This window comes from Triticum dicoccoides, chromosome 3B (assembly GCF_002162155.2).
Source record: "Triticum dicoccoides isolate Atlit2015 ecotype Zavitan chromosome 3B, WEW_v2.0, whole genome shotgun sequence".
NCBI lineage: Eukaryota > Viridiplantae > Streptophyta > Magnoliopsida > Poales > Poaceae > Triticum > Triticum dicoccoides.
Genome location: NC_041385.1, coordinates 723,279,876 through 723,351,964, shown reverse-complemented (window position 1 = coordinate 723,351,964; position 72,089 = coordinate 723,279,876). Strand labels below are relative to the sequence as shown.

Below are 72,089 nucleotides of genomic sequence, written 5' to 3'. Positions count from 1 at the left end.
TCCAAGCAACCCCTAGATCTTGCTCCAAAAATCCTGAATAAATTCACAAATATTCTTTGAACCCTAGGGCACCTTCTTAAGCAAAAATATTGCATAAGTTTTTTGTAATATTTTTTCTGCAGAAAATAATTTCTATTCTAGACAGAATGATCACTTTTCATAGCAAGTATATTTTTGCTTGATCTTTTGGGGCTGATCTTCTCCGAGCTTGATTACCTTCCTAAGAGATCACTAAACCCCAAAGCACAACCCTTAACTCCCTAGATTTTTCTCAGTTAAGCTCACAAGTTTCTGTCCAGAAACTTGCCAAGAAGATAGCCACTCCCACAGTGCACCTGTGATCCAACCAAACGTGCAAAACAACTAAAACCACTAAGGACTAGTTGCCAGACATGTTGTTTGGGCTTAGCTCAGCCTGATGCCACAGTTCACGCGGTGACCATGTTCGTCCAAGGTGGTTGGCATGCGCCCGACGTGCTCTGCGTTGCGCCAACGCCTCTGTTTCGCTCGTGCTCGCTGCCCATGCTGCAACACCTTGCCAAACCGTGTCACCATCTTCATTTGAGCCCCCTTAACTGCACCCTAGTGCTCGCCAATGCTGGAGCTCACCGCAGCGAGCACGGGCACGGCTTGGCCAATGCAACAGTGCACCCGTGCCCCTATGCTCATCGTGTACTATGCTCTTGTGCTCGTCACAGCTCGCCTACAGCTCCCCATAACCTCCGGCGTCTTCCCCCTCTCTCACTTATGCCATTCGTCGTCGGGCAAGGCTCCAGAGAACTCCGGCGAGCTCTCGATCCCCGCCTCAGCCTTGGCTATAAGTAGATCTCCCCCGAGCTCATTCCTCTCCTCACACACACTCATCACACCTCCACACACCCGTAGAACGCCGCAGCCCGTCCTGGCAGGCCTCTGGCTGTCATTCCTGCCCTGAGCTCGCCGGTGATCCCCCTCCTCTGCCCCCACCCGCTCCAGAGCCGCTCGAGCTCAGCTAACCCGTCCGGCGTGTTCGTGGTGATCCACTAGTGTGTGATGGTGCTGTTGGAGCTGCTGGACTGGCCCTGCGTTGCCGGATCCACCATCTCCGACGAGCTCCGCCCGCTGTCGCTGTTGGAGAGCTCCATTCCGACCCTGTCCGGCCACCCCTAGCCACGCTACGGGTATGGGCAGGTGCGCCTCGACCTCCTCTTCAATCCTATCCCTCTAGATCTCATCACCGGGCACTCCTCGCCGAAGAAAGCATTGTCGCCGCTGTCGGTGTCAAAATCGGTGGATCTCGGGTAGGAGGTCCCGAACTATGTGTCTAAGGCTAATGGTAACAGGAGGCTGGGGACACGATGTTTACCCAGGTTCAGGCCCTCTGGATGGAGGTAATACCCTACTTCCTGCTTGATTGATCTTGATGATATGAGTATTACAAGAGTTGATCTACCACGAGATCATTGAGGCTAAACCCTAGAAGCTAGCCTATGATTATGATTGTTGTTGTCCTACGGACCAAACCCTCCAGTTTATATAGACACCAGAGGGGGCTAGGGTTACACAGAGTCGGTTACAGAGAAGGAGGTCTACATATCTGAATCGCCAAGCTTGCCTTCCATGCCAAGGAGAGTCCCATCCGGACACGGGACGAAGTCTTCAATCTTGTACCTTCATAGTCCAATAGTCCAGCCAAAGTATATAGTCCGCCTGTCCGGATACCCCCTAATCCAGGACTCCCTCAGTAGCCCCTGAACCAGGCTTCAATGACGATGAGTCCGGCCTGCAGATTGTCTTCGACATTGCAAGGCGGGTTCTTCTCCAAATCCAGAGTACCTGTTGTAGCAAACAGTGTCCGGCTTCCCATTAACGTTGTACTCCTCGGCTTCTGTGCTTCAATAATGGCTATCTCCATGTGCCGAGTGAATACGAGGAGCCGGGGCATTTTTACATTTGCCACCCTGACCCTGTAAGTGAACCTTCTATTTGAAGAGACGGGGATCCTAGATCCAAATCACACCATCTTCCCCCCAGCAAGCATTCAACAGAGCGCGCCCGGAAAAAACCATCCCATCATGGCTGTCCGCTGCATCTCCTCCTCTCGCACCCTGAGCTCTAAGCCATGCTATTGGGAAAAGTGTTCTATCCCCCATAGCTGATTAGTAGAGTTGTAGACCCAGGGGTTTCTTCCACCTGCATACATGGTCCCCGTCCGAGCCGGACTAGCCACCTATAATGGCGGGGAGCAAGCAGAGAGCTTTCCTAACCCATCTCAGGGGGAGCGGGTATGCCTTGTCCCATATTTACTGAGGGGACTCGGGTTTCCAATCCACCCGTTCCTCCGCGGGCTCCTGGAGTTCTGTGGCCTCCACTGCATAATTTCACCCCTGCCTCCGTACTGCACATCGCAGGTTATGTTGCCTTTTGCGAGCTGTTTCTGGGTTGCGAGGCTCATTTCTAGCTATGGAAGAGGCTATTCTGCCTCATCCCTCGTAATCAAGAGGGATCTATATATCAAGTGGGCGGAGCCGAAATATGGTGCGTCGCCCAGACCGGATACTTGTCCGACACTCAAAAGAAGGTGTACGAAGACTGGCCTTCAGAGTGGTTTTATGTAGAGGACGTTCCCCTTTCAGACCCAATCCGTACGGGCCTTCCTAAGTTCACTAACGCTCCACTAAAGAAACGCCAAAGCTGGCACCCTCGAAGCCCCTAGGAGGAAGATAACAGAGAAGTCCGCTACCTGATGGGCAGGATAAAAATACTGGCCCAATCAGGACTGACAATAATCAAAGTTATGTCAATATGCATAATGCGGGGGGTGCAGCCACTTCAATACCGGGGGAAACCCACGTGGTACTTTAATGGAGAAGACGATGCCACCGCTGCGGTCGTAAAGGTCTGGACTCCGCCACCGCTCTGGCGAGAATATTGTCCGATTTGTACAAAGGAGAATAAGAGGACTTCCTCCGCATTGAGCCACGGGATAGATTTTCCATGTACAACCCCCCAAGCTGGGTAAGCTGTCATTCTTTGCTCAACTCTATTCATTCTTGCATCCCTTGTCACAATTATTTACCTTGCTATTTCAAAGCAGGAACTGAAAAAGGCCGTGAAAGAGTTCAACAGCCCATCTCCATAGCCAGAGGATCCTAGCTGGGCTCTCGATCCCGGACTTGAAGAAGATCCGGATATATCTGTGGAGCTTATCAATGGGACATTTTACCATGCAAGCTGTGACGGCACCTTGGTGGCCATCATCGCAGATTATCCCGGATTGCTCCCTGTATCGCACGTAAGTAAAACCGAAGTTCTAACTTCCGAGAAGGATTCCTTCTTTATACCATACCTTATGCACATATATTGCACTTTTATAGAAACGGCTGTCAGGACACCGCGCTGAGCCCATAGGGGCTTAGCAGCAAAGGGCACCCAGGCCAGGCAGGCTTAAGAGGAAGGCGGTTAGGATTGAGACGTCATCGCAGAGGTACAATTTAAACTTGCTCTGTGATTATCATCGTTGAAATGTAACTGCACCCATTATGTCCTGGCAGAAAGAGTAGTCGCCGGACTATATCCAAAGACCCTGCCTGCCACGCCTCCGCCAGCTGGATTCCAGAACCGGCCTCACGAGTGGAGGCTGATGTGGGGACAACACCAAATTGTCCTCCTACAGAGGATGCGAACAGGTTCTCCGCTACGAATTCCGAAGTGGAGAGTGCCATGAATCACCGACGCAGACGGGCCGTACTCCGCGATGGTATTTTTTCCGAAGAGGCGTTCAATGCCTTCAACTTAGGAGACGCATACATCTGCGCTGCTCAAGATGGACTTGCCAGAGCGATGGACCAGTATGAAAAGGATATATGAGTAAGAAAATTTGATAAGCATGTATATCAGTAGCCCCTCAGACTTGAAACAGTTGGCACAACTGATTTAAGGATCATTGTATGCATAGGTTCTTGTAGAGAAGAATACCCATTTATCTCAAGAGCTAGAGGAATGCAAGACCCAGCTGAGGGCCACAGTTGCCAAACTAGAGGAATCCCAGAAGGCCTCATCTGGTAATACTTGTCTCGATAAAGAATCTTAAGGACGTATACTAGTTAGTATTCGGCATGCTTTACAAATCTAACAAAAGATTCTGCAGATAATCCCGGAGAGAATCCAGAGATCGTAAAAGATAATGAGCCACATGTTCGAAGGCAGCTAAAGGCTGGCGAGCATGTGCTTACGCTGGTTCGGCAAGAGAAGAACAATTTCCAAGATGCCAATATCCGGCTGAGGGTCGAATTAGCAGATGTTCGAGCTCAGCTTGCTGACTCCGTGAAGGAGAGCATGAGGCTTCGACGCGGAATTTATGGTAAGTGCTTAAACGAACTACAGTACAGTTCAGCGAGGAAACGTATTAACAGAGTTATGTCTGTAGGTATGCTGATAGTCCGTCCTGAAGAGGAGATGCTCGGATCCGCAGGCGATCTGCTGCAAGATCTCTCACAACTGCACGAACGAGCTTGGCAGGTGATGCAGGGTATTGCCCAGGCCTTGTGGCCATCCGCTTCCCTGCCAGGAGGCATGGGGGAGCTTGTGGATATGCTCAAGGGAGCACGGCGGTGCTTCCGGTTATGGAAGGTATCGGCCTGCCGACAAGGTGCAAGGGAAGCTTGGGCCATGGTGAAGACGCGATACGCCAAGGCTGACCCAAACCATATGGCCGAGGTCGGACAGGTGGGGCCAGATGGGAAAGAGATCCCCGTAAGTCTGGTGTATGACCAAGTAGAATTAGCCGCAAAGTATTCCCAACAGGATTGTAGGCTAGACAGCCTGTTGGATGGTATAGAAGAAGAATTTAGCCAGTCCAAGTGACTATGTACTTCAATGGACGTATGTAGTCCCTAGCCGGATTGTAAATCATTTTTCTTGGCGGACCTTTTTGCTTCAGCCTCCGGACCCGACATTCTGAAGTGTATCCGAATACCCGCTCAGTTATGTAAAACCAGGGTACCCTTGGAAACCATGCTTAGGGGTCATAAGTGCTTGAACAGACAAGTACCCAACTAGTTATGTTATATTACATGGATAGTAAGAAACATCTTCCAGAGAGAATAGTTCCATTAAGGGTTCCTTTCCCTGGGTGCGCATGCATAAATGTGCATGTCCAAACTGCGAATAGAGACGCAAGATACAAAACATCTGGGGATTTATGTTGTAATAAACAAAAAACATATTTTGTTCACCGATGAATATTCCCTTAAGAACGCTAGCTTTCGGCTTCACCCAGTCAGAGGTACACATCCGGCTGACCCGGCAGTAACAATCACAGAGGTGCTCCCCTTATGCCCTAGCCGAATTAATGGGAACGTAGGGCATAAACACAAGAGCCAGGCAACCCAGCATGGCCAAAACTTAAGTCATATCGATGCATATAATGGTGAAGAAAAGGCACATATGGAAAGGTAACACATATGTGGTGGGCATGAAGCCATGAAAATAGTTGTCTTAAGCTTCCGTGTAGGAAGCCCCCAGGTATAGAGCACGCATAGTGCGGCCGGAGCGATCGAAGCATCCGTAAAGCATTTAAGGCTTTATGTGTAAAAATAAAAGATGAAAAGAAAGAAAAAAGGAGGACATAATTGAAAAGGGCGGAGGTAGGAGGACAAACATTGAGTTCGGCACTAGGCGTAGAATCTTCGGAGTCTGGCCGCGTTCCATGGGTTCGGCTCGAGTCTGTTATCTGATGCATTACGCAGATGGTACGCTCCTCCGATGAGAACTTTATCAATGATGAAGGGGCCCTCCCACTTGGGCTTGAGCTTGTCCTTCTTCTTCTCCGGTAGGCGTAGAACGAGTTCGCCAACATTATAAGTTTTGGCCCGTACTTCTCTACTTTGATACCTTCGAGCCTGCTGCTAATAGAATGCAGAACGGAATTTTCCGATGTCACGCTCCTCCTCCAGGGCATCTAAGTTGTCCTGCTGATCTAGCTCGGCTTCTTTCTCTCTGTACATACGCACGCGAGGTGAGTCATGAATTATATCGCAGGGTAGTACTGCCTCTGCACCGTACACCATGAAAAATGGTGTGTATCCGGTGGTGCAATTTGGCGTGGTCCGCAGCCCTAGAGTACGGAGTCGAGCTCCTCGACCCAGTGCATATCTGATTCCTTCAAGGATCACACTAGTCTGGATTTGATGCCACTCATGATAAGATCATTTGCGCGTTCGACTTGACCATTTGTTTGGGGGTGATAGACAGAGGCGTAATCGAGCTTAATGCCCATATTGCCGCACCAAGTTTTCACCTCATCGGCTTTGAAATTTGAGCCATTGTCAGTGATGATGTTGTGGGGGACACCGTAACGGTGCACAACCCCTGATATGAAGTCTATCACTGGTCCGAATTCGGCCGTTTTAACTGGTTTGGCTTCTATCCATTTGGTGAACTTGTCCACCATGACCAATAAGTATTTTTTCTTATGGCTTCCCCCTTTAAGAGGTCCGACCTTATCAAGCCCCCAGACCGCGAAGGGCCAACTTATGGGGATTGTTTGGAGAGCAGTAGGGGGCATATGGCTCTAATTGGCGAAGAGTTGGCAGCCGACGCAATGTTGGACAAGGTCCTGTGCATCTGCCCGGGCTGTCGACAAGTAAAAACCTGTATGGAAGGCCTTGCTTACAAGTGCCCCAGCTGCAGCGTGGTTCCCGCCGAGTCCGGCATGGATTTCAGTCAAGTGCTGCCACCCTTCCTCTTCGGAGATGCATCTTTGGAGCATTCCGGTGGCGCTTTTCTTATAAAGCTCTCCCTCATGGACTTTGTAGGCCTTGGAGCAACGCATGATACAACGTGCCTCATTTTGGTCCTCGGGGAGCTCTTGCCTATTTAGGTATGCTAAGAAGGCCTCGGTCCACAGGGCGATGACAACCATGATTTCATGGGCCGAAGGTGTTATTTCGGTGGCAGAGCCTCCGATTATGTCAGATGGTTCGGAATCTGGGATTATATTCGGATCCAGACTAGTATTTCCGGTCTCCCCTTCCCATACCATGGATGGCTTGAACAACCTTTCCAAGAAGATATTAGGTGGGCCAGGGTCGCATTTAGCGCCGATGCGGGTGAGGATGTCCGCCGCTTGATTGTTTTCTCGGACCACATGGTGGAATTCGCGCCCCTCGAACTGAGCTGACATTTTGAGGACGACATTACGGTAGGCCGCCATTTTCGGATGCTTGGCATTAAAGTCTCCATTTATCTGTGATATTGCGAGGTTCGAGTCCCCGCACACTTTTAGACGTTGGATGCCCATGGAGACTGCCATCTGAAGACCATGCAACAGAGCCTCATATTCGGCTGCATTGTTTCCGGTGTATTTGGAGTACGTATTGGACCGTGTCTCCGGTGGGGGATGTCAGGACAACACCCGCTCCCAATCCGGCCAACATCTTAGAGCCGTCAAAGTGCATGATCCAATTGGATTATGCGCCGTACTCTTTAAGGAGTTCGGCTTCTGTCCATTCGGCAACAAAGTCATCCAGTACTTGCGACTTAATGGCTCACCGTGGTTTGTATGTTATGTCAAACGGAAGGAGCTCGATGGCCCACTTAGCAATCTAGCCCGTGGCATCGCGGTTATTTATTATGTCATTGAGTGGTACTTCGGAGGCCACCGTAATCGAACACTCTTGAAAGTAGTGTCGTAGTTTCCGGGATGCCATGAAGACCGCGTATGCTATCTTTTGATAGTGTGGGTACCGGGATTTGCATGGAGTGAGGACAGTGGACACGTAATATACCAGCTTTTGAAGTGGGAACTTGTGTCCGTCCGTTTCTCGTTCGACAATGAGCGCTGCGCTTACAACCTGGTGTGTTGCAGCTATGTATAACAACATGGGTTCGTCAGTATTAGGCGCGGCCAGGATTGGATTGCTAGCCAAAAGGGCCTTTATTTCTTCTAGTCCGGCCGTGGCCGCATCCGTCCACTCGAAGTGTTCGGTGCATCAAAGAAGTCGATAAAGAGGTAATGCCATTTCTCCTAATCGGGAGATAAAGCGGCTTAGGGCAGCCATGCATCCAGTTAATTTCTGGATTTGCTTGAGGTCTGTTGGGATGGCCAACTGTGATAGAGCTCAAATTTTTGCCGGATTTGCTCCAATTCCTCTGTTGGAAACGATGAAGCCTAGCAGTTTTCCGACAGGTACGCCGAAAACACATTTTTCCGGGTTGAGCTTGATGTCGTATGTCTGGAGATTATCGAATGTAAGCCTCAAGTCATCTATTAAAGATTTGACGTGTCTAGTTTTGATGACCACGTCATCTACGTATGCCTCCACTGTTTTGCCGATCTGCTTCTCTAGGCATGTATGAATCATGCGTTGATAGGTTGCGCCGGCATTTTTGAGCCCAGAAGGCATGGTATTGAAACAGAAGGGGCCGTATGGTGTGATGAAGGCCGTTGCGGCTTGGTCGGACTCCGCCATCTTGATTTGATGGTATCCGGAGTATGCGTCGAGGAAACACAATGAGTCGTGTCCTGCGGTGGAGTCGATGATTTGATCAATGCGGGGGAGGGGGAAGGGATCCTTAGGGCAAGCCTTATTGAGGTCTTTGAAATCGACACATAGGCGCCAGGAATTGTCCTTCTTAAGTACCATTACCAGGTTTGCTAGCCAATCCGGATGTTTTATTTCTCTGGTGAATCCGGCCTCAAGTAGCTTGGCTAGCTCTTCTCCCATGGCTTGCTGCTTAGGCTCTGAGAAGCGTCTAAGAGTCTGCTTGACCGGCTTATATCCCTTCAGTATATTTAAGTTGTGTTTGGCCAGCCTGCATGGGATGCCTGGCATGTCTGAAGGATGCCAGGCAAAGATATCCCAATTCTCACGCAAGAAATCTCGCAGTGTGGCATCTATTGTGGGGTTCAGCTGTGTCCCAATGGAAGCTTTTTTTGTGGGGTCCGTTCGGTGGACCTGGAATTTGATTATCTCGTCCGCTGGTTTGGAAGAGGTGGACTTGGGTCGTTTGTCGAGTATCACATCGTCCCTATCCACTATGGAGCGCAGCGTGGTTAGTTCTCTAGCCGCGAGGGCTTCGGATAATGCCTCGAGGGCCCGCGCGGCGGTCTTATTTTAGGCACGGAGTGCGATGTCTGGATCACTAGCTAGAGTGATGATTCCATTGGGCCCGGGCATTTTGAGCTTCATGTACCCGTAATGGGGTATAGCTTGAAAGCTCGTGAATGCGTCCCGCCATAAAAGGGCGTGGTATCCGCTGCTGAACGGGGCCACTTGGAATGTGATTTCTTCAGACCTGTAATTCTCCGGCGTGTCGAATACCACATCCAGTGTGATTTTTCTCGCACATCGTGCCTCCCGACTAGGGATGATTCCTCTGAAGGTCGTGCTGCTTCGCTCAATGCGGCTCTTGTCTATTTCCATCTTATTGAGGGTTTCCTTGTAGATGAGGTTTAATCCGCTTCCGCCGTCCATGAGCACTTTAGTGAGCCGGAAGCCGTCCATGATTGGACTAAGGACCAAAGCGGCTGGTTCCCGGACTATTCGGAATTGAGGTTCGTCATTAGCATTGAAAATTATAGCCGTGTCGTTCCATGGATTTATTGCTGCCATGTGGCTGTCACATCCCTAGTTCTGGCCTGAACTATGCCAGCTTCCATGTGAGCATCATGTTTAAATTCAAATGAAACTTGAATTGAGGAATTTTCAAAAGCCTCAGAAGTCCTCTAGAAATAACCAACATTTAAATCTCATCAAATGAGTCCAAGAAAATGTTCATGTTATTCTGCAAAAATATTGGCATGAGGTAAAATTCAAACCAATATTTTTGGAATCACAGAAATATTTATTTTGGGCCTTTGACTTAAACCAATGACATATTTGAGTTGAATTTATTTCTGTTATATAAGAAATAAAGTTCAAATATTTTTGTAAGTTTCCTGTGACCTTGGACTAGTTCCTGAGCTCACATACAATTTACAGAAAGTTAAAAAAATGATTTGATGTTTTAAATCAAATCAAAACCAATTGCAGAAAATAGAAAACATTAATAAATAGAAAAACCAGAGAGAGAGAGAGAGCCTACCTGGGGCACTTACCTGACGCCACCAACCGGCCCAGCCCACCACCGCCTCCTCCCTGTCGCCTTCCTCCTCGTGCCAGTAGGCAGAGGAGGGACACCGCGACGCCGCCGAGCTCGCCACGCCACCACCCTGCCTGGCTGCCTCCTCCTCTCCCTGGGCGTCTCCCGCAGCTCCACGCCACCCCCTGGAACCCCCTCGCACTCTTCCTTGTCCCCAACTCCTCCTCTGTCCCTCTCTCCCGCGATCGCCGTGACCGCCCGAGAACGCCGACCATCACCACCGCGGCCACCAGCATCCCCACGCCCAGCCAGCTAGTGCCCGAGCTCCGCCTCCTCGCGCTGAACCTCTCCATGCCGAAGGAAACAAGCCGGAGGGCCCCACTTCGTCGCCATCGTCGCCGCCTTCGCCATCGGTCGCCAGAGATCTGCCTCGCCGCCCCGCTCGCTCCGATGCTTCCCCGGCCTCTCCATCTGCACCGGCCAACTCGCCATGAGCTCCTCTTCTTTCTCCCCCTAGCCATGTCGCTTGAGCCGCCCCCTAACCCCGTTGGCCATCACGGCCAAGAGCTCGGCTCCTCCGGCCATGTCATCGTCGTGGCCACAGACGCGTAAGCTCGAAACCGAGCGCGTCACCGTGCTCAGCACATCGCCAGGAGGCCATAGCACCCAGCCGTTCGCCCCGTCGTGCCCCACAGCACCATTCCCAACCTTGACCGAACTCCGGCCGCCGCGGAAGCGGACACCGCCGTCGATTTAGGTCATCTCCGGCGACCCCTCTAGCACCAGCCGACGCGGACGAGGCCCAGGGTTCCAACGGTGCCATCCGCGCCCCGAACATGGCCCGTGCTGCGTTTCCGGACCGCGCCGCCGTCTCGGGCCTCGCCGGCGTCATTTGACCATGTGGGCCCGCCCCTGGTCAAACCTAGATTAGGAGTTAATCTAATATTAATTTATTTAGTTAAGCTAATTACACTGACATGCGGGACCCACTGTCAGGTTTGACCGGACCGTGCCCCGTTGACCGCTGACGTCACACTGACGTTAGGCTGACGCAGTAAGTCATTTTCTGGATTTAAAATAATTCAGGAAATTCCAGAAAATAGCAAAAACTTCTAAAATTCATATAAAATCAACCATAGCTCAGAATGAAATAAATTATATATGAAAAATGATCAGAAAAATCCAATCTATCCATCTGTACCATTTTCATGCATGTTAGAACAACTTAAAGCTGCTGTATACAACAATTTGAATTAATGGGATTTGAAATGTCATATATGGAGTTTGAATTTGAATCTTGGATTCAAACCAACTTCATTTAACTTGCTGCTAGTTGCATTAGCCCAAACCACAACATATTACCATGTCATGATCATGCATCATATTGTGCATTGCATTGATTGTGTTCTTCTTTGTTTGTCGGTGCTTGTCCCCTCTCGGTAGATGTGGTTCCGACGATGAGTTCGATGACACCAATGAAGAACTGTACTATCTTCAGAAGTGCCAGGCAAGCAAAACCCCCTTGTTCATTCCGATACAATCCCACCCTCTCGCTCCTGCTCTCTTTTATTGCATTAGGACAACAACGATTCATCTGTTACTTGCTGCGGTAGCTGAACCCTTTATCCTCTGCATGACCTGTCATTGCCACAGTAAATAGATGAAACCCACTAGCATGAGTAGGAGTTGTTTGAGCCATGTTGTGCCTACTCATTCATGCTTGTTTGTCATGCCTGCTACTGCTTAGAGTTGAGTCAGGTCTGATTCATCGGGGATGAATCAGAGGTGTGTGAACATGTCCTACTGTGTGTGAGCTAAGTGTGTGAACACGATTTGGTAAAGGTAGCGGTGAGAGGCCATGTAGGAGTACATGGTGGGTTGTCTCATTGAAGCCGTCCTTAGGAACTGAGTTCTGTGTTTGTGATCCATGATTCAGCTACTACCATGCATTGGGCCCTGAAATATGACCCCACTCGACTTCTTAATCACCCTTGTCCTCTGTCCAGGAGTTGCAAGTAGTTTCTGGTGTTTGTAGTATGCTGGAGGCCGTGGGCAGCGCTGACCGGAGGGGTGGGTTGTGATGCGGTAGGCATGTGGCCGGGTATACCGGGCGCCCGTTTGGTGTCATGGAACCCTGTTCACATCGTTTGGGGCTGTGAGCGAAACTCCGGCCGAATCTCCTCATGGATGGAACCCGAATAGGCGATAAACCTGGACTAGAGACTTGAGTGTTTAGGTAGGTCGTGGTCTACACCCACGTCGGCTTTCGCTTGAAGATTGCCGAGCACATGTCGTGTGCAGACGCTAAGTGGTGGAAACATGTATGAAGAAGTACACCCCTGCAGGGTTAACATCATCTATTCGAATAGCCGTGTCCGCGGTAAAGGACTTCTGGGTTGCTTATATCAGTTCATAGACAAGTGAAAGTGGATACTTTAAAATACGCAAGATAAGCGTGAGTGCTATGGATGGCGTTCTCGTAGGGAGACGGGAGTGGATCCATACTGGTGTATTGGTTGGTGAATATGTGGACTCGTGTGCGCCACCTCAGAAGAGTTACTTGCAGTCGTAGTTCAGATAGCCACCGAGTCAAAGCTGGCTTGCTGCAGTTGAACTCCACCATCCCCTTTGTTGATAATGATGCATATGTAGTTAGTTCTGATGTAAGTCTTGCTGGGTACATTTGTACTCACGTTTGCCTATTTTATGTTTTTGCAGAGAGACTTCAGTCTCACTAGTAGTTCCGCGTGGACTTCGACATTTAGCTTGTTACCTCAGCTATGATCTTGTGCCCTCGGCAGGATCTAGTAGATAGTCAGGCTTCTCAGCCTTTTTCATTTGTAGATGTCTGTACTCAGACATGTTAAGCTTCCGCTTGTGCTTTGATTTGTATGCTTTGAATGTTGGGTCATGAGACCCCTGTTTGTAATATCTCGCTCCTCAGAGCCTATTGAATAAAATACTTGAGTTGTAGAGTCATGTTGTGATGCCATGTTGTACTTGCACATATTGAGCATATTGTGTGTATGTTATTGAAATGCCTGGTATGTGTGGGATCTGACTATCTAGTTGTTTATCCTTAGTAGCCTCGCTTACCAGGAAATGTCTCCTAGTGTTTCCACTGAGCCATGGTAGCTTGCTACTGCTCCGGAACACTTAGGCTGGCCGGCATGTGTCCTTCGTTCCTGTGTCTGTCCCTTCGGGGAAATGTCACGCGATGAATACCGAAGTCTTGTTAGCCTGCTACAGCCCGGTTCACCGGAGTCCTGCTAGCCCAGTGCTACAGCCTGGATTCACTCGCTGATGACCGACACGTTCGATGCTGGGTCATGGATGCCTGTCCCTGTAAGTCTGTGCCACTTTGGGTTTACGACTAGCCATGTCAGCACGGGCTCCTTATCATATGGATGCTAGCGACACTATCATATACGTGTGCCAAAAGGCGCAAACGGTTCCGGGCAAAGGTAAGGCGACACCCGTGGGAATACCGTGCGTGAGGCCGCAAAGTGATATGAGGTGTTGCATGCTAGATCGATGTGGCATTGAGTCGGGGTCCTGACAGTGGCAAACTTCGGCGAGGCTGCGGAGTGCTCGCTTGCGCCTATTATTTGAGGCGAAAGTCTCGAAGACTGTCAGTACCGCATTGTTATTCTCGGCGGGATGTTGCTCTGCAGTATGGTTGATGAGGAGGTCCTCGCCGCTCTTTGCTACCTGCCGGAGTATCCAACATGCTCTAAGGCTATGTGTTGGCATGGTATCCGGTGTGCTGTGAATTTTGCATGGCCCATTGAGCTATTCCTCCAGTACGGTTCCATGCCCTGCAGCGGGCCTTGGTTTTTTGGTAATTGAATCGGGTGACTTGCGAGAGTTTACCCTTTTAGTTCGGACGAAGGGTTTAGTGAGAGCCAGAGTATCCCAAAATTTTGTTTGGGTTTTCCAGGCGCTTTCCATCACGCAGTACTTCTGTACTATGGGCGCTAAGTCAGCTAAGTGTACTATGTCACGGCGACTTATAGCATTGAGGATCCCCATATCCGTGCAATTTTTGCAAAAGAATGAGATTGCGTCTTCCTCGCGACACTCCTTGACCTTGTTTATCACAAGGAGGAATCTGGCCCAGTAGTGATGTACTGTCTCTTGGGGCTCTTGTTTGATATGGGAAAGATTGCGTAAATCTGGGTGGGTGGGTAGATTTAAGTCCAAACCCTAACCCGATCTAAGACCCAGGGGCAGAGAAGCTTCCGAGCTTGGCAGCTCGGGCTCCGGGATGTTGCCCAATTTTTCCGGCCCGCCACCCGATTCTGAGTTCGGGGTTTGGGTCATGTCCTCCCGTGAACGGGTATCCGGCTCGGAGAGCTCGGAAATTGATATAGTTCATCCTCAAAATAGAGGGAGAATCCATACGTTGCTCTTCCACTACTGCTATCTCATGGGTGACCGGCGGAGAGTTAATCTCCCTTTGGTCGGGTTTAAGCCCAATCTGATCATAGTCCATAGCGACACCCAGAGCAGCGATGCGATACAAGAGCTCATTAATGGAGGAGAGCTCCATTGGATCCATCTGTTCGGCGAGTTCAGAATCGACGTGGAGGCTGTTTTTGATGACCTGAGAAGTCATCGTCGGCGTGACAGCCGATCGGGCGGTCATGACGAAGCCGCGTAGTCGGAGAGTTTGGCCTAGATCCAGGGCTCCCCCTGAGGTGATGTTGTCCTTGACAACGAGCCGAGCCATCAAGCCTTATCACGACGACACAGTGGAACTCTCAATGAAAGCACCAATGTCGGTGTCAAAACCGGCGGATCTCGGGTAGGGGGTCCCGAACTGTGTGTCTAAGGCTAATGGTAACAGGAGGCTGGGGACACAATGTTTACCCAGGTTCAGGCCATCTTGATGGAGGTAATATCCTACTTCCTGCTTGATTGATCTTAGTGATATGAGTATTACAAGAGTTGATCTACCACAAGATCGTTGAGGCTAAACCCTAGAAGCTAGCCTGTGATTATGATTGTTGTTGTCCTACGGACTAAACCCTCCGGTTTATATAGACACCGAAGGGGGCTAGGGTTACACAGAGTTGGTCACAGAGAAAGGAGATCTACATATCCGAATCGCCAAGCTTGCCTACCACGCCAAGGAGAGTCCCATCCGGATACGGGACGAAGTATTCAATCTTGTACCTTCATAGTACAATAGTCCGGCCAAAGTATATAGTCCGGCTGTCCGGATACCCCCTAATCCAGGACTCCCTCAGTCGTGCCGCCCGCTTCTATTTCTCTCTCTCCCCTCCGACCTGACAGCTAGGGCCCGCTGTCAGCCTCTCAGGCCGCGCCCGAAGCGGTATGAGTGGTGGCACCCTGGCGTTTTACGCCTTCGACGTCACCCCCCTGGTTTTTCTTTTTAATTCAAATTTAGTTCACATTTGACCGGAACTTTGATTTGCTGTAACTTTTATTCTACAAGTCCAAATGAGTTGATTCTTTTTGTATTATGTTCTTACTGGAAAATCCTAGCAGCACACCCAAGATGGGATTTTTCGTTGCTGCCTAGAATTTCTGGTAATTTTCAGAAGTGTTCTTGATATTTTCTTTTTGTCAGTTGATTTATTTTCAGAAGGTGAAGCTTGTCGTGAAGGCATCCAGGAGGAGTGTGAAGCTCCTCTGCACTAAGGCAAGCCACGAGATCATAATCATGTTGTCTTTGCAATATCCATGATTTTCTACTTGAATTTATATGATATTCATTGCATATAGTATTAAAAATAAATGATGCTTGTGTTATTTAGTTTGTCATGATCAAAATGCTTAGTTACATAAATGAATGTTTGAACTAGTGATATATAGCTTGAGTAGTTGATCTAAGTAAATTTTGTCATGACTATGGTATTATGAGCATGGGTATTATTTTTGCTATATGAAAAATGAGTTTTATTTCATAAATACCAACTAAAGTAATGAGTAGGAATAACCAGTAAGAAAGGACCAGAAATGTTGCAAGTTGAGTTTGTGCAAGTAGAACTTTGAATAAGGTTGATCTGTTATTGTTAAGTGATATATGATGCATGATACATGATTGCATAAGCATGGCATGTTGTGACTCGAGCATTTCTTTTAGTTTCAAGTTAAACCTGATGGTAATTGAACTTGAAGTTAAAGTTGGTCGGGTCATGGTGCCACTGAATCGGGCTGCCAAGTGCAACCACATTTGCCTTAGTATGGGGAGGCCGTAGTCAGTCCGTTGTCATGCCTCTTATCGGTGCCTCCAACTAGGGAAGGTTATGGGCGTGCGTTACCCTAGCCCGGTAAGCAGAGATAACCTTGTGGAACTGTTGTTGTTACGGTACATGTCCCCGTTTGGGACTGTTTATTTGCCACGGCGGTGGTAGTTTTTCCTTTGGTAGGCTCGATCACCCAGGACTGATCCCAGAGGGGAGTTGGTCGGAGTGGCCGTAAGAGTGTCATGACAATGGGAGAGTTCTGTCGGAATGTCGTTGGTCCACCCGAATGGGAGTGCCAGTCCATGGGTTCCGTGGTGTGGGTAAAGTGTGCTACCTCTGCAGAGTGTATTAATCTATCAATAGCCGCACCCGCAGATAAGGGCCCAGTTCGTAAGTAAGTCACACCATGGATCAACTTTCATAAATAATCTTGCACACTAAGTTATTTGCATTGCACTGGTTGAGTTATGATGATGTCAGTGAGACTGACTATTGTGGTATTACTTGTGATCTGGGAGTGATCACTGTTTGGTTACGAGGTAACCTGTTGAATCAAGTGTGGTTCCATTCGTGGTCCGTCGTGATCACTATTCGGTTGCGAGGCAACCTGTTGGTAAGAGAGTCTGAGTGACTCGATGCACAAGTTTGGTCACTGTATGAGTAGCATGTTGATACTTGCATTGAACTTGTTTAAATGTCATGATGTTGTTTGTCATTATGGTTTTTCTTGTTGTGAGCTTGCAAGTACATTCAATCTACTGACCCGACGTGTTATGCCAGATTTCAGGAAAGTCTAACTGGATCGGAGTGCTGCCATGTCTAGGCCGTGTCCACATTGGTGTCCTTGTGCTATGGAGTCCCGCTACATCGTTATTCCGCTGTCGTGTAGATGTCGTGCTCGAGTCCCCTTTATGTTCACTAAATAATTTACATATTGTTCAACCGTACCAAGTGTGCTGCTTGGCCTCACTACTTGATGTAATGTAACACTATGCTTCCCTAGTTTCAATAAAGCGGTGATTTCTGTACCTATATGTTGTGTGTTGCCAGAAGACATGATCTCTGGGTTGGCAATGCAAGGTAAACTGGTCGCTTTGAGTCGGGGTGCCACAACATGAAGCAGTGTTAATTGTTTTCTTAATACAAGAATGTATCCATCTGGATTCAATACCTTGTGATTTTGAGGATATGCTTGATCTTTTACTAGAAGATCCTCTTGAGAATTTTTAAGCGGCCAAGTATGATTTCTCAATACAATCAACAAAAGATAGAAAATAGCTAATAATGAGTATATGACTAACGGGAAGCCTATTCTCTAATAGAATTTTCCAAGATTTTCCCCAAAAGTTTTGATAAGTTATGCATCAGACAAAACCAATATGGGTACTTCTCAGAAATTAAAAAAATGTCTAAATGAAGCTTACCAGAGTTCATGTAGTGTCAAGGTTTTACTCAAAAGTTTATTAACTGGTTTATAAATAAATAAGAGAAAAAAAATCTATTTTTCGTCCCTCACCTCTTCAGGGAGCCTAGATTTTGTCCATTAATTCCCACACCAGGCTTTGCACCCTTAACTCTTCAAAACAGACAATTTTTTCCCGTGACCTGAGAAAAGCAATTTCATGCTTACTTGGCATGGTTTTGACTGGTCGTCGCCCACATGGCAATATTCTTCTCCCTTCTTGTTTTAACTCACTTGGGTTGTTATTTGCACCTTTTTTAAAATAAAACAAAACTTTATTCATTAGAAATAACCAATACATCGTTTGTGAGGATGAGTACAATTTCATTGATAGGCTCCTCGAACCAATCTGAAGTTGAAGAAAATCTAGCTAATCTAGCAAGTTCATGTGCTACTCTATTTGTCTCTCTATTACAATGTTTGAATCTAGTCATGATAAAATCACACGCGTAGTGGAAGCAGTCATCAAAAATTGCCGCCGCTGCACTCGTTGACTGTCCTCCGTCCTGCATGGTCTCAATCATCTCTAGATTATCTCAGTTGATGATTAGGCGATTGCACCCTGCCCTTTGCGCTAGTGTTAGTCCAAAACTGAGAGCTAAAGCTTCTGCCATCAGAACATCCGCGCAATGGTCAATCTTTCCATTTCCTCCTGCAATAAACCTACCTTTGTCGTCTCGCAAAACCGCCCCCATCGTACCCTTCAACATGTCCTGGTCAAAGGAGGCGTCAACATTGAGTTTTGTCGTGGAATTATCACGTCAGATGTCCTTGTGAAAGGACTTACTCGTGGAGCCATCGCAACGGGTTAGCTTGAAGGGGTTAAACTGGACAAGCGACACATGAGTTATACTAGTTTGGCCCCTTCGATGAAGGTAAAAGCCTACGTCTAGTTGTGATGGGATTGATTGGGTTTTGATGATCAGGGAGCGGAATACGCTTGCCCGAGTCTCGAGTTGTTGTCTGTCGTCCCTGACCCGCCGCTGGGTCGCCCCTTTATATACACAGGTTGACGCCCGGCCGGTTTACAGAGCCCCGAGGCCGACTCATACAAAGTGTCCAGCTTGGTCGCTCCTTTCCTAACCTATACTACAAGTTTACATAGTCATGGCGGTTTACCACTATGGGCCCTAATCCGCCTTTGGGCTTCGGGCTTCTATGCTTCCTTTAGTAAAGCGCCATCTTCCGGATCTTCATGGGCTTCAACATAGTCAAGGGTGAACCGGACCCTCTTAGCCGGTTTATACTCAGTAGCTATATCCTCCACATTAGGCCCCAGATTGATTTGAATTTGTTCATGTCAATCTTCAATACTTCAAATATCCCTTGCGGGCATCTTCGTGTATTTTCGTAAACCATCATATTGTCTTCTCCTGAAACTTTGTAAACCGCCGTGACGTCATCCTCTGAACGCAGCAATGGTCCATCATGACATCATCTCTGTAAACAATAATTAAAAAAGATTCCCTTCACTTAATGGTTATCCCGAAAATCAAGGCGACAGGCGCACTTATTCTGCCGTTTCAGGCTCCTTTATTCCCGCGCCTGCCATTTTACTCTCTCCTCTATAAATAAGGCCCGAGGGCCCTTCACTCTTTTCCCCTTCTGCCTTCTTCCTCATGATGCCCAAGCTCTGGAGCTCTGCCGCTGTCCGCGACCTTCGAGATCTGCATCAACAAAGGCCGCTGCATCAACCTGAAACGGACTAGACTTTGGTCACCCTTCTTCCGCAGTAGATCTGTAGTGGTAAACTTCCTTTCTCCTCCGTCTTTAGATCTGTTTCTAGGGTTCCCGAGTTCTTCCGCACAGTTCTTCATCCTTCTTTGTTCTTCCACCTGCCGCGATAATTTTTGACCCAGTAATAGTGTAGATCTCATGCGGTAGGTACTCTGCGTCCATTTTTAATGCTAGCAGATCGTTCTTTTACCTCTGTAGAGTACATGGCCTTCCCTGCTCTATTTAGCACCTTTAGAGCTCACAGATAAAAACTGCTTTACGGATGTGTGGTAGATCCAAATAAATTTGACCATTGTGTGAAACCTGTTTCTGTCAATACTTAGCAGAAATTTTGAATTCTGGCCCTTTTGCCTACAGGCAGTTTAACCCTTTAATAGTCAATCCGCCATATAGCATTATCCCTCTCTTAAACCGCCAACTAAACTTGCACAATATTCTTCTCCGGTTTAACACTGAATTAGACACCTTAAACCGGCACTTTTACTTTCAGTTCCTCTTTCCGGAATGTCGAAGCAATTTTCTGCTTGCAATTGGGTTCCGTCCCGGATCACAGAGACACAGATCAATGGTTATGTCACCACTGGTGCCTTAGCCTCAAAGAGGGTTCTCCACTGGCGAGTTCCGGAATCGGAATGTTCACCTGAACCTCAAGAAGGAGAGGTGATTGTTTTTATGCAACACTTAGACCGGGGATTTAGTCCGCCCGGATCAAAAAAATTTCGGGATGTCCTCGCAAGCTTCCAACTCCATCCGCAAGATATTGGTCCAAACTCTGTGTCAAATATATGCAACTTTCAAGTATTCTGCGAAGTCTATCTTCAAGAAGAGCCAACTGCAGAGTTGTTTCGGGATTTCTTTCATCTGAACCGCCGCACAGAATTCTTAGATGGTCCCAACACAGAGCTTGGTGGCGTGTCAATTCAAAAAAGGAAAGAAGTTGATTTCCCTCATGCCAAACATCATAGCCATCCTAAAGATTGGAACCAGACCTGGTTTTACTGCCGGAACACTGCTCCTGATGGAGAAAATCCCTTGCCGGGCTACCGCCCTCATCGGCTTAGCAATGGCCACCCATTGCCTCCACGTTTAACCGCCGCAGAACGGAAGAATTTTGCTCCTCCACTTGCCAAGCTCCGGGCTCTGATGGCCAACGGTTTAACTGGCATTGATCTTGTCCGCTGCTAGGTTTCTTGGGGCATTCTGCCTTTGAGCCGCCGCCCCGGATTGATGCATGAGTATACCGGCAATGTAAAAGACCCTCAACGATATCATGAAGTAGTAATGACCGACCTTGAAATCGCCGAATGTGTAAAGAGGATGCTTGATGAACCGGTCTCTGCATGCAGCCAAACCGGTGTGGCTCCATTTTACGTCTCTAATAAACCGCCGGCGGTAAGTTCATGTACATACTTTACTGATTTGCTTCCGCATTGACTATCTACTAACCTTTCTTTGCCTTAATTTCAGGCCAACAGCTCTTTCTAGAAACGGACTAAACCGGGCCGTGCTCCTCGTGTAAAAACCAAGGCCACCAAGAAGCCTGGAAAGAAGAAAACCGCCGAGTCTTATGATCCGCCGGAGGAGGAAGAATCAGATGCTGAGGTAGAACTTGACTCACTTGGCTCCTTTTTCGTATATCTTATTGACAATGACCATCTTCAGGATGACGCTGAGGCCAGCCATGCAGATCATGTTGAGGTAATTCTTCTTTCTTCTGACTTAGATCCTGTACCGGGTCAAAGAATTCGCCGTACAGTCCGGAAAGTAAAACAATCTCACCCCCTTGCTCATTTGGATCCAAAATTTTCTTTGAAGACACGGCAAGCCGAAGAACGTTGCACAAACCGGCATAGTGGTCAACAAATCACTTCATCCGGTTTAGCTGATACGCCCTCCCGGAAACACCGTCCAGAGGTGATTTGTTCTCTTAAAAAACATTATCCTTTAAAAGGTTTCTTCCGATGCCCTCTCAATCCGTCTGACCCAAATTACCAGGCTTCTTCCAACTCGTCTGGCGGTTCGTCAACCACCCAATTGCCTCCTCTCAAAGTTGTCGCTGGGTGAGTATTACATAGTTTATAACTTTATTTGTCTGTTTACCATACTCTAACCTTTGATGTTGTAGCGCCAAGGCTCGATTAAGCAAGAAGGCCAAGACCAGCGACCCTACTGTTGAAGTTGATCTCGAAAAGACGCCCGAGCATCATGACGAAAACCCGGAAGTTGCCATGGACAGCTCTGCTGGGCAGAACCAAGATGGTAATGCTAACCTGCCAGAAGTTGAACCGACTGCAGAAGCTGACACTTCACATCCTCCTGCTCATCCAAGTCCAGCAGTAGAACAACGGGGCTCAACTGCTGATCCACCAAGTCCAACTAACAAACCGCCAAGCCCTGCCACGAGAGCACCAAGTCCTGTTCAGAATATTGATTCTTCCAGCCCGGCCAAGGATGATGACGTTGTTGTTACGGACACTGCGTATAATGCCCCTGGTAATCCGGTTGCTCTATCAAATCACACTGCCACGGATGAATTTGCTGCCATGAGCAAGGGGAAGGGGAAGACTGATTTGTCTGCTTATACCGATCTCTCTGCTCAAGATCTTCACTCCGGCTTCCTGAACCGGCTGTATACAAGCCGTGATTATGAAGCCGGTTTAGTAAATCTGATGAAGGAGCGCTATGAGGTAAACATTATTGCTTCTTGTTTTGTACCTTCATTGCATTGTAGCCCCCAAGGGCCAGTTTGTCTTGAGAAAGTAAAACTGGGACTTTATATACTCCATGCGGTAACTTGTGAAATTTTCTTTATGTTTGATCAAACATACATTAACCCCCAAGTGCCATGATTAAAACTTGTATTAATCCTTGGGACTTCAAGTACCCGCATAAAAAATGATCCACATTAGCCCCCAAGTGCCGAGTGTATAACTGGTTATATGCTTGGGACTTTGAACAAAGATGTTGACATGCTCTCTTACTGTTGCAGAGTGAAATAAATCAACAAATCTCGCAAATTGCTGATCTTCGAGCAAATCTGAAAACCCAACAAGCAGAAACCACCAAGGCCAAGGATGAGCTGAAAACCGCCTTGACCACCATGGAGCAGCTTAAAAATGGTGTAAGTCTAAACATGCCAACTGGGACACCGAAAAGGCCGGACTGGTGAAGCGGGTGGAGACTGCTGAAGCAGCTCTTGAAACGGTGACAGAAGAACTGTCTAGATTGAAGCGCCAAATCAATGCCATGACCTCTGCCATATTTGGTAAGTAGTGGTTGCCAAAGTTGTATCTCTTTGAAATTTCATCGTTTTAACATGCATTTCCTGAACCGATATAGGTAGTCGCATTGCTCATCTAGGTTCTGACATGTGGAAGAAGCTCAAAGCTACATATACACTGATTGAATAGCTGTATACCGGTGCTCAACGGGTTATATGCGCAACTTCATATGACAATGCGGCAACAACACTTATCAAGGACACGCTGGATCGCCTCTCAATGACGCCAGCGCAAATAGAAGAGCTGAAGCGATCCGCTGCTCGGGCAGGCACTTTGCTGGCGCTGACTCGAGCCAAGGCATGCATAGCTGATCTTGATCCGGCTGATATAGCCAAAGGCTTCCCCAGTGCACAAGAAAATGGTGAAGAATTTGACAATGACGCCCTCAAACGGGTAACAAGGGAGATGCGTCCTTTGGCGAGTCAACTAGCAGAAGAGGCGAACCTGATGGTTCACCGATCTTTCTATGATGCAAACAACAGACGGGTTGAAGCTGTGATTCCTGAAGTGCAGAACCTTATTCCACCAATCCGTAAGCATACTTACGCACCTGACATTGACCCGGCTGAGCTTATACGTGAAGAGGCTGTCTTTCAGGCCTTGACCCGGATTGATAGGACCACCAATGACTTCCAGCCATTGGATGAGGAGGAGGCTGAACCGATGCCAGATGACCCATCTACCTCACATCAACCCGGTGATGAAGCTTAATCCGTCAAGGCGGTTGATATGTCAGAAACTATCCATGCGAACAATTCCATATTTTGGGCCTCGGAGTGCCGTGTAATAGGATAGCAAAAACTTATGATGATCTGCTGCCATCGTGCAGGAGATATTTTGCGTGGATCCGCCCTATCAATGTCAATTTTGTTCCAAGTATCATAATATGCAACTCCTGTGTGCATAAAAAGAAAAAGGGTCCTGGCGGTTTACCGCCGGACGGGTCATAATGCCCAAAATAGGCCGGATTGATAATCAAATCATAAAAATATGAAATTATACATACCGGTAATATAAGATCCCTGGTTAGTTGGCTGGCCAACTTGAATTGTAATAAGGGTGAAAAACCCAAATCTGAATTATTTGTATCTCCATCATTTTCTAATGTCGTAGATTAAGTCATACCGGGTGATGATTCATGCCAGATGATCCAGGCTGTTGACAGGGAGTCAACGCCAAGCCGGGTTCAGAAACTCTGGTTTAAAATTAAGGTCTGTCAACGTGTAGTTGCAAACCAAGCCGGTTTAAAGAATACCGGGCTAAGAAGATGACTGATCAAGCCAAGAAAATCGGTTTAACATAAAATTCAGCCAAAACTCAAATGAAACCGTGTAGTCGAGGCTTTTTGCGGGCTGCTAGGCCCAAATTCGAGGCTTTTGTGGGCTGCCAGGCCACTGAGTTGAACCATTTAACAAAGCCTTTTAAGATGGACCTCCAACTAACCAATCACCGTTTTAACTTTGACAAGTGCAGGGTCTCAAGGAGAGTAACTGTCAAATGTTCGGAGGGCCGTGCCAGGATGACCTGGATAGGAGTGTCTTACTTGATGAAGGCAGGTTAACCCGGGGTGTTAGGTAAATATACCAGGCTTCCAAGCGGTGGGTCGATACCCAGCTACAAGGGTCCATTCAAACTTCTTGGTATTGGACCAAGGAGCCCCCAAGTAACGTGATGAGCTGTGCTCATTAGGTGCCTATGTTTGAGTTGTGCATAGCATTGAAACTCTCTTTGGCCCTTTGGGTGTGAAGCTCCCAAGCTTTTGTGGCGTGATAGCCGATTTAACAGGTAGTACTCCACTTTGTCAGCTGAAGCCCCCATGTAGCTCAAAGAATATTTGAGAAAAAACAGCAGAGGCCCCTCTTTAAAGCAAGGATGCTGATTTATTTATTGATGATAATATATACATTGTCAAAATATGTACATAAAAAAGAGCCTATGGCTCAAGTGTAGTAAGGCTGGAGGAGAGCTATGTTCCAGGGCCGCCGGGTCTCCTCCTCAGATTTGCGTGAGTCATCTCGAACGTCAATGAGGTAGTATGATCCGTTGTGCAGATTCTTGCTGACCACAAAGGGTCCTTCCCAAGGCGGGGATAACTTGTGTATGTCAGTCTGATCCTGGATAAGCCGGAGCACCAAGTCACCTTCTTGAAAGGCTCTTGTCTTAACCCGGCGACTGTGATAACGCCGCAGGTCTTGTTGATAAACCGCCGATCGTGCCAAAGCCATATCCCGCTTCTCATCTAGCAAGTCCAGTGCCTCTTGGCGGGCTTGCTCGTTGTCTGCTTCAACGTAATTAGCAACCCGAGGCGAATCATGACGTATATCACTTGGGAGAACCGCCTCTGCCCCGTAGACCATAAAGAAAGGCGTGTATCCTGTTGATCGATTGGGGGTGGTGTTGATGCTCCACAACATAGAAGGTAATTCTTCCACCCAACAACCCAGTGTCCGCTTCAAGGGAATCATGAGCCGGGGTTTAAGACCCTTTAAGATTTCTTGATTAGCTCGCTCTGCTTGACCGTTGGATTTAGGGTGCGCCACAGATGCTAGGTCAAGCCGGATGTGCTCTCTCTGACAGAAAATCTCCATCTCACCTTTGGAAAGGTTAGTACCATTATCCGTGATGATGCTGTGTGGAAGGCAAAAATGGAAAATAATCTTTTTGAGAAATTGAACCGCCGTAACTACATCACACTTGCTAACAGGCTCCGCTTCAACCCACTTGGTGAATTTATCAACTGCCACCAACAGGTGGGTCTTCTTGTCCTGGGAACGTTTAAAGGGTCCCACCATATCAAGCCCCCAAGTAGCAAAATGCCAAGTGATGGGAATCATCCGTAGCTCTTGAGCCGAAACATGAGCTCTGCGTGAAATTTTTTGACAAGCATCACATCGCTTTACCAGATCCTCCGCATCAGCATGAGCTGTCAACCAGTAAAACCCATGATGAAAAGCTTTTGCAACCAGGGACTTTGAACCGACATGATGACCACAATCCCCTTCATGAATTTCCCGGAGGATCGCTTGGCCTTCTTCCGGAGAAACGCAGCGCTGAAATACGCCTGAAACGCTACAGCGGTGTAACTCGCCATTGTGAATAACCATGGACTTGGATCGCCGGACTATATGTCGGGCCAGGACTTGATCATTTGGTAGTTCACCCCGGCTCATATACGCCAGATATGGAACCGTCCAATCCGGCACAACGTGTAAAGCGGCCACCAACTGCGCCTCCGGATCAGGAACAGCCAGATCCTCTTCTGTTGGCAATTTAACAGACGGGTTATGCAAGATATCTAAAAAGGTGTTAGGAGGTACCTGTTTACGCTGAGATCCAAGTCGGCTCAAAGCGTCTGCCGCTTTGTTTTTGCGCCAAACAATATGCTCAACCTGATATCCTTTGAAGTGACCCGCCACAATATCTACCTCACGCCTGTAAGCCGCCATGAGTGGATCCTTAGAATCCCAAGTACCAGAAACTTGCTGAGCTACCAGATCAGAATCTCCGAAACAACGAACTCGAGTTAAGTTCATCTCTTTAGCCACACGGAGACCATGAAGTAGAGCTTCATACTCAGCTGCATTGTTAGTACAAGGAAACATCAAGCGGAGGACATAGCAAATTTTATCACCTCGAGGGGAAGTAAGGACAACTCCAGCCCCCGAGCCTTCCAACTTCCTTGATCCATCGAAATGAATAGTCTAGTAGGTATTATCCGGCTTCTCTTCCGGTGCTTGCAACTCGGTCCAGTCATTGATAAAGTCCACAAGAGCCTGATACTTGATGGCTGTTCGAGGTACATATTTCCAACCATGTGGACCAAGCTCAATTGCCCACTTTGCAACCCGGCTAGTTGCTTCTCTGTTTTGGATGATATCGCCCAAGGGAGCAGAACTAACCACTGTGATGGGGTGACCTTGAAAATATTGCTTGAGCTTTCGACTGGCCATAAAAACCCCATACACCAACTTCTGCCAATGCGGATAGCGTTGCTTTGATTCGATCAGAACTTCACTGATGTAGTATACCGATCATTGAACCGGATATTCCTTCCCAGCCACTTTACGCTCTACCACAATTTCCACACTGACCGCTCGGGCATTAGCAGCCACATATAATAGTAAAGGCTCATGATCAACTGGGGCTGCAAGAACTGGCGGTTCAACCAACTGCCGTTTTAAATCCTCAAAGGCAGCATTGGCCGCATCACTCCAGACGAAATCATCCGTCTTCTTCAGCATCTGATACAAGGGAATGGCCTTCTCACCCAAACGACTGATAAACCGGCTGAGGGCTGCAATCCGGCCTGCGAGACGCTGAACATCATTGATACATGTCGGTTTAGCCAAGGATGTGATTGCCTTGATCTTTTCCGGATTAGCCTCAATGCCCCTGTTAGACACAAGAAAACCGAGCAGCTTGCCTGCCGGAACACCAAAGACACACTTATCCGGGTTAAGCATCATCTTGTAAACCCAGAGGTTGTCAAACGTCTCCTTGAGATCAGCTATCAATGTCTCCTTTTCCCTGGATTTCACCACAATGTCATCCACATAGGCATGAACATTACGCCCAATCTGCGTGTGAAGACAATTTTGCACACAACACTGATAAGTTGCCTGAGCACTCTTGAGCCCAAAGGGCATAGAAACATAGCAGAAGGCTCCAAAGGGAGTGATGAAAGTTGTCTTCTCCTGGTCCTTAACTGCCATTTTAATCTGATGGTACCCTGAATAAGCATCCAAAAAACTCAGGCGCTCAAAACCCGCCGTCGCATCAATGATCTGATCAATACATGGGAGAGCAAAAGGATCAGCCGGGCAAGCCTTATTTAAGTCCGTGTAGTCCACACACATACGCCAAGTCCTGCTTTTCTTAAGAACCAGCACTGGATTAGCCAACCATTCAGGATGAAACACTTCAACGATAAACCCAGCAGCCAACAGCCGGGCTACCTCCTCCCCAATTGCCTTGCGTCTCTCTTCATTAAAGCGACGAAGAAATTGCTTGACCATTTTAAACTTCGGATCAATATTAAGAGTGTGGTCAGCGAGTTCCCTCGGTACACCTGGCATGTCAGAAGGCTTCCATGCAAAAATGTCCCGGTTCTCACGGATGAACTCGATGAGCGCGCTTTCCTATTTCGGATCCAGATTGGTGCTGATGCTGAACTGCTTGGACGAATCGCCAGGTATAAAGTCAACAAGCTTTGTCTCGTCAGCCGGTTTGAAATGTAGGGTTGGGTCATGCTCAGTGGTGGGCTTCTTCAGAGGGGTCATATCTGTCGGATCAACATTCTCCTTGTAAAACTTTAACTCCTCTGTAGCACAAACCGACTCAGTGTAAGCCGCATCACTCTCTTTGCAATCCAAAGCAATTTTCCGACTTCCATGAACCGTGATGGTTCCTTTGTGACCCAGCATCTTGAGCTGCAAGTAAATATAACAAGGCCTCGCCATGAATTTTGCATAAGCCGGTCGCCCAAACAGTGCGTGATACGGGCTCTGGATTCTCACCACCTCAAAAGTCAATGTCTCAGACCAGGAATCATGTTCATCCCCAAACACAACTTCCAAGGCAATCTTGCCCACTGGATATGCCCACTTTCCTGGTACCACACCATGGAAAACAGTATTGGACGGTTTAAGATTCTTATCTGTCAGCCCCATGCGGCGGAATGTCTCATAATACAGAATATTAATACTGCTTTCTCCATCCATGAGTACTTTGGTGAACTTGTAACCTCCCACCTGAGGTGCCACCACCAGAGCTAGCTGACCCAGATTGTCAACCCGGGGTGGATGATCATCCCTACTCCACACAATAGGCTGTTCCGACCACCGCAGATAGCGTGGAACTGCCGGTTCAACCGCATTGACTGACCTCTTATGCAGCTTCAGATCACGCTTGCACAGACTAGTGGTGAATACATGATATTGTCCACCATTCAGCTGCTTCGGGTGACTCTGGTAACCCGACTGCTGCTGATTCCCTTGATTACTCTGTTGGTTATTACCACCTTGGTTGTTCTGGTTACTATGATTATTGTGAAACCCAGAGCCTGAACCGCCGCCACCATGAAAACCTGGACCTGAACCGCCCGACGGGCCCTGATCATACCGGAAGAGATCAGAATTTTTGAACACCTTCATATGTTGCAATCCTTCCAGAGATGTGTTGCAGGGACCTCTTTGGTTCCATCCTTTGGACAGGGCTGATTCAACAAGCGCTCCAGATTCATCGTCCCACCGCGCTGGGGCGGTTTACCCTTACGACGCTGCACATTAGCATTAGCCACAAAATCTGAATCCGCTTTATGCTTACCATTATTCCCATGGCCTCCCTGGTTGTGCTGCTGTCCCTTCGCACCGCCATTCCTCTTTCCCTTCTCCTTCAGTGACTTAAACCGGCAATTACGTTCCAGTGTGATAATCGCTTGGCCAGCGTTAATTCGGTCGGACGAGTGCAAAACTTCTGAGACCCAGCGCACCCAATGAGTTGTGGACTCATTCTCACCCTGAACACAAGCATCCAGATCTACAATGGACATGGGCTGTTTGCACGTGTCCTTAAAATTGGCTATAAACCGGGCCTTCAACTGATCCCATGACTCGATGGAATTAGCTGGCAGATTTTTCAACCAAGTGCAGGTTGTTCCTTCCAACATCATCGTGAAGTACTTTGCACAAGCTGCATCATCCACATCCAGCATCTCCATTTCCATCTCATAAGTCTCGACCCACGCCTCAGGCAGTTGATCCGCCATGTAGTTAGGCACCTTGCGTGGACCCTTGAAATCCTTAGGCAGACGCATGTTACGGAGAGCCGGAATAAGGCACGGTACTCCCCAGGAACTGAAAGCAAGCCCGGTGCTTCTGTCAACCGGCACTGTTGGCTAAACCGGGGCGGGTTGATAACGACCCAAAGCACCATCCCTTCGTGCCCTGCCATGATCCACTACCTCCTGAGCATTGCGACGCCGCGCGCTGCTAGACACCTCCGGTTCGTCCATCCGCCTGCTATAACTTGGGCTCGGACGAGGGGTTGAATGAATTCTATCCCGGCTATATGAATAAGCCTGTTGCTGCACTACGGCGGTTTGAAGAAGATCTCTCGTCCGCCGTGTCTCAACTGCCTCCATTGAATCTCCTTCCATTGGAATGGCTGCCAAGCGTGAGGCCGCAGCAATCATGTTATCTAGGGGGCTCGAAAAGTGACCCGGTGGTGTAGACACATACTGTGGCGGGTTAACTGTCCGTCGGGGTAGCTCTGTTGCTCGTGGCTGATCCGGGGCAATCCTAGGCGCTCCGGCTCGGTTTGTGGCTGCCGGATTGCTCGGCCCAGTGCCTAGTGTCTGAAAGAGATTTAACCCTTCGTAAACCGGCGGCAGGCGCGATCGATACTTCCTTCGTAACACATCCTCTGACGCGGTCCGATCTAGCATGAGTCGGTAATTCTGTGCTTGTATCTGCTGTGATTGAGCATTCAAAGCGGCATGTTCCTCAGCCATCCTATTATCCTCAGCCACCAGGTCCTCCTTAGCCTGCGTAATTTGCTCCTTCAGTCTTGCAACTTCCGCATTGTGTTGATCCTGCGTATCCGGGGTGACTATCGCGGTTAACAAGGTCGCCCAAGCGTCCATTAAACCGGAGAGAACCTGCGCCGGCCGGTGCGCCGAGGTACCTGCCGCGGCCGCTGATCTGGTATTCATTGTTGCGGTAGATGAAGACTGCAGCACGGGCTGCGTGCCGGCCGTGTAAATAGCAACCCGGCTCAGTGCTTCAAGGAGGTCCGGAATACTGTTACCATTGGAATATCCCTCGAGCATACCGCCATGAATCTGGTACAAGGATTCAGTTTCCCCAGTGGATGACTCGCCGTCGGAATATACCGCCGTCTCGCCCTCAGAAATCGATTCAAATCCGATCCCATGGACACATCCTATGAACGCACGCTTCAGAGCGGGCTTAACCCGGGCTGGACTCGCACATTGAGCCGTCTCGATGAGGTCGGTGCAGATGTCCGACTCAGGGCCTGGTTCGCCGATCTTGCCAATGAAGACATGAATTCTGCCGAAGGGGACCCGGTACCCGTACTCGATTGAGCCGGCTTCAGGGCCCCATCCTTTGTCGTCGATGTAAAGCTTGCCGCGATGACTTTTGGTCATCCGGCCGATCACGTACACCTTAAGTCCTTCAGAGCATCCCTTCAAGAACTTGACACCATCGTGCGATAGCCCATGGTGGGCGCCAACTGTCGTGGAATTATCACGTCAGATGTCCTTGTGAAAGGACTTGGTCGTGGAGCCATCGCAACGGGTTAGCTTGAAGGGGTTAAACCGGACAAGGGACACGGGAGTTATACTAGTTCGGCCCCTTCGATGAAGGTAAAAGCCTACGTCTAGCTGTGATGGGATTGATTGGGTTTCGATGATCAGGGAGCGGAATACGCTTGCCTGAGTCTCGAGTTGTTGTTTGTCGTCCCTGAACCGCCGTCGGGTCGCCCCTTTATATACACAGGTTGACGCCCGGCCGGTTTACAGAGCCCCGAGGCCGACTCATACAAAGTGTCCGGCTCGATCTCTCCTTTCCTAACTTATACTACAAGTTTACATAGTCATGGCGGTTTACCACTATGGGCCCTAATCCGCCTTTGGGCTTCGGGCTTCTATGCTTCCTTTAGTAAAGCGCCATCTTCCGGATCTTCATGGGCTTCAACATAGTCAAGGGTGAAACGGACCCTCCTGGCTGGTTTATACTCAGTAGCTATATCCTCCACAAGTTTCAAGAAACCCCTAGGGGGACAATGCCAACCCCCCTTTTTCATGGACGCCTTTGAAGATGATGAATTTACAAAATTGTATGTGAGGGCTATGATCCCCATTGATAGTTGAGTTGCATTCTGAGTTGTTTCCTTGTGCACTAATTTCCGTCTCTCCCACCATAGATACCAAGCTGAAATAGCTATCATTTCTCGTACATTTTGGTACCCCATAATACGCAAATCTTGATCTGGAAGAACTAAAAGGTATTCCAGTATCGCCTCTCCAGCACGATCAACCTCACAAGCTCTATCAATAATCTCATCTATTCCTAGCCTCTTCAAACCTCCTTTGCCTTAGTACATAGGAAAAGCATGTGCTTCGTGTCTTCTAACCTTGAGAGCAAGTAGGACAAAGGGGCGAGACCTTCATGTGTCTATTAGAAAGTGTTGCCCGGCATGGGAGAGTTCCATGTAACGTATGCCATATAAATTTTTCGACTTTTGACGGACAGGATAATTTCCATATCTGACACCAAATAGGGTTAGGTGTGATTTGCCCATCCCGTTAGAGTGTTTTTAGTTTACTCCCATACTGATCATTCCACTCCACGGAATAACCAGACCGTACTGAAAGCATACCATTTTTCGTATATCTCCAAGCAATGAAATCGGACATGTTATGTTGCGAAAGAGGGGGATAGTAAGAATCCGTTGAGCGTCAATGGGCCACATAGTTTGTCTAATCAGGCCCTCATCCCAAATATTGGAAACAGGGTAAATCAGATCAACCACTCTTGATAACATTTGTCCCCCTAGGAGTCACAATCTTCCTAGTGGCACAATTTGGGATCCATGCATCTTCCCAAATATTGATGTTATGTCCATTTCCCACTTGCCAAATATAGCCCCGTTTCAAAGTAGTAATGCCTGCTATAATGCTTTGCCAGGTGAAGGAAGCACCATGCTTGGGCTTGGAATTCGGCAAATCGCCATCAGGGTAGTACTTGGCCCATAGAATAGTGGCACACAAGGAATCAGGATTATCAAGGAGACGCCATGCCTGTTTGGCCAGCGGAGCCAGGTTGAAACATTGGGTATCACGAAATCCCATTCCTCCTTGGGCTTTTGGTACACACATTTTCCACCAGACCATTCAGTGCATCCTCCTCTAGTTCTCCTCGTCTCCCCACCAGAAATGCGCTATTGCATCAATGATTCCTTTACATTTTTTAGGAATTTTAAAGACCAAAATTGCATAGGTAGGTATGGCTTGGATCACAGCCTTGAGCAGGATCTCCCCCCCGGCAGATAGTAGTTTTTCCTTCCAACCACTAATTTTCTTAACGATACGCTCACTTAGAAATTTAAAGCAGTCTGTTTTATCAACACCCACATTTGCTGGCAAGCCCAAGTATTTGTCATTCAGGGCCTCCGTCATTATATTGAGCATTGTACACAAGTGTTCTCTGACCTCTACCTTTGTATTGGGGCTAAAGAAAATACTAGACTTTTCCACGCTTACCAGCTGTCCCGACACTGCATAATATAAATCTAGTGCTGATTTTAGGGCCGTGCTACGTCTTGATCTTGCGTTGGTTTTCCTTGAAGAGGAAAGGGTGATGCAGCACAATAGCGTAAGTATTTCCCTTAGTTTTTGAGAACCAAGGTATCAATCCAGTAGGAGGCTCCTCACAAGTCCCACGAACCTACACAAACAAACAAAGAACTCGCAACCAACGCGATAAAGGGGTTGTCAATCCCTTCACGACCACTTGCGAAAGTGAGATCTGATATAAATAATATGATAAGATAAATATATTTTTGGTATTTTATAATATAGATGCAAAAAATAAAGATGCAAATAAAAGTAGATTGAAAACTTATATGATAAAAGATAGACCAGGGGGCCATAGGTTTCACTAGAGGCTTCTCTCAAGATAGGATAAGTATTACGGTGGGTCAACAAATTACTGTCGAGCAATTGATAGAAAAGCGAATAATTATGATGTTATCTAGGCATGATCATGTATATAGGCATCACGTCCATGACAAGTAGACCGACTCCGACCTGCATCTACTACTATTACTCCACACATCGACCGCTATCCAGCATGCATCTAGAGTATTAAGTTCATAAGAACAGAGTAACACATTAAGAAAGATGACATGATGTAGAGGGATAAATTCAAGCAATATGATATAAAACCCATCTTTTTATCCTCGATGGCAACAATACAATACGTGTCTTGCAACCCTTTCTATTATTGGGTAAGAACACCGCAAGATTGAACCCAAAGCTAAGCACTTCTCCCATGGCAAGAAAGATCAATCTAGTAGGCAAAATCAAAACGATAATTCAAAGAGACTTGCAAAGATAACTCAATCATACATAAAAAAATTCAGAGAAGATTCAAATATTATTCATAGATAAACTTGATCATAAACCCACAATTCATCGGATCTCGACAAACACACCACAAAAAGAGATTACATCGAGTAGGTCTTCACAAGAGAGGGGGAGATCATTGTATTGAGATCCAAAAAGAGAGAAGAAGCCAACTAGCTAATAACTATGGACCCGAAGGTCTGTGGTAAACTACTCACAACTCATTGGAGGGGCTATGGTGTTGATGTAGAATCCCTCCATATCCCCTCCGACAGAACGCCGGCGACGGCTCCAAGATGGGATCTCACAGATACAGAAGGTTACGATGGTGGAAATATTTCTTTGGTGTCTCCCTAGATGTTTTTGGGGTATGTAGGCTTATATAGGAGGAAGAAGTACGCCGGTGGCCGCATGAGGGGCCCACGAGATAGGGGGCGTGCCCTGTAGGGGTGGGCGCGCCCTCCTATCTCGTGGAGGCCTCGGCTGCTTCTTGACTTGCACTCCAAGTCCTCTTGATCACGTACGTTCCAAAAATCACGCTCCCGAAGGTTTCATTCCGTTTGGACTCCGTTTGATATTCCTTTTCTTCGAAATACTGAAATAGGCAAAAAAAAACAGCAATATGGGCCGGGCCTCCGGTTAGTAGGTTAGTCCCAAAAATGATATAAATGTGTAAAATAAAGCCCATAGATATCCAAAACAGGTAATATAATAGCATGGAACAATCAAAAATTATAGATACGTTGGAGACGTATCAAGCATCCCCAAGCTTAATTCCTGCTTGTCCTCGAATAGGTAAATGATAAAAACAGCATTTTTGATGTGGAATGCTACCTAGCATAATTCTCAATGTAATTTCTCTTTATCGTGGCATGAATGTTCAGATCCAAGTGATTAAAAATAAAAGTTCATATTGACAAAATAAATAGTAATACTTCAAGCATACTAATAAAAGCAATCATGTCTTCTCAAAATAACATGGCTAGAGAAAGTTCTCCCTACAAAATCATATAGTTAGGCTATGCTTCATTTTCGTCACACAAAGATGTTCCCAACTTCTATACCCCCGATGACAAGCCAAGCAATTGTTTCATACTTAAATAATCTCAAACTTTTTCAACATTCACGCAATACATGAGCGTGAGCCATGGATATAACACTATGGGTGGAATAGAATAATAATTGGGGATTGTGTGGAGAAGACAAAAAAGAGAAAGTCTCACATTGACGAGGATAATCCACAGGCTATGGGAGTGCCCATCAATTGATGTCAACATGAGGAGTAGGGATTGCCATGCAATGGATGCACTAGAGCTATAAATGAATGAAAGCTCAACAAAATAAAACTACTGGGTGTGCATCCAACTTGCTTGCTCACGAAGACCTAGGGCATTTGAGGAAGCCCATCGTAGGAATATACAAGCCAAGTTCTATAATGAAAAATTCCCACTAGTATATGAAAGTGACAACCTATGAGACTCTCTACATGAAAACATGGTGCTACTTTGAAGCACAATATATGAGACTCACTAAATGAAGAACAAGGTGCTACTTTGAAGCACAAGTGTGGAAAAAGAGATAGTAACATTGCCCCTTTATTTATTTTCTTTTTTTTCCTTTTTTCTTTTTTCTTTTTCTTTTTTTTCTTTGGCCTTTTTTGGCCTTTCTTTTTTTTTCTTTTTGGGCAATGCTCTAATAATGATGATCATCACACTTTTATTGATTACAACACATGAATTACAACTCGAAGCTAGAACAAGATATGACTCTATATGAATTCCTCCGGCGGTGTACCGGGATGGTGCAATGAATCAAGAGTGACATGTATAAAAATTATGCATGGTGGCTTTGCCACAAATACGATGTCAACTACATGATCATGCAACGGCAATATGACAAAAGTAATGTATGTCATGATGATGATGAACGGAACGGTGGAAAGTTGCATGGCAATATATCTCGTAATGGCTATGGAAATGCCGTAAATAGGTAGGTATGGTGGCTGTTTTGAGAAAGATATAAGGAGGTTTATGTGTGATAGAGCGTATCATATCACGGGGTTTGGATGCACTGGCGAATTTTGCACCAACTCTCAAGGTGAGAAAGGGCCATGCACGGTACCGAAGAGGCTAGCAATGATGGAAAGGTAAAAGTGCGTATAATCCATGGACTCAACATTAGTCAAAAGAACTCATATACTTATTGCAAAAAATTAGAAGTCATCAAAAACCAAGCACTACGCGCATGCTCCTAGGGGGATAGATTGGTAGGAAAAGACCATCGCCCGTCCCCGACCGCCACTTATAAGGATGCACAAGCCAGGTACACTTCATGCTTCAAATTTGTTACACAACTTTAACCATACGTGCATGCTACGGGACTTGCCTACTTCAACACAAGCATTCTTTAAATTCATAATCACCCAACTAGCATGACTTTAATATCACTACCTCCCTATCTCAAAACAATTATCAAGTATCAAGTTGATCATGGCATCCAATTCACTTCCTATGATAGTTTTTATTATACCCAACTTGGATGCTCATCATTCTAGGACCAATTTATAACCATAGAAAATACCATGCTGTTCTTAAAAGACTCTCAAAATAATATAAGTGAATCATTAGAGATCAACAATTTCTTCAAAATTAATCCACCGCCGTGCTCTAAAAGATATAAGTGAAGCACTAGAGCAAAAACTATCTAGCTCAAAAGATATAAGTGAAGCACATAGAGTATTCTAATAAATTTCAATCGAGTAGGATTCTCCCAAAAGGTGTGTTACAGTAAGGATGATTGTGGTAAACTAAAAAGCAAAGACTAATATAATACACGACGCTCCAAGCAAAACACATATCATGTAGCGAATAAAAATATAGCTCCAAGTAAGGTTACCAATGAACGAAGACGAAAGAGGGGATGCCTTCCGGGGGAATCCCCAAGCTTAGGCTTTTGATTATTCTTGAATATCTTGGGGTGCCTTAGGCATCCCCAAGCTTAGGCTTTTTCCACCCTTTATTCCATAGTCCATCAAATCTTTACCCAAAACTTGAAAACTTCACAACACAAAACTCAACAAGAAATCTCATAAGCTCCGTTAGTGAAAGAAAACAAAACCACCACATAAGGTACTATAATGAAATCTTTCTTTATTTATATTGGTGTTAAACCTACTGTATTCCAAGTTCTCTATGGTTCATACCCTTACATACTAGCCATAGATGCATCAAAATAAGCAAACAACACACGAACAACAGAATCTGTCAAAAATAGAACAGTCTGTAGCAATCTGTAACTAACGTAAACTTATGGAACCTTAAAAATACTACTAAAATAGGAAGTCCTAAACAAATTTTTTATTAAACAGAAACAAAAATAATCAAGGCAAAAGCCCGTTTCTGTGATTTATTGAATTTTTTCTCATGAGCGCAAAGTTTCTGTTTTTCAGCAGAATCAAATCAACTCATATCATAGGTTATCCTATAGGTTCTACTTGGCACAAATACTAAATAAAACATGAAAACATATCTAAACAGAAAGTAGAAACAAAATTTATTGCTAAACATGAACAAAAACAAGAAACACAAAAAAATTGGGTTGCCTCCCAACTAGCGCTATCGTTTAACGCCCCTAGCTAGGCATAAAAGCGAAGATAGATCTAAATAGTGCCATCTTTGGCACTTGAATCATCAAAATAGCACTTATAATCTTTAGGGGTTTCTCCCTTTTTAGTAATTTTAAAACCTTTAGGAAAAAATTCAAGAAATTCATTTGTAGCGGAAGGTTCCTTAACGATAGAAAGACAGTTGGGATGATCACTTGTGGAATTGAGATTAGTGTCTCCCTTATGAGAAGATTCACCCTTGTTTTTAGGAACATAAATAAACTTGGAGGTGAGGGTAGGGGGTTTTGGAGTGTTTTCCATGGAAGAAAACGCAGAACCTAAGTAAGTAATGATATCCTCAAGTTTACCAATTTTTGCAGAATCTAGATCTATTTTTTCATTAACTATAGGTTCTTTCTCTTTAAGATTTTTCAAAGTAACTCCAACTCTAGATCCGTATTGGGTAATTTGATTATGAATCTTTTTATCTAAATTTTCAATTAACTCAACAGTGGCAATTCTATTTTCAATGATCTCAAGCCGTTGCATAACATGTTCCAAAGTTAAAACAGTTCCATTAACCAAAATAGGTGTTGGGCCAAACAAATCTAACATAGCATTATAAGCTTCAAACGTGTGGATATTCAAGAAATACCCTCCGGCAACGGTATCAAGAACGCATCTATTCCAAGGAGTAATGCCTACATAAAAATTGCGAAGAAGAACGGAAGTAGAAAGCTTCCTAGTAGATTTATTTTGAGCATTGCAAATTCTATGCCAAGCGTCCTTTAAATTTTCTCCCTCCCTTTGCTTAAAATTGAGAATTTCATGTTTGGGAGTAATAACAAGGATAGGAGGACTAGCCATAATGACAAGGTGAACGATCCCACACACGAGCAAACAGAAAAAGGCAAGCGAAAGAGAGAGGAAGAAAAAGGCAAGCGAAAAAGAGAGGAGATTGGGAAAGAGAGGGCGAATAAAACGGCAATGGTGAAGTGGGGGAGAGGAAAACGAGAGGCAAATGGCAAATAATGTAAATGCGAGGGAGATGAGTTTGTTATGGGTACTTGGTAAGTCCTGAGTTGAGCGAAGACCTCCCCGGCAACGGCGCAAGAAATCCTTCTTGCTACGTCTTGAGCTTGTGTTGGTTTTCCTTGAATAGGAAAGGGTGATGGAGCACAGTAGCGTAAGTATTTCCCTCAGTTTTTGAGAACCAAGGTATCAATCCAGTAGGAGGCTCCTCACAAGTCCCACGAACCTACACAAACAAACAAAGAACTCGCAACCAACGCGATAAAGGGGTTGACAATCCCTTCACGGCCACTTGCGAAAGTGAGATCTGATAGAGATAATATGATAAGATAAATATATTTTTGGTATTTTATAATATAGATGCAGAAAATAAAGATGCAAGTAAAAGTAGATTGAAAACTTATATGATAAAAGATAGACCCGGGGCCATAGGTTTCACTAGAGGCTTCTCTCAAGATAGCATAAGTATTACGGTGGGTGAACAAATTACTGTCGAGCAATTGATAGAAAAGCGAATAATTATGATGTTATCTAGGTATGATCATGTATATAGGCATCACGTCCATGACAAGTAGACCGACTCCTGCCTGCATCTACTACTATTACTCCACACATCGACCGCTATGCAGCAAGCATCTAGAGTATTAAGTTCATAAGAATAGAGTAACGCATTAAGAAAGATGACATGATGTAGAGGGATAAACTCAAGCAATATGATATAAAACCGATCTTTTTATGCTCGATGGCAACAATACAATATGTGTCTTGAAACCCTTTCTGTCACTGGGTAAGAACACCACAAGATTGAACCCAAAGCTAAGCACTTCTCCCATGGTAAGAAAGATCAATCTAGTAGGCCAAACCAAACCGATAATTCTAAGAGACTTGCAAAGATAACTCATCATACATAAAAGAATTTAGAGAAGATTGAAATATTATTCATAGATAAACTTGATCATAAACCCATAATTCATCGAATCTCGACAAACACACCACAAAAAGAGATTACATCGAATAGGTCTCCGCAAGAGAGAGGGAGATCATTGTATTGAGATCCAAAAAGAGAGAAGAAGCCAACTAGCTAATAACTATGGACCCGAAGGTCTATGGTAAACTACTCACAACTCATTGGAGGGGCTATGGTGTTGATGTAGAAGCCCTCCATGGTGGATTCCCCCTCTGGCAGAACACCGGCGACGGCTCCAAGATGGGATCTCGCGGATACAGAAGGTTACGGTGGTGGAAATATTTCTTCGGTGGCTCCCTGGATGTTTTCGGGGTATGTAGGCTTATATAGGAGGAAGAAGTACGTCGGTGGCTGCCCGAGGGGCCCACGAGACAGGGGGCGCACCCTGTAGGGGTGGGCACGCCCTCCTATCTCGTGGAGGCATCGACTGCTTCTTGACTTGCATTCTAAGTCCTCTGGATCACGTTCGTTCCAAAAATCACGCTCCCGAAGGTTTCATTCCGTTTGGACTCCGTTTGATATTCCTTTTCTTTGAAATACTGATATAGGCAAAAACATAGCAATACGAGCTGGGCCTCCGGTTAGTAGGTTAGTCCCAAAAATGATATATATGTGTAAAATAAAGCCAATAGACATCCAAAACAGGTAATATAATAGCATGGAATAATAATAAATTAGAGATACATTGGAGACGTATCAAGACGCCGCATTATGTTGGTTTGCTTTCATCAAGATCAATGAGTCATCCGCAAAGAGGAGATTAGTTACTGGTGGGGTGTCTCTATATACTTTAACTCCTAATATGTTCCCGTTCTCCTCAGCATGCGAGCACAAGGCATTCAACCCTTCTGTGCACAGCAGGAATAGGTAAGGTGATAGCGGGTCCTCCTATCTCAACCCTCTAGTAGGCTTAAAACTCTCTCTTTCCTTTGCATTTATCCTTACTTTGTATTCTACTGTTGCGACGCATTGCATAATCAAATTAACCCACTCTCGACGGAAACCCAATTTTAGCATAATCTCCTTCAGAAAAGTCCACTCGACTCTATCGTAGGCTTTGTGCATGTCAAGTTTTATAGCACACAAGCCCTCTCTACCCTCTCTTTTATTCTTGATTGTGTGAAAACATTCATAGGCCACTAAAATATTATCGGTTATCAATCTACCTGGTACAAAAGCACTCTGTGTTGGACTAATAATTTCTAGTAGAAGGGTCTTCAATCGAGAGGCCACCATTTTTGCAATTATTTTGTATAGCACATTACATAAGCTGATCGGCCTAAATTGGGATACCTTTTCTGGTGAGTTAATCTTAGGAATCATCAAGATTGCAGTATCATTCCAACCATCCGGGATAGTACATGTGTTGATTGCTTTCAGAACCTCCTCAACTAGGTCTTCCCCTAGCATGGGCCTGAACCTTTTATAGAAGATAGCGTGGAGTCCATCTGGTCCTGGAGCTTTCAAGTCCCCAATATCAAATAAAGCCTTGCGAACATCTTCCACGGTATAAGGAGCAAGTAGAGCATTGTTCATTTCGTTTGACACTCTCTTACCCACAAGAGATAAATCTTCTTGATTGGGATGCTGAACTTTCGATGTGAAAAGCTCTGTGAAATATTCAGTTATGTGATTCGTCAAATCCTTTTCTGTTAACCATTTTCCAGACTCATCTAATAGTTTCTTTATATCATTCCTTTTTTTTGCTAGCCGTGGCATCATTATGGAAAAAATACATATTACGATCCCCGTGCATCAACAAGTTCGCCCGTCCACTTTGTAACCAGAAAATTTCCTCTTGATCCAAGATATTTTCAATTAGCACAATAATTTCCTTCTGACAACCTTGAGACTCCATATTTAACGGGCCCGGCCTAGGCTCTCCAATTCTTTTTTTAAATTTCCTAATGCTCACCTTTGGTCCCTTTAGAGTTTCCCGGTCCTAGGTATGTAGATTGGCATGTACTGCTCTGGTACGATCATCAAGTGACGGTCCAATACCTGCAAGTCTTGCTTTCTCCCAAGATGCCTTAACAATTTCAATGACCTTCTCTTCCTTCAACCACCTCGCCTCAAACTGTTTAACCTGACCTTCTGGTCGTTTAAACAATTTTTCATTCAAGTAATCCGTATCCAGTACGATTGGGCGGTGGTCAGAATGAACATGTTCTTCATTGATTACTGCCGCTTGTGGAAATTTGTTTGCCCATGCTATATTGCGGACCCCCCGATCAAGACGTTCACGTATTTTGCCTCTCCTCAAAGTGAACAGGTCACCCGTATAGCCAAGGTCATCCAACCCGTAATCCATTAGGCATTCACAAAATTCTCTCATCATACCAAGTGGTCTAGCAGTACCACCCTTTTTTTCCCGACAGGTATAAAATTTCATTAAAGTCCCCCAAAACAACCCAGGGGTGATTGCCCTTACTATATAGATTGCGAATATCATCCCAAGAAAGATGGCGCTCGTTCCATTTTGGACGACCATAGAAACCCGTGAACCGCCACTAAACCACTTCCTCATTCATAAAAACAATATCAATAAAGTGGGGCGAGATATAGTTCAACTCGATTTTATTCAACTTATGATAAAACAAAACTAGGCCACCGGCCTTACCATCGCTTTTCACTGCAAACATAGAATCAAAACCTAAATTACGATGAAGCTCATCGGCTTTACAATTATTCAAATGGGATTTAGAAAGGAAAATTAAATCTGCCCTTGTACGCTCCTATAGGTCCAGGAGCTCACGATCTATCGTGTTGGAGAGCATACCAGGACAGTTCCATCCTAGGATTTTCATTTGGCCCGGTGGTCCTCCTTGGAGGCCGCCGATGTGCCAATCTCGTCTTTCTCTTTGCCAACCGATTCCACTCCCTGCGGAACATACTCTTCTTCCTTCTCGTCGGTCTCCTTTGCGACGTGTGTAACCCCGCCCTCCTCGTCCTAGACAGCTACAACTCTACCTATACACACCCGTTTGGATGAGACGGTTGCATCACCATATAACATGCGCTCATAGCTATCCATCTCTTTTTCAAATGAAAACTCTAAGTCACTACCCGTCGGCTGAATCCCAAAAGAATGCCTCCTTTTTTCCCTAGTACTTAATTTCGGGCATCCTCAGCTCTGTTTGGCTGCCCCCTTTTTTTTGTTTTACTTCTTTAATGTAAAGCATACGACATTATTTTTCGCACCACCACCTGTAGCGATCCTTGCGGCAACCGCACTTGACAGCGCCTCTAGCACCCCCGGCTGGAAGAGGAGGCTGCCATTAGGCTAGCCATAGTGGGGGTAACTTAAGTAGTATCATGCACTTGGGACTCGCAAACATTCTTATGTGGCAAGCAATTAAAGAAGAGAAAGATGGTTATAGTAACATAGGTAGATACTGTAACATAATAAATGTGATGTTACTATGTGTCATGCATGACAATAAATGTGATGTTACTAAGTCGTTCGTTCGCTTCGTTCGTTCCCACCGTCCCATCGATCACGCCACCAGGCGATCCCTCCCCCCACTGATTTTTTTCTTCCCACCGAAAACCGAGACCGGTTTTCTTTCATGCATCACAAGAACCAAGCCAAACGTTCCATCCCCTTCCATATAAAACAACAAACCTTCCATCCTTCCCTTCAATTTACGACACCAATCAAATCAAATCATATGGAATCATATCAGAAAATTCCGTCACAAGAAGCTTCCATAAACAACAGTTTAATCTAATATTTTTGCTCTTCCTATATACAACAAATAATTTTCAAATCCTATCTTTCGAGCGGGGTAGTCAAGGCCTGATTCTCCACGCTTCCAGGTTTGTGTTCGGATCATGTGGATTTGAACTGTTTCTTCAAAGTTTGCCGTCCGATCAGGTGTGCGAGGCCTGTTTCTTCAAACTTTGCCCCTGGTGCCGCCACGGCTACCAGCAAGCCATGGGTGTCGGTGAGGCTTCCAGCGATCCACGGGTGCCGGCGCGGCTGCGAGCGAGACACAGGTTAGTAACCTGTACACAGTTCACTTCTGGTTAAACTAATGCGGGAAGAGACTGGGCTAACTATACAACTATTCGATTGGTGGTGTGACATAGCCCCAACTGTTCGTCCGATTCATACATGGTTCTGACTGTTCTTGTGTGCTAGCGAGGCATATACCTATTCAAAGTATTAGATTAAACTGCTTTAAGTATACAACCAATGCATAGCAAGGCTTGACATATGTATACATTCAACCCTTTCGAAAACTTACTGCTTCTCGAGAGGTATCCTAACCCCGGCTATAATTTTTCTGACGTTCTACCGAAGTAACCTATACCAAGAACATGGCTAAGGAGGATAATTTTATATATACATGATTTCTATTCAACAAGCAACGCTATCAGAATAAAATGCAGCACGAATATGATTGTGCGATTTCAGATTAGCTCCATAGTGTTCCTTTTTTATTATTATCAAGAGCTTGTTAAAATAATTGTGGTACATAATTGATATGGAATCCAGTATGCACTTATATGCACTTAGTTGACTATCTTTAGTTTCTATATATACTGATGGAACTATCTTCAGTTTGTATATATACTTGCCACAAATCAGTACTTGGCACAAACCTATCTTGGTGGTCAAACATAGTGTTCCTCAAGCATGTACTGATGGAACTATCCCTGCCATTTATTTATATTTAGGTGAGAGTCCATACATTTATTTGAATGGTCTGGTGGTTCAAAATCCAAATATTTGATTAGCACATATATACATATGAGCGTTACCAATGCATACAAAAATAAATGACATGGATAATAAGAACTAGCTTTTCATGTCAGGGTGAAACTGTATGGAGGGAAGTAGAGTGATGACACCAAAGCAAGAGCAAGGAGTAGACCGAGATAATTGGCAAGCATGCTTGTTACACTAGCATGAAGGTCTACAGAAAAGCTTCAGGATTTTGAAAATTTATTGTGTTTTCAAAACAAGATCCATCTTCAGGATTTTGTTTTCTATTTACTGTTCACCAGGGAGTATATGCTCCCTGGAGCCAAAACCCCAAGCAAGTTTGTCTTGTCAGTGGCGTATGAGAAATAAGATTTGTGTCCGAGAAAAAAATACTACAAATGGAGGACGAGATGCTGTTGCCAGGCCAAAGCAACAGTTTCATGTTGTCCCCTGACTCTATGCTTTTCTGTGTGGTTTCATCTACTCTCATATTTTTTTTGCTTTTCTTAATCTCGACTAGCCTAGGAAGAAGAAAACTTGAACCAAAGTAGTTAATCCATTGCACAACTCAATGCATTTCAAATTGTTCTGTTGCTTCCACCAAAATCATGCAAATATAAAGATAATACAAGAAGGTTAGTTACCTTCCTTTGTGCAGGACAAGAACTCTACCCGCTGCCATTTTACGAAACCTGTAGCAAGAAACGCATTACATGACAATGTTGGTTATTGGGCACAAAAACTGAAGAGAAGCATTATTGTACCAAACATGCCAAGAACTTACTTTACTTCTGTTCAATGTAGATTAAAGTGCGTTAAATATAGTATACGGTACTTATTGGTCTTCTTTGCCGATGATAACTGTCTATGACAGTGATGTCCTCAAACGACTTGAGCCCGTTTGGTTCTCGTTGGGAATGGGTGAATCTTGCTAAGCAACACCGACAGCGACAAATGGAGGCGACAACTAGGCTCCGACAACCTCTTGGTGATATCACCAATGTTGATAGACTCCCCAAAGAGGGTCCAGGTATATTTAATTGATAATTGATTGGTATTTGGTGATTGTTAAATTATTAACCTAAACAATCACTTTCGCAAGCCATTGGAGCTGGCCCACAACCATCGAGTGGCTTGTTTATTCGTGAAGCAGATGCCCCGTCTCCCTCGACCATAGAACTTCCGAAAGGGAGTCCAGGTATAACTCATCAGCAATATTTAAATGCCTTCGATATTGGTGATTACTAATTTGAACAATCCCTTTCGCAAGCCGTTGCATCTGACCCACGACCATCGAGCAGCCTGATTATACATGAAGCACCAATCCCCTCTCCGTCAACTATAGAAAACCACAAAGGTAGTCCAGGTATAGCTTCTGAACTCACACTTCCTTCCAATTTATAAATATAATGAAGCGGTAAATTTAATCCATCATACAGGATTGTTGCGAATCATCTGGTTTGGTATATAATTAATATATCGCAACCCTGATGGTGCACGATTTTATCCATAAATACTATTACTGTTCAAAATCAGATGCTAACTTGTGTATACCTACAACAACAGATGGAGCTACGAGGGGCCGTGCTGGCCAACGTAAAGGGACCTTATCAAAGGAAGAAAGGAATGTCATCAACGCATGGAGAAGAGCAACTTATAAGAAGAAAAAAGAAGAGCAAGGGTACCAAGAACAAAAGGATAAGTTGAACACAAAGAGACGAGAATCTTATCAGAAGAAGAAACAGCAGGAAGACCGACATCGACAGATGGATGCGACAAATGGCCTCCGACATGCTCTTGGTGAAGACACCAATGTTAATATACTCCCCAAAGAGGGTCCAGGTATATGGAATTTGTGTACTGTTTTTAGTAATTCACCTTCAATGTTGTTTCTTACTAATTAACAAAGTCCCTTTCGCAAGACAACCGATCTGACCCACAACCATCAAGCAGACTATTTATTCGCGAAGCACCAACCCCATCGCCCTCAACCATTGAACTACCCAAAGGGAGTCTAGGTATAACTCTGAGACAATCTTTAAATGCCTTTCATATTGAATTTTGAATAATTTGAACAATCCCTTTCGCAAGCCATTACAGCTGACCCACAATGATTGAGAGGCCTGATTATACATGAAACGACAATCCCCTCTGCGTCAACCATAGAACTCCCCATAGGTAGTCCAGGTATTACTTTCGAACTCACACCTCCTTTGATTTTCTACAAACATCGAAACAGAAATAAGTACAAAGTTGAGTCACTTATTTTGGGACGGAGGGAGTATTACTGTTGTACCTCCAGTCAACCATGAGAGCTTTGAACTTGATTGTTCTGGTTCGGATGCTAATGTGTATAGACCTACAATAACAGGTCCACCTATAAGGGGCTGTGAGGGCCAACGTAAAGGGACATTATCAACGAAAAAATGATGTCATAAACGCACGGAGACGAGCAACTTATAAAAAGAAAATAGAAGAGGAAGGGTATCAAGAACAAAAGGATAAGTTGAACACACAAAGACAAGCAGCTTACGAGATGAAGACACCAAACGACACAAACACATTAGATATCATAAATGCAAAGAGGCGAGCCGCTTACAAGAAGATGAAGGAACAAATAAACACGCAAAGACGGGAAACGGCTCAGAAACATTGAGATAGCTTAACACCAGAGCAGAAAGGGGAGATTAGTGCTCAGCGCCGACAGCGAGAGAAAGCTATCCGGAACACCCCGTGTGCTGAATCCATCGTGATGCCTCGTCCTGATTTAGCAACCTCAACTATGGCGAGCACATGCGGTTACGCCTGGAAATCTTACGGTATTCCTCGCCTGTGTACTCCACATCTTATGTTCGTATGCATTAAACAAATATTTACTTGCTCCGTATCGGTGCAGCCGCCTACTGTACCAGTACGCTGGACGATAGTATCCTCATGTTGGATCCTGGGCAACAATCCCATGGTGAACAAATTGATCATGCTCCTGCTGTCACCAAGAGCCCCGCATACATTCGAAACACCGAAACCGATGGTACTTATCCCATCATGAACCAGCTTTCATTTTGTAAACATTCAACAGTTGTTTACGACAACTCAAAATGTTGCAAGTGCCTACCTAAGTAGAACCTTCGGTGATGGGGCTGTAGATGACGACCCAATCAAAATCGATGATCACCTGAAAAGTGTCAACCAGCTAACCAGTGATCCGGTAACAATAGTGGATAATGGAGCAGACGAGCAGAATCATGAGTCCAGAGCTCGGCATAGGACGAGAGAGAAAGCTTGCAAGGGAAGTATGGCGGTGAAGAAGCGTCAGGAGAAAATTGGCAAGCAAAAAACATCATAGAAGGTACCACGTGGTAAGAGGAATGCTCTACTAGATCGGCGTAATGAAAGGTTTGCAAGTAGGGTGAAGACCCCAACCGTTAGGTCCATCTCCATACCGGAAATGAGCTCAAGTGGACAACCTACCGTAGTGGAAGCACACGGTGCCTCGACCTCATCTAGCACACCGGAGTACACGATCAGAAGTGATGGTAACACTCCCATCCTTACTCTCCTTGCGTCCCTTGAGACTGAACCCTCATTTATTGGTTTCGCACCTGAGCAGACGACATGGACGCTTACCTTAGTCGTATCATGAATGATAATGTCAACCCTGACAGCCTCTTTGACGATGAGTATTACCTGTTTGCTGGTGAAGGTATGTACACCCATTTGAGCAACATCCACCCGTTGGGAATATCACACTAATTTTAAACATTGTTTGCAGGCTCAGATGCTGATGACATGGAGCACGACGAATTGGAAGACTCAAGTCAAAATACCTATGTCGACCATGATCCATTGGACTATGTCTACTCAAACCTCCCAGACCACACACACATCCTGAAGCACGCCGCAAATTGCGATAAGTGCAAGGCCAAGAAGTTTGTGTCCGAGGCCCCGAGATTCTACTGTCGAAGTGGGCAGATCCAACTGAAGCAACTGGAGCCCATCCCGGAGCTAATGAGGCTTTGGTCTAGCATGGATGCGGACTCAAGGCATTTTCGGGAGAACATACGGTTCTTCAATAGCCACTTCTCCTTCACAACCCGCGGAGTCAGCCTTGAAAAGCTACACAAACATGAAGTCTAGGGTGTACACGTTCCGAGCGCATGGCACCATCTACCACAACGTTCATTCCTTCGGGCCAATGTCACGTCCAGATCATCTACAGTTGTACTTCTACGACGACGACCCAGGCCTAACCCATCGCAAGGCTGCCACCGAGCAACTAGACCAGGATGTCGTTAGAAAGTTAGTGGACATACTCAGGGAAAACCCATACTCCCATCAGTTTAGGAGTTTGGGTGCGCACAGGGACAACCTCGACGATTACAAGATAGACCTCAATACTGACCAGAGACTAGACCAACGGAAGTATAATAGACCTCTATCATTTGAGGTCGCTGCGATTTGGGTGGAGGGCACTGACCTAGCGAAGAGGTTCGATCGTAGGATTACACTTTGCGAGAATGACAACCAGAGGCAAAGTATACATGTGACGGCTGGCTCGTATGACCCGCTCTCTTACCCACTCTTCTACCCAAGGGGGGAGCTTGGTTGGCACCCGAAACTTCCTAAACGTGATGTCCCTTGGCCGGTTGTGCAACAACCAAGAGGTAAACGTGATGATGATGATGATGACGATGATGATGAGGATGCAGGTAAGCCTTATTCGTATTCTGTCGTTTAGATGAATTGTATACTTCTCATATGAATTCTAATGTCCGTGTTACTCATCCATGTGCAGAGGGGAATAGCAGGTTATACATCTCGATGAGAGACTACTACTGTTACATGCTCCAGACACGACCTGGGATATTCAATCCCATACTCTGTGGAGCACAATTGCTCCAGCAATGGGGGTGGACATGTACATCAAGATTGAGAGTTGTAGGTTGAAATGGTACAAAAAGAACCAGACAAAGATCCGTGCCGACCTGTATAAAGGAGTTGTTGATGCAACTACATCCGGGGAGACCCTGGCAAGCGCTGTTGGAATAAGGATAGTGCTCCCTGGAACGTACCCAGGTGGCGACCGCGACATGAAGCGGAGGCATATGGATGCCCTGGCAATTGTCCATACCTACGGGGAGCCTGACATCTTCTTGACCATGACATGCAACCCTAACTGGGAAGAGATAACGAATGAGTTGTTTCCTGGTCAGACAACGCAAGTCCAACCTGATCTTGTGGCTCGTGTGTTCCATGGCAAGCTAGAGGCTATGAAAGAGATGTTGTTCAAGAAGAATATATTGGGTGTTGTTGTCGCACATGCATACGTAGTCGAGTTCCAGAAGAGGGGCCTCCCCCACGCACACTTTTTGTTGATCATGGATTCTGCCTATAAGCTTGTTGTTCCGGAGCAGTACGACCGACTCATTTCTGCCGAGCTCCCAGACAAGTAGAAGTATCCTGAACTCCACGCCTTGGTGGTGAAACATATCATGCACGGACCATGCGGTGCTCTCAACCCCAACAATGTGTGCATGCAACATAACGAGTGTAAGTGCAGATACCCGCAGCCGTTCAATGAAAACACGACAGAGGGCAAGGACTCATACCCAGTTTATCGTCGTCGAGATAATGGTCGGCAGGCTAAGGTCCGGGGTAAAATGTTGGACAATAGATGGGTTGTGCCGTATAACCCTTACCTTCTGTGGATGTTCAATTGCCACATCAACGTTGAGGTTTGCTCCAGCATAAAGGCTGTCAAATACCTTTACAAGTACATATACAAGGGCCATGATAGGGCTTCTTTCAGCATCCACCAGCCCGATGCCAATGGTAACATTGATGAGATCAAAAGATACATAGACGCGAGGTGGGTTACTCCTCCAGAGGTGATGTGGAGGATATTTGGCTTTTCCTTGTGTGCCAATGACCCGCCTGTCCTACAGTTGCCTCTTCATCTCCCGAATATGCATAGGGTGGCATTCAATGAGCAAGCTCACTTGACCGACGTAGTCGCCTCTGAGAATGCTTCCAAATCCATGTTGACAGAGTATTTCAAAGCTAACCAAAACCACCCATTGCCACGTCCCTAGTTCTGTTAATGCCAAGTGCTAGCATCTGGTGTTGCATCATGTTTAAATTCAAGGAATTTGAATTGAGGGAATTTTCCAAGCCTCACAAATTTTAAGAGAAGGGCAAAGAACCCTGGAAAATGCATTCAGTATTTCCAAAATGGCCTTAAATAATGTTGGTTATACTTTGGCAAAGGCTTTGCACCAAACCAAAAATAATGAACATTTTTGAGGAATATTTTGGGCACTGAATTTAAATCATTATTCTATTTGCATTTGGAATTATATTCATAATATATATAGAATATATTTTCAAATACCTTGGAACATTTTATGTGCTTTGGATTAGTCCATTCGGCAACATAGAAATACCCAGAGGTTATTTGGCACTGTTTAGAATCTATTTTGGAATTTAAACAGTGGCAAAGTTTAAAAACAAACAAACAAAATAGAAAACAAATAAGGAAATAAGGAGGAAAAGGTTTACCTGGACTTACCTTGAGCCCACCTAGCGCCGCACCTGGCCCAGCACTGTGGCTGAGGCCAGCCCAACTCCCCACCGTCTTCAACCTCAGCCAGTAGGCAGAGGCGTGTCACCCGCGCACGCACCTGGGGTTTCCACCTCCTGCTTCGTGCTGGCGGCCTCCCCTTCGAGCCTGTCCGCGCCTGGAGACGCCTAGCACCCCCTGCATCTCCCCCCCTCTGGTTCCTCCCTCTTCCCCCAGCGCTCGCGCCCGCAGCCACCCGAGCGAGCCCGTCGCCGCCGTTCACCGCCACCGCAGCCACCGCGCATGCCTCGCCTCGCAGTCCGGCTCGCTAGCTCCGCCCCGACACCGTGGAGCCACACGGCAAAACACGCGACCGCAGGAAGCCCGCAACGCCGTCACCACCATCATCTTCAACCTCAGGCGCCGCCGATCGTCCTCGCCGATTCGTCGTCCTCAACACGCCCCCGGCTACCCCGAGCATCACTTCGTGATCTACATGAGCACCGTCGTCTTTCCCCTCTCTTTTCGCTGCCGAATGCGTCGCCTAGCCGTGTTTTTCCACAGAGCCGAAAGCTTCTGCCCGCCGGCCATGTCACTGCCGTCGCTGCAGCCCCTCAGGCTCGAAGCTGAGCGCGTTTCCGTGCTCAGTACAGCTCCAGGAGCACCTAGAAGCCACCTGTTGCTCCTGCCGTGCACCATAGCGAAGTTTGCATCATCGCCCAAACTCCGGCCACTGCCGCGAGCTTGCCTCTGCGAGCTCGGGCCACCTCAGCCCCTGTCGTTTGCACAGATGGATGCGGCCAGTCCCAGCTCTGCGTAGATGCCCTACACCGGCCATTTGGTCACCGGAGGAGGAATCCCGAGCCCCTCCGCCGTCTCCGGCCTTGCCGGCGACGAGCCTCGGGTCAACTCCGGCGAGTTTGACCCGGGTTGACCCATTTTGACTTCCCCAGAGCCACTGATATGCGGGCCCCGCCCGACTAATTATGTTAGGTTAGTATTAACTAAGCTAGGTTAGTTTAGTTAGACACTGACACTCGGGACCCACCGGTCAGTTTGACCTGGGCCGCCCGTTGACCTGCTGACATCACTGATACGTCATGCTGATGCAGTATTTGTTTCTGGGATTTTAATAAATCTTAAATGATTTATTAATTTCAGAAAATACTATAAACTTCTAAAATTCATATAAATTCAACCGTAACTCAGAATGAAATAATTTATATATGAAAAATTATCAGAAAAATCCAATCTATCCATCTGTACCATTTTCATGCATGTTAGAACAACTTATGACTACTGTTTAGGACAAATCATAAAAATGGCATTTAAATATCCACATATGGAGTTTGAATTTGAATCTTGGATTCAAACCAACTTCATTTAATCTGGTTGTTAGTTGCATTAGCTCAAACCACAGCATATTGCCATGTCACACTCATGCATCATATTGTTGCATTGCATTGATTGTGTTCTTTCTCTCTTGCTGGTGTTTGTCCCCTCTCAGTAGACGTGTTCCGACGATGAGATTGATAACACCGATGAAGAACTTTATTATCTTCAGAAGTGCCAGGCAAGAAAACCCCCCTTGTTCATTCTGATACAATCCCACTCTCTCACTCCTGCTCTCTTTTACTGCATTAGGACAACACCGATTCATCTGTTACTTGCTGCGGTAGCTGAACCCCTTTATCCTTTGCATGACCTGTCATTGTCACAGTAAATAGATGAAACCCACTAGCATGAGTAGGAGTTGTTTGAGCCCTGATGTGCCTACTCATTCATGCTTGTTTGTCATGCCTGCTATTGCTTAGAGTTGAGTCAGGTCTGATTCATCGGGGATGAATTGGAGTGTGGTGAACATGTCCTACTGCTGAGAGCTAAGTGTGTGAACACGATTTGGTAAAGGTAGCGGTGAGAGGCCATGTAGGAGTACATGGTGGGTTGTCTCATTGAAGCCATCCTCGGGAACTGAGTTCTGTGTTTGTGATCCATGAACAGTTACTACCACACATTGGGTTCCGGTAACTCGGCCCCTCTCGGCTTATTAATCAACTTGATCTCTGTCCAGGAGTTGCAACTAGTTTCTGGTGTTTGTAGGTAGTGTTAGTAGTCTACCAAGTGGCACCCGGTACAGGTGGGCTTGGGACAGACTAGGCACAGTGGAACGGTGTACCTAGTGGCACCCGGATGGTGGGCTTGGGAACCGTGCTCATATCGTTTGGGGCTGTGAGCGACACCCCGGCCGGATCTCCTTGCGGATGGAACCCGAATAGGCGATAAACCTGGACGAGAGACTTGTGTGGTTAGTCAGGTCGTGGCCGACACCCTCGCTGGGCTTCCGCTTGAAGGTTGCCGAGTACATGTCGTGTAAATGGCGGTAAGTGGTGAGAGCGTGTGTGAAGAAGTACACCCCTGCAGGTTTAATATGATCTATTCAAATAGCCGTGTTCGCGGTAAAGGACTTCTGGGTTGCCTGTACAGTTCATAGACAAGTGAAAGTGGATACTCTAAAATACGCAAGATAAGCGTGAGTGCTATGGATGGCGTTCTCGTAGGGAGACGGGAGCGGATCCATAGTGGTGTATTGATATGGTGAATATGTGGACTCGTGTGTGCCACCTCAAAAGAGTTACTTGCAGTCGTAGTTCAGGTTAGCCACCGAGTCAAAGCTGGCTTGCTGCAGTTAAACTCCACCACCCCCTTTGTTGATAATGATGCATATGTAGTTAGTTCTGATGTAAGTCTTGCTGGGTACATTTGTACTCACGTTTGCCTATTTTACGTTTTTGCAGAGAGACTTCAGTCTCGCTAGTAGTTCCGCGTGGACTTCGACGTTTAGTTTGTTACCTCAGCTACGATCTGGTGCCCTCTACAGGATCTAGTAGATAGTCAGGCTTCTCAGCCTTTTTCGTTTGTAGATGTCTGTACCCAGACATGTTGAGCTTCCGCATGTGCTTTGACTTGTATGCTCTGAATGTTGGGTCATGAGACCCATGTTTGTAATATCTCGCTCCTCGGAGCCTATTGAATAAATACTTGAGTCATAGAGTCATGTTGTGATGCCATGTTGTATTTGCACATATCGAGCATATTATGTGTATGTTATTGTAATTCTTGGTATGTGTGGGATCTGACAACCTAGTTGTTTATCCTTGGTAGCCTCTCTTACCGGGAAATGTCTCCTAGTGCTTCCACTGAGCCATGGTAGCTTGCTACTGCTCCGGAACACTTAGGCTGGTCGGCATGTGTCCTTCATTCTTGTGTTTGTCCCTTCGGGGAAATGTCACGCGGTGTCTTCCGGAGTCCTGTTAGCCAGCTACAGCCCGGTTTACCGGAGTCCTGCTAGCCTAGTTGCTACAGCCCGGATTCACTCGCTGATAACCGACACGTTTGTTGTTGGGTCATGTATGCCTGTCCCTGTAAGTTAGTGCCACTTTGGGTTCACGACTAGCCATGTCAGCCCGGGTTCTTTGTCATATGGATGCTAGAGGCACTATCATATACGTGAACCAAAAGGCGCAAACGGTCCCGGGCCAGGTAAGGTGGCACCCATGGGAATACCGTGCGTGAGGCCGCAAAGTGATATGATGTGTTACATGCTAGATCGGTGTGACTCGGGGTCGGGGTCCTGACACCCATGGCTAGGAATATATTGTACAAGGATTTTCCTGGAAGGTTCACATGGCAGAAGGGTAAGAAGTATTCGAAAGAGCGGGTAGAGCATTATCAGATAGGTCGAATTGTGAATGCCAATCCTGCCAAGGGGGAGCGAAACTATCTGCGTGTGCTGCTAAACCATGTTGCTGGCAAGACATCCTATGAGGACCTGCTCACCGTGGACGGTAGGCTATGCAGGAGCTTTAGAGAGGTTGCCGAAAGGTTGGGACTCATCGAGGCAGATAACACACTCGACGACTGTCTTACCGAGGCAGAGCAGTGGGCGATGCCATGTTCGCTCAGAAGGCTCTTCGCAACAATTTTGGTGCACTGTGAGCCAGGTGACGTGCGTGGTTTATGGGATAGGCACTTCGAGTCTATGTCTGATGACTATCAGCGATCACACACGTGCCCGATTAGGGTGGAACAGATGGTGTTGCTTGACATTAGGGCCTAGGGGTATGTTGCAGTCCATGGGCAAAGAGATAGCTGATTTTGCTCTTCCATGCATTGACGATGCTTTCGACCCAACCGAGGGCGAGGCCAGAGAAGTGATCGAGGAATCCAACGTCGATTTTGACATCAACGACACTAAATTGTCTTTGTCGCTAAACTTGGAGCAGAGGGCTGCATACGACGAGATACTAGCTTCTGTTGAATGCGGTGATAGGGGTGTGTTCTTTGTTGATGGCCCGGGAGGTACATGGAAGACCTTCCTGTACAGGGAGCTGCTCGCGAAGGTTCGAAGCGAGGGAAACATCACTATCGCTACCGCGACGTCAGGCGTCACCGCTTCTATCATGCCTGGAGGCAGGACTGCCCACTCGAGGTTCAAGATCCCGTTGAGCTACGATGATGGCGCCTCATGCACCTTCACGAAGCAGAGTGGTACCGCCAAGCTACTGAGGATGGCCTCATTGATACTATGGGACGAGGCCACCATGACTAAGCGACAGGCGGTCGAGGCACTGGACAACAGCATGCGTGACATCATGGGCAGACGAGGCCGACCCTTTGGAGGAAAAACTGTTGTGTTTGGCGGGGACTTCAGGCAGGTTCTTCCCGTCGTAAGGAGGGGGTCCCGGGGTCAGATAATCGATGCAACCCTCCGAAGTTCACACCTCTGGAAGGGTATGCGCCAGCTAAGGCTCGTCACCAACATGAGGGCTCATAATGACACCTGGTTTGCTGATTACTTGCTAAGGGTAGGCAATGGCACTGAGGAAGTTGACGATCAAGGAAACATACGACTCCCTGAAGATATTTTTGTGTCGTCTATAGGTGAGGGTGACGACCTGGAGAAGCTGATTGACCATGTGTTTCCGAGACTAGATGACAACCAGTCCAATCCGAATTACATGACTTCACGCGCAATCCTCTCCACCATGAACAACAACATCAACAAGATAAACATACGCATGGTAGAGCGTTTTCGGGGAGAAGAAGTAATCTATCATAGCTTTGACAGTGCAGAAGGCGACCCGTATGGCTACTATGCTCCTGAGTTCCTAAATGGATTGACTCCCAACGGTCTGCCTCCGTATGCACTCAAACTGAAGCTCAACTACCCTGTCATACTTCTGAGGAACATTGATCCGGCTAATGGTCTGTGTAACGGGACGAGGCTTGTGGTGCGAGGTTTAGAGAGGAACGCCATCGACGCAGAAATCGTGATCGGACAACACGTAAGTAGGAGGGTATTCCTTCCTCGAATACCCCTATGCCCGTCTGACAACGACATGTTTCCATTCAAGTTCAAGAGGAAGCAATTTCCTGTAAGGCTTAGCTTTGCTATGACGATTAACAAGGCTCAAGGCCAGATGATTCCGATTGTTGGCGTGTACCCACCTAATCCGGTGTTCTCTCATGGTCAACTCTATGTCGCATTGTCTCGAGCCACCGCAAAGAGAAATATAAAGATCCTCATTGAGAAGGAGAAGGAGAAGGAGAATGCCAAGAAGCAAAGCGGTAAATCTAAGAAGCGAAAAAGACCTACCTTGTCCTCACAGACCTCGATGAAGAACATCTTCTATAAGGAAGTCCTTACAGGCTGAAGTTCGCTCTTAAATATGTGAGAGGATTTACTCTTATTCTACAGGTAATTTGGTGCTCTTTGGTGTCTTTGTACATATCTATATCTTTTGATGTTTGCAATTGAACTTTATTATGTTTATAGTACAAGGCGAGTATTAATAATATTGCCTCGGATTTGTGACTTTGCAAGTTGCCAAATTTTGCTGTATGTGACATTATTTTTCATTTTGCTGGTTTGCTTATGTATATTATTCTTTTATTGTTTTGTAATCAATCATCTACTACATCTAAACTCGGCTTTGTTTTTCTGCACAAATATTGCACACTGCCTTGGTCACTTCATTCTTGTAAAACTAGACTCCACTCAAGTGTTCTACATTAGAGAAATATTTATGATGCGGCCCCAATGCAGACTGTATGTTTACTTATTGTCGTGATCTTTGTACGTTGATGCCTACACCCTATAGCCTGAGCCACTTGACGACCAATCTGTAAATCGATGTTAGAAATATAGATGCAGATACGTTAATTATAATGTGGCACCGAATTCCATGATAATTCATACCTGAAATAAAATTGTGATTTATTTGATATCTTACTATCGTATCCGTATCGAGCACAACCGAGCGCATCTATTTCTGGTGAGGCCAACTATCCAGAATCCTCCCGCATCTTAAATCCATTGACGCTTTTCTGTTATAGGCTTTGTTCTATGTAGATACCGAAATTAGCATCGCTAAACTTTTAATCTGTAAATACCACTATAGAGTACTTTGGCCTGTAATTAGCAAGTCTTCCTTCGTTGCCGCGCAAGTACTTCTCTTGCATTCCCTGAGATATAAAGTATATACTATCTCTACTTCCTAATCCGTTTGAAAGATTAATTCAAACTATGCATGCTCCTAATAAGGAGAAGTTCTTTATTATCTTGTATGTACTTTCACCAGAATGATTATTTTCGTTATACCTCACTGACCAATGATGTCAGGCTTTACTTCGTCGGAAATCAGCACATACCAGCTAGTGAATATTCAACATAAAAATATAATGGTTATAGGCACATACCTTTCATTGCCTTTAATCTTCAAGTTCTCCTCGATCTGCTCTCTACCCATGTTCGCACATGATCCAAATTTCTCTTTCATGCTCATGAGTTTCTGATAACACGCTGATTTACTTTTATGTGTTCCTGAATGGAGTAACCAAATCAAGTGAAAATGGGTTTTCTTCTTGACTACATAAAGTAGAAGACGGTACCAGCATTTTCCGACAAAGAGGGAGGGGGAGGAAAGAATTTATTATTAAGCTACTATAAGGGAGTCACATCTTTTAGATTCATCTTTGCATGCAAGGAGAAAACTGTGATAATGCAGCCATAGAGGAACAAATCCAAAATACACAAAACAAATACATTGTTGCTATCATGAGTTTTGTTGTTGGGGTTAGGCAATTGAAGATTGTGGTCATAAATGCAGTAAAGCATGCCTCTACTTATGAGAGAACAACCAAAATTACAATAAAGTCCAGACTGATTATAAGTATATTGTTCGTACAAAATGCTAAAAAGGAAAATAGGTCTTCATAAATTGAAGATAGTTCAGCCACATCAGATTCAACACTACACATAACTCGCGTACATATATGCATTGTTAAATACACTGCTAATCACATCAATATGAAAATTTCCTTTCGAGGTCTTGCAGCTCTTTGGAAATAAAACAAAAGCGACCAAAGGGCAGCTTCGAATACCTTGCCTGCGGAGACCGTGCATGTCTAGCAATGAACCTCACCAGGACTCAATCATTTGGCATGAACAGATTGCTGGGCTGCAGCACACAATAAGAAGAACCAGTTCAACACAGAGTTAATTTGAAAAAACCAATGTCCAAGACAGTTTGTAGTTAACATAAATTAACATTATTGTTTAAGTTAACAACAAAAATTAACATTATTGTTTCAGTTAACAACTCCTTTCTTGCACGGACATGTATTATGTGATCAAGCAGTAAAAAGCATTTAAGGTATTATCTAAGTACAAAATTTCGAGAGAAAAACAAAACTTTCAGACCATGAACCACCGATCTTCACAAAATAACTTGTCTGAGGTTACTTATCTGCCTAAGAGAGCGTGTACTGCACGTCGATGATGCCCATTTGCTCTATAGGATCCTGCACAATTTACAGATGTTTTTCCACTATCATGCACCCATGGACGAGGCACCTTTAGAAGTGTTTGGCATATTATGCATCTCCGAAAATATTGTAATCAGACCCCATGCGTGGAACAGCTTGTTCTACCTGATATATGTGTGCAACATGTCAGATGCAAATAATTCGATCAACTAATTATTTAGTCTAACCAGCATTGTAATAAGCAATCAATCAATCAATTTATGTACTGGTTCATATGCCAACACATCTACAAACATCCCTGGTAAATACTGGAGCCAACACCTCCACAAACCCATGTGAGCTGCAACCTCCACACACAGAATTGCATGCTATTTATTGAAGAGGACGAGTAGCTATACCTGGTACGGCTCTATGGACTGTTCTCATCCGCGTTGACCTCATCCGAAGCCTCGACGACCACATGTCTGTGAAGCCGGTGTACACCATCCTGCTCATATGGCATGCACGGCAGGCTCGACAAAGGGGCGGGTGTCGATTTGGGGAGAGGAGGACTCGGCCACGAGGCGGTAGAGGCACGGGAAGGACCCGTCGCCGCTGGCGGCGGCGAGGACAAGTCGAGCACTGCCAAGCGCGTCCGCGAGATTGGCGAGGTCGGCGCGAGCAGGGCAGCCAGTGAACACGGCATGGGCAGGGAGGCGGCGAGGTGCTTCCGAGGAGAGCGAGCGGCGGTCGAGGAGGGCGAGGATCAGGGCGAGGCGGACGCTGCGGCTAGCAGCGGGAGAAGACTGTCCTTCCACCGCCGGCGGTGGCGACCTTTGTGTGATGTTGGTCGCCGGTTGTGTGCACATCTAGCCGCCGTCGGATGAGTGGAGGGGAGCTGGGGAGGGGATGAGAGGAGGCGGCGGTGCGAGACGAGGTCGCCGGCTGTGGGGGCGAGAGCGGAGGGGGTGGAATGGGTGACTCGCCGAGATCTGGCATCGTGAGTGGACTGGGAGTCTGGGAGTGGAGAGAGTGAGGGGATCAGGGGAGGGAGACTGGTGCTGGTTGGGCTTGGGTCGTGCGGGGAAGGATAGGTTGGGTGCTGTTTTTTTTGTTTTTTAGGGGGTAGATTGGGTGCTGGTTGGGCCGTGTTGGTAGCTGATTTGGGCATACAAAAACATATATATTAAAGTGTGTACATATATTAATTAAACATGGAGCATACAAAAAAATATTTTTTATACTTATTAGATATATTGAAAGTATCACACAAAAAACGCAATTTTGAGAGAAGAAACCGAATATACTTGGTTTGTGTTGGATTTCTTGCATGATTTTATCTTTTGTCGGACGATTTTCCTTAGCCTATATAAATAAATTAAAATTATTGAAGAAATTTCAGATGACTGCTTATTTATATAAGAACATTATAGTTGGTTATTTTCTCCGAGATAAATGCAACATCTTTTTTTATAATATGAAAAACGGGTTTTCTATTTTACAAAATAAAATAGTTGTGTTAGTTTCACTTTTATTTTTATTATATATATTATCTATGTTTCTTTCATCAGAGATAAAAAGTGATGGGTTCCGACATACACACTGATGTAACGATGACTGACCTGACTGAAACACTACGAGAAGAGGTGCATATAGCTAATCTTTGTATGTATGTTATACATGATAATACAAAAGGTGTATTCTTTATGTATTTTTTTAAGAATATAGGAGACATAGATATGGAATTTGGAGATGCACAAAAAGAATCAATCGACAAGGGTTCCGAAGCGACGTCACTAAAATGGGGCTTCATCTAATTTTTTACAACATAATGATGTGGAAGCGGTGATATCTCATAAAAAATCAAAAAAGGATGTCAATTAAATGTTACCGCGCAAGGTATTTTTTTTCAATGTTGTTATCGATCTTTCCTTCGTCATATTGCCTAATTCACTCGATTTTGTATCATGCCAATAGACTATGTTTGTACACATTGTTAATTTTCCATTTTGTGATCACTTTACATTACAAATGAAGTGAACTTGAATTATTATGCACTTGTGACCATGTTGCATTGTCTCTATATATGGTCTCTACCTATGAAATTTAGCATGCATTATCTTTACATAACTTTAGAAAAATATTTCAGAAGCCCGTGGCAACGCACGGGCATTCTACTAGTAGTGCATAGTATCATAGATTAGTATCATAGATTGTCTCATTTATTGTCATGCATGACACATAGTAACATCACATTTATTATGTTACTATAACCATCTCTCTCTTCTTTAATTGCTTGCCACATAAGCATGTTTGCGAGTCCCAAGTGCATGATACTACTTATGTTACCCCCACTATGGCTAGCCTAATGGCAGCCTCCTCTTCCAGCCGAGGGTGCTAGAGGCGTTGTCAAGTGCGGTTGCCGCAAGGATCGCTACAGGTGGTGGTGCGAAAAATAATGTCATACGCTTTACATTCAGTGCAGCTAAAAACTCTATGATGGGCAACTCAAAGAAGAAAAAAAAGGGGGCAGCCAAACAGAGCTGAGGATGCCCGCAATTAAGTACTAGGGAAAAAAGGAGGTATTCTTTTGGGATTCAGCCGACGGGTAGTGACTTAGAGTTTTCATTTGAAAAAGAGATGGATAGCTATGAGCGCATGTTATATGGTGATGTAACCGTCTCATCCAAACGGGTGTGTATTGGGTAGAGTTGTAGCTATCCAGGACGAGGAGGGCGGGGTTACACACGTCGCAAAGGAGACCGACGAGAAGGAAGAAGAGTATGTTCCGCAGGAAGTGGAATCGGTTGGCGAAGAGAAATACGAGATTGGCACATCGGGGGCCTCCAAGGAGGACCACCAGGCCAAATGAAAATCCTAGGATGGAACTGTCCTGGTATGCTCTCCTACACGGTAGTTCGTGAGCTCCTGGACCTACAGGAGCATACAAGGGCAGATTTAGTTTTCCTTTCGGAATCCCATTTGAATAATTGTAAAGCCGATGAGCTTCGTCGTAATTTAGGTTTTGATTCTATGTTTGCAGTGGAAAGCGATGGTAAGGCCGGTGCCCTAGTTTTGTTTTATCATAAGTCGAATAAAATCGAGTTGAACTATATCTCGCCCCACTTTATTGATATTGTTTTTATGAATGAGGAAGTGGTTTAGTGGCGGTTCACGGGTTTCTATGGTCGTCCGAAATGGAACGAGCGCCATCTTTCTTGGGACGATATTCACAATCTATATAGTAAGGGCAATTACCCCTGGGTTGTTTTGGGGGACTTTAATGAAATTTTATACCCGTCGGAAAAAGAGGGTGATACTACTAGACCACTTGGTATGATGAGAGAATTTCGTGAATGCCTAATGGATTGCGGGCTGGATGACCTTGGCTATATGGGTGACCTGTTCACTTGGAGGAGAGGCAAAATACGTGAATGTCTTGATCGGGGGGTCTGCAATATAGCATGGGCAAACAAATTTCCACAAGCGGCAGTAATCAATGAAGAACATGTTCATTCTGACCACTGCCCAATCATACTGGATACGGATTACTTGGATGAAAAAATCTTTAAACGACTAGAAGGTCAGGTTAAACAATTTGAGGCGAGGTGGTTGAAGGAAGAGACGGCCATTGAAATTGTTAAGGCATCTTGGGAGAAAGCAAGACTTGCAGGTATTGGACCGTCACTTGATGATCGTACCAGAGCAGTACATGCCTATCTACATACCTGGGACCGGGAAACTCTAAAGGGACCAAAGGTGAGCATTAGGAAATTAAAAAAAGAATTGGAGAGACTAAGGCGGGGCCCGTTAAATATGGAGTCTCGAGGTTGTCAGAAGGAAACTATTGTGCTAATTGAAAATATCTTGGATCAAGAGGAAATTTTCTGGTTACAAAGAGGACGGGCGAACTTGTTGATGCACGGGGATCGTAATATGTATTTTTCCATAATGCTGCCACGGCTAGCAAAAAAAGGAATAATATAAAGTAACTATTAGATGAGTCTGGAAAATGGTTAACAGAAAAGGATTTGACGAATCACATAACTGAATATTTCACAAAGCTTTTCACATCGAAAGTTCAGCATCCGAATCAAGAAGATTTATCTCTTGTGGGTAAGAGAGTGTCAAACGAAATGAACAATGCTCTACTTGCTCCTTATACCGTGGAAGATGTTCGCAAGGCTTTATTTGATATTGGGGACTTGAAAGCTCCAGGACTAGATGGACTCCACGCTATCTTCTATAAAAGGTTCTCGCCCATGCTAGGGGAAGACCTAGTTGAGGAGGTTCTGAAAGCAATCAACACATGTACTATCCCGGATGGTTGGAATGATACTGCAGTCTTGATGATTCATAAGATTAACTCACCAGAAAAGGTATCCCAATTTAGGCCGATCATCTTATGTAATGTGCTATACAAAATAATTGCAAAAATGGTGGCCTCTTGATTGAAGACCCTTCTACTAGAAATTATTAGTCCAACACATAGTGCTTTTGTACCAGGTAGATTGATAACCGATAATATTTTAGTGGCCTATGAATGTTTTCACACAATCAAAAATAAAAGAGAGGGTAGAGAGGGCTTGTGTGCTATAAAACTTGACATGCACAAAGCCTACGATAGAGTCGAGTGGACTTTTCTGAAGGAGATTATGCTAAAATTGGGTTTCCGTCGAGAGTGGGTTAATTTGATTATGCAATGCGTCGCAACAATAGAATACAAAGTAACGATAAATGCAAAGGAAAGTGAGAGTTTTAAGCCTACTAGAGGGTTGAGATAGGGGGACCCGCTATCACCTTACCTATTCCTGCTGTGCACAGAAGGGTTGAATGCCTTGCGCTCGCATGCTGAGGAGAACGGGAAAATATTAGGAGTTAAAGTATGTAGAGACGCCCCACCAGTAACTAATCTCCTCTTTGCGGATGACTCGTTGATCTTGATGAAAGCAAACCAACATAATGCGGCGGCTTGATACGTCTCCAACGTATTTATAATTTTTTATTGTCCCATGCTACTATATTACCTGTTTTGGATGTCTATGGGCTTTATTTTACACATTTATATCATTTTTGGGACTAACCTACTAACCGGAGGCCCAGCTCATATTGCTGTTTTTTTTGCCTATTTCGGTATTTCGAAGAAAAGGAATATCAAACGGAGTCGAAACGGAATGAAACCTTCGGGAGCGTGATTTTTGAAACGAATGTGATCCAGAGGACTTGGAGTGCAAGTCAAGAAGCTGTCGAGGTCTCCACGAGATAGGAGGGTGTGCCCACCCCTACAGGGCGCGCCCCCTATCTCGTGGGCCCCTCAGGCGGCCACCGACATACTTCTTCCTCCTATATAAGCCTACATACCCCGAAAACATCCAGGGAGACACCGAAGAAATATTTCCACCACCGTAACCTTCTGTATCCGCGAGATCCCATCTTGGAGCCGTCGCCAACATTCTGCCGTAGGGGGAATCCACCACGGAGGGCTTCTACATCAACACCATAGCCCCTCCAATGAGTTGTGAGTAGTTTATCACAGACCTTCGGGTCCATAGTTATTAGCTAGTTGGCTTCTTCTCTCTTTTTGGATCTCAATACAATGATCTCCCCCTCTCTTGTGGAGACCTATTCGATGTAATCTCTTTTTGTGGTGTGTTTGTCGAGATTCGATGAATTATGGGTTTATGATCAAGTTTATCTATGAATAATATTTCAATCTTCTCTAAATTCTTTTATGTATGATTGAGTTATCTTTGCAAGTCTCTTCGAATTATCGGTTTGGTTTGAGCTACTAGATTGATCTTTCTTACCATGGGAGAAGTGCTTAGCTTTGGGTTCAATCTTGCGGTGTTCTTACCCAGTGACAGAAAGGGTTGCAAGACATGTATTGTATTGTTGCCATCGAGCATAAAAAGATGGGTTTTATATCATATTGCTTGAGTTTATCCCTCTACATCATGTCATCTTTCTTAATGCGTTACTCTGTTCTTATGAACTTAATATTCTAGATGCATGCTGGATAGCGGTCGATGTGTGGAGTAATAGTAGTAGATGCAGGCAGGAGTCGGTCTACTTGTCATGGACGTGATGCCTATATACATGATCATGCCTAGATAACATCATAATTATTTGCTTTTCTAGTAGAATGTCCGTGCGTTGCCACGGGCTTCTGAAATATTTTTCTAAAGTTATGTAAAGATAATGCATGCTAAATTTCACAGGTAGAGACCATATATAGAGACAATGCAACATGGTCACAAGTGCATAATAATTCAAGTTCACTTCATTTGTAATGTAAAGTGATCACAAAATGGAAAATTAACAATGTGTACAAACATAGTCTGTTGGCATGATACAAAATCGAGTGAATTAGGCAATATGACGAAGGAAAGATCGATAACAACATTGAAAAACATACCTTGCATGGTAACATTTAATTGGCATCCTTTTTGATTTTTTATGAGATATCACCGCTTCCACATCATTATGTTTTAAAAAATTTGATGAAGCCCCATTTTAGTGACGTCGCTTCGGAGCCCTTGTCGATGGATTCTTTTTGTGCATCTCCAAATTGCATATCTATGTCTCCTATATTCTGAAAAAAATACATAAAGAATACACCTTTTGTATTATCATGTATAACATACATACAAAGATTAGCTATATGCACCTCTTCTCGTAGTGTTTCAGTCAGGTCAGTCATCGTTACATCAGTGTGTATGTCAGAACCCATCACTTTTTATCTCTGATGAAAGAAACATAGATAATATATATAATAAAAATAAAAGTGAAACTAACACAACTATTTTATTTTGTAAAATAGAAAACCCGTTTTTCATATTATAAAAAAAGATGTTGCATTTATCTCGGAGAAAATAACCAACTATAATGTTCTTATATAAATAAGAAGTCATCTGAAATTTCTTCAATCATTTTAATTTATTTATATAGGCTAAGGAAAATCGTCCGACAAAAGATAAAATCATGCAAGCAATCCAACACAAACCAAGTATATTCGGTTTCTTCTCTCAAAATTGCGTTTTTTGTGTGATACTTTCAATATATCTAATAAGTATAAAAAATATTTTTTTGTATGCTCCATGTTTAATTAACATATGTATACACTTTAATATATATGTTTTTGTATGCCCAAATCAGCTACCAACACGGCCCAACCAGCACCCAATCTACCCCCTAAAAAACCAAAAAAACAGCACACAACCTATCCTTCCCCACACGACCCAAGCCCAACCAGCACCTATCTCCCTCCCTTGATCCCCTCACTCTCTCCACTCCCAGACTCCCAGTCCACTCACGATGCCAGATCTCCGCGAGTCACCCATTCCACCCCCTCCGCTCTCGCCCCCACAGCCAGCGACCTCGTCTCGCACCGCCGCCTCCTCTCATCCCCTCCCCAGCTCCCCTCCACTCATCCGACGGCGACTAGATGCGAACACAACCGGCGACCAACATCACACAAAGGTCGCCACCGCCGGCGGTGGAAGGACAGTCTTCTCCCGCCGCTAGCCGCAGCCTCCGCCTCGCCCAGATCCTCGGCCTCCTCGACCGCCGCTCGCTCTCCTCGGAAGCACCTCGCCGCCTCCCTGCCCATGCCGTGTTCGCCGACTGCCCTGCTCGCGCCGACCTCGCCAATCTCGCGGCCACGCTTGGTAGTGCTTGACTTGTCCTCGCCGCCGCCAGCGGCGACGGGTCCTTCCCGTGCCTCTACCGCCTCGTGGTTGAGTCCTCCTCTCCCCAAATCGACACCCGTCCATTTGTCGAGCCTTCCGTGCCAGCGACATGAGCAGGATGGTGTACACCGACTTCACAGACATGTGGCCGTCGAGGCTTCAGATGAGGTCGACGCGGATGAGAACAGTCCATAGAGCTGTACCAGGTATAGCTACTCTTCCTCTTCAATCAATAGCATGCAATTCTGTGTGTGGAGATTGCAGCTCACACGGGTTTGTGGAGGTGTGGGCTCCAGTATTTACCAGGGATGTTTGTAGATGTGTTGGCATATGAACCAGTACATAAATTGATTGATTGATTGCTTAGCATAATGCTGGTTAGACTAAATAATTAGTTGATCAAATTATTTGCATCTGACATGTTGCACACATATATCAGGCAGAACAAGCTTTTCCACGCATGGGGTCTGATTACAATATTTTCGGAGATGCATAATATGCCAAACACTGCTCAAGGTGCCTCGTCCATGGGCGCATGATAGTGGAAAAACATCTGTAAATTGTGCAGGATCCTATAGAGCAAATGGGCATCATCGACGTGCAGTACACGCTCTCTTAGGAAGATAAGTAACCTCAGAAAAGTTATTTTGTGAAGATCGGTGGTTCATGGTCTGAAAGTTTTGTTTTTCTCTCTAAATTTTGTACTAGATAATCCCTTAAATGCTTTTTACTGCTTGATCACATAATACATGTCCGTGCAAGAAAGGAGTTGTTAACTGAAACAATAATGTTAAATTTTGTTGTTAACTGAAACAATAATGTTAATTTATGTTAACTACAAACTGTCTTGGACATTGGTGTTTTCAAATTAACTCCGTGTTGAACTGGTTCTTCTTGTTGTGTGCTGCAGCCCAGCAATCTGTTCATGCCAAATGATTGAGTCCTGGTGAGGTTCATTGCTGGACATTCACGGTCTCCGCAGGCAAGGTATTCGAAGCTGCCCTTTGGTCGCTTTTGTTTTATTTCCAAAGAGCTGCAAGACTTCGAAAGGAAATTTTCGTATTGATGTGATTAGCAGTGTATTTAACAATGCATATATGTACGCGAGTTATGTGTAGTGCTGAATCTGATGTGGCTGAACTATCTTCAATTTATGAAGTCCTATTTTCCTTTTTAGCATTTTGTACGAACAATATACTTATAATCAGTGTGGAGTTTATTGTAATTTTGGTTGTTCTCTCATAAGTAGAGGCATGCTTTACTGCATTTATGACCACAATCTTCAATTGCCTGACCCCAACAACAAAACTCATGATAGCTACAAAATGTATTTGTTTTGTGTATTTTGGATTTGTTCCTCTATGGATGCATTATCACAGTTTTCTCCTTGCATGTAAAGATGAATCTAAAAGATGTGACTCCCTTAGAGTAGCTTAATAATAAATTATTTCCTCCCCCTCCCTCTTTCTCGGAAAATGCTGGTACCGTCTTCTACTTTATGTAGTCAAGAAGAAAACCCATTTTCACTTAATTTGGTTACTCTATTCAGGAACACATAAAAGTAAATCAGCGTGTTATCAGAAATTCATGAGCATGAAAGAGAAATTTGGATCATGTGCGAACATGGGTAGAGAGCAGATCGAGGAGAACTTGAAGATTAAAGGCAATGAAAGGTATGTGCCTATAACCATTATATTTTTATGTTGAATATTCGCTAGCTGGTATGTGCTGATTTCCGACGAAGTAAAGCCTGACATCATTGGTCAGTGAGGTATAATGAAAATAATCATTCTGGTGAAAGTACATGCAAGATAATAGAGAACTTCTCCTTATTAGGAGCATGCATAGTTTGAATTAATCTTTCAAACTGATTAGGAAGTAGAGATAGTATATACTTTATATCTCAGGGAATGCAAGAGAAGTACTTGCGCGGCAACGAAGGAAGACTTGCTAATTACAGGCCAAAGTACTCTATAGTGGTATTTACAGATTAAAAGTTTAGCGGTGCTAATTTCGGTATCTACATAGAACAAAGCCTATAACAGAAAAGCGTCAATGGATTTAAGATGCGGGAGGATTCTGGATAGTTGGCCTCACCGGAAATAGATGCGCTCGGTTGTGCTCGATGCGGATACGATAGTAAGATATCAAATAAATCACAATTTTATTTCAGGTATGAATTATCATGGGATTCGATGCCACATTATAATTAACGTATCTGCATCTATATTTTTAAGATCGATTTACAGATTGGTCGTCAAGTGGCTCAGGATGTAGGGTGTAGGCATCAACGTACAAAGATCACGACAATAAGTAAACATACAGTCTGCATTAGGGCCGCATCATAAATATTTCTCTAACGTAGAACACTTGAGTGGAGTCTACTTTTACAAGAACGAAGTGACCAAGGCAGTGTGCAATATTTGTGCAGAAAAACAAAGCCGAGTTTAGATGTAGTTGATGATTGATTACAAAACAACAAAAGAATAATATATATATAAGCAAACCAGCAAAATGAAAAATAATGTCACATACAGCAAAATTTGGCAACTTGCAAAGTCACAAATCCGAGGCAATATTATTAATACTTGCCTTGTACTGTAAACATAATAAAGTTCAATTGCAAACATCGAAAGATATAGATATGTACAAAGACACCAAAGAGCACCAAATTACCTGTAGCATAAGAGTAAATCCTCTCACATATTTAAGAGCGGACTTCAGCCTGTAAGGACTTCCTTATAGACGATGTTCTTCATCGAGGTCTATAAGGACAAGGCAGGTCTTTTTCGCTTCTTAGATTTACCGTTTTGCTTCTTGGCATTATCCTTCTCCTTCTCCTTCTCAATGAGGATCTTTATATTTCTCTTTGCGGTGGCTCGAGACAATGCGGCATAGAGTTGAGCATGAGAGAACACCGGATTAGGTAGGTACATGCCAACAATCGGAATCGTCTGGCCTTGAGCCTTGTTAATTGTCATAGCAAAGCTAAGCCTTACAGGAAATTGCTTCCTCTTGAACTTGAATGGAAACATGTCATTGTCAGACGGGCATAGGGGTATTCAAGGAAGGAACACCCTCCTACTTGCGTGTTGTCCGATCACGATTTCTGCGTCGATGGCGTTCCTCTCGAAATCTCGCACCACAAGCCTCGTCCCGTTACATAGACCATTAGCCGGATCAATGTTCCTCAGAAGTATGACAGGGCAGTTGAGCTTCAGTTTGAGTGCATGCGGAGGCAGACCGTTGGGAGTCAATCCATTTAGGAACTCGGGAGCGTAGTAGCCATACGAGTCGTCTTATGCACTGTCAAAGCTATGATAGATTACTTCTTCTCCCCGAAAACGCTCTACCATGCGTATGTTTATCTTGTCGGCGTTGTCGTTCATGGTGGAGAGGATTGCGCGTGAAGTCATGTAATTCGGATCGGACTGGTTGTCATCTAGTCTCGAAAACACATGGTCAATCAGCTTCTCCAGGTCGTCACCCTCGCCTGTAGACGGCACACAAATATCTTCAGGGAGTCGCATGTTTCCTTGATCGTCAACTTCCTCAGTGCCATTGCCTACCCTTAGCAAGTAATCGGCAAACTAGGTGTCATTATGAGCCCTCATGTTGGTGACGAGCCTTAGCTGGCGCATACCCTTCCAGAGGTGTGAACTTCGGAGGGTTGCATCGATTATCTGACCCCGGGACCCCCTCCTGACGACGGGAAGCACCTGCCTGAAGTCCCCGCCAAACACAATAGTTTTTCCTCCAAAGGGTCGGTCTCGTCTTCCCATGATGTCGCGCATGCTGTTGTCCAGTGCCTCGACCGCCTGTCGCTTTGTCATGGTGGCCTTGTCCCATAGTATCAATGAGGCCATCCTCAGTAGCTTTGCGGTACCACTCTGCTTCGTGAAGGTGCATGAGGCACCATCATCGCAGCTCAACGGGATCTTGAACCTCGAGTGGGCAGTCCTGCTTCCAGGCATGATAGAACCGCAACGCCTGACGTCGCGGTAGCGATAGCGATGTTTCCCTTGCTTCGAACCTTGGCGAGCAGCGCCCTGTACAGGAAGGTCTTCCCTGTACCTCCCGGGCCATCAAGAAAGAACACACCCCCATCACCGCATTCAACAGAAGCTAGTATCTCGTCGTATGCAGCCCTCTGCTCCAAGTTTAGCGACGAAGCCAATTTAGTGTCGTTGATGTCAAAATTGACGTTGGATTCCTCGACCACTTCTCTGGCCTCGCCCTCGGTTGGGTCGAAAGCATCCTCAATGCATGGAAGAGCGAAATCTGCTATGTCTTTGCCCATGGACTGCAACATACCCCTAATGTCAAGCAACACCATCTGTTCCACCCTAATCGGGCACGTGTGTGATCGCCGATAGTCATCAGACATAGACTCGAAGTGCCTATCCCATAAACCACGCATGTCGCCTGGCTCACAGTGCACCAAAATTGTTGGGAAGAGCCTCCTGAGCGAACATGGCATCGCCCACTGCTCTGCCTCGATAAGACAGTCATCGAGCGTGTTATCTGCCTCGATGAGTCCTAACCTTTCGGCAACCTCTCTAAAGCTCCCGCATAGCCTACCGTCCACGGTGAGCAGGTCCTCATAGGATGTCTTGACAGCAACATGGTTTAGCAGCACACATAGATAGTATCGCTCCCCCTCGGCAGGATTGGCAGACACAATTCGACCTATCTGATAACGCTCCACCCGCTCTTTCCAATACTTCTTACCCCTCTGCCATGTGAACCTTCCAGGAAAATCCTTGTACAATATATTCCTAGCCCATGGGTGGTTTTGGTTAGCTTTGAAATACTCTGTCAACATGGATTTGGAAGCATTCTCAGAGGCGACTACGTCGGTCAAGTGAGCTTGCTCATTGAATGCCACCCTATGCATATTCGGGAGATGAAGAGGCAACTGTAGGACAAGCGGGTCATTGGCACACAAGGGAAAGCCAAATATCCTCCACATCGCCTCTGGAGGAGTAACCCACCTCGCGTCTACGTATCTTTTGATCTCATCAATGTTACCATTGGCATCGGGCTGGTCGATGCTGAAAGAAGCCCTATCATGGCCCTTGTATATGTACTTGTAAAGGTATTTGACGGCCTTTATGCTGGAGCAAACCTCAACATTGATGTGGCAATTGAACATCCGCAGAAGGTAAGGGTTATATGGCACAACCCATCTATTGTCCAACATTTTACCCCGGACCTTAGCCTGCCGACCATTATCTCGACAACGATAAACTGGGTATGAGTCCTTGCCCTCTGTCGTGTTTTCATTGAACGGCCGCGGGTATCTGCACTTACACTCGTTATGTTGCATGCACACATTGTTGGGGTTGAGAGCACCGCATGGTCCGTGCATCATATGTTTCACCACCAAGGCGTGGAGTTCAGGATACTTCTGCTTGTCTGGGAGCTCGGCAGAAATGAGTCGGTCGTACTGCTCCGGAACAACAAGCTTATAGGCAGAATCCATGATCAACAAAAAGTGTGCGTGGGGGAGGCCCCTCTTCTGGAACTCGACTACGTATACATGTGCGACAACAACACCCAAGATATTCTTCTTGAACAACATCTCTTTCATAGCCTCTATCTTGCCATGGAACACACGAGCCACAAGATCAGGTTGGTCTTGCGCTGTCTGACCAGGAAACAACTCATTCGTTATCTCTTCCCAGTTAGGGTTGCAGGTCATGGTCAAGAAGATGTCAGGCTTCCCGTAGGTATGGACAATTGCCATGGCATCCATATGCCTCCGCTTCATGTCGCGGTCGCCACCTGGGTACGTTCCAGGGAGCACTATC

General features: G+C 45.5%; 1 protein-coding gene and 1 long non-coding RNA gene across 14 annotated transcripts; one reads left to right on the top strand and one right to left on the bottom strand.

The window, feature by feature from the left end:
• Window positions 1-43,103: 43,103 nt before the first annotated feature.
• LOC119278101 lies at window positions 43,104-59,656 on the bottom strand. Of its 13 annotated transcripts, none has more exons than XR_005137570.1 (8): window positions 59,008-59,656; window positions 58,226-58,774; window positions 57,542-57,665; window positions 46,520-46,582; window positions 44,868-44,915; window positions 43,763-43,822; window positions 43,581-43,668; window positions 43,104-43,494 (listed from the first exon to the last, which is right to left on the bottom strand). XR_005137570.1 is itself a non-coding variant. In XM_037559459.1 (7 exons), exons 2-7 carry the CDS (start codon window positions 58,245-58,247, stop codon window positions 43,437-43,439), a joined length of 369 nt encoding a protein of 122 aa, XP_037415356.1. In that variant the 5' UTR covers window positions 58,248-58,774; window positions 59,008-59,652; the 3' UTR covers window positions 43,104-43,436. The 13 variants fall into 13 exon arrangements, 3 of the variants coding, with proteins under 3 accessions (XP_037415356.1, XP_037415358.1, XP_037415359.1); XR_005137566.1 differs by lacking the exon at window positions 46,520-46,582 and adding an exon at window positions 44,121-44,174 and having other exon boundaries at window positions 59,008-59,655; XR_005137571.1 differs by lacking the exon at window positions 43,763-43,822 and having other exon boundaries at window positions 59,008-59,655.
• A 6,206-nt stretch (window positions 59,657-65,862) lies between these two features.
• Window positions 65,863-67,264, top strand: LOC119278100. The gene is made up of 2 exons (XR_005137562.1): window positions 65,863-66,482; window positions 66,716-67,264. It is a non-coding gene; the product is annotated as an uncharacterized LOC119278100 (long non-coding RNA).
• The last annotated feature ends 4,825 nt before the right edge of the window (window positions 67,265-72,089 follow it).

Bases quoted from the DNA above. Each gene is read 5' to 3' on its own strand.
- LOC119278101 (XM_037559459.1), bottom strand. From the start codon at position 58,247: ATGCACGGTCTCCGCAGGCAAG. The intron at 46,583-57,541 runs GTATGTGCCTAT...CTGTTATTGTAG, and splicing joins AAGATTAAAGGCAATGAAAG to GTCTATACACATTAGCATCC. The intron at 43,495-44,120 runs GTTTGTGCCAAG...TCTCGCTCGCAG, and splicing joins ATGTTTGACCACCAAGATAG to CCGCGCCGGCACCCGTGGAT.